Below are 72,089 nucleotides of genomic sequence, written 5' to 3'. Positions count from 1 at the left end.
ACGTGAAATCAGGGTGTGACAATTGAGGTTGGAATAATACTACAAAATTGTGAAAATTATAATAATGCCCTTTAAGTGTAAGAGCTGTTTGAAAAGATCGCCTGAAATGTCAGCCTGTTTTGGTGGTATGACATCACCAGGCAGTAAATGAGTTAATAGTTAGCGCATTCAATTTGCCTGCTGGGGGGGGCGACGCTGGGCCAATTGTGAGCCGCCCTATGGGACTCCCAAACACGGACGGTTGTGATATAGCCTGATATCGAACCAGGGTATGTAGTGACGCCTCTTGCACTGAGATGCAGTGCCTTAGACCACTGCAGCACTCGGGAGCCGTCCTTTACATCTAATGGAAGGAATAAGCTTCGATTGACAGCTCGAAACCTCTGTAGTCACCTGATTGGTAAGAACAACCTAAACATGAAGGAAATGAAAGCTCTTCTAAAGGAAACTGGCTTCCGCAGAAACAGTATGTTAAATTAGTTGGGTTTAAATTGGGAGAGGTATATGATTAGCTGAATTGCAAAATGTGCTGTAAAACTTGGCCCTAACCATTTCTGTTAAGTAACTTTGATGTACCGTTTAAGGAACGGTACGATTTTTATTGTTATTTGTAGCATTTACAGTCAGTGCATTGCAACAGTCCTTCTCACCTAAGGCAGGAATAAGCTTTGATTGGCCACTCCAAACCTCTGTAGTCACCTGATTGGTAAGAACAACCTAAACACGAAGGAAATGAAAGTTCATCAAAAGGAAACTGGCTTCTGCAGAAACATGACAATGTTACGTGTTACGTTTTTCTTGCTCCCCATTTTCCCATGTTAGTGTGTTTGTCCTAGGCATTACAGGTGTACCTAGTTGCGGCTGATGATGGTGGGCGTGGCTGTAGGTGATTGAAGAGAGGATATCTGTTTGTCGTGTGAAAAGAGAAGAGAGAGGGGGAGAGAGAGGAGACACTTGTTTTGTTTGGCTAGTTGATGATTTGTTGTTTTAATTTATCTTTCAGCCTGTCCTCTTGAGGTACTCCACCCTTCCTAGGTCCTGGAGAAGGGAAAAGGTAGATCTGCCCATGGGTGTACATTCCCAAGTAGATAACCCATTGTTTTATACACTAGGTCACCGGGTGGGTGTCACCCTTGTATGTTCTTGGAACCAGGTAGGACAGTGGGTTAGGACTTAGAGTGTGTTAGGAAGGATTAGGTGTGTAGAAGAGGTGGGACCTTTTTGTTTATTTTCATTACTTGGACCCCGATCCCAAACATTCCCTTCTCTTACCTTCCCTGGTTGTGGTTGCTAGTTTTTGTTTTCTTACTGATTCTTTATGGATGTTTTTATATTGTTTATTTAATTACTTTACTAAACATCCCCTGAGGGCTAAAATTGAGTTCTGGTTGTGGTCTGATTATTTTTCGCTCATTACACCCCACATTTCTTCCCCTCTCATCTGTATTACCTGGTGTGTTTAGGCCCAGGCATTTACGTCTCCTCCGCAGACCAGCTACACCCGAGGGGAGAACGTAATAGGCAAAAACAAGACAACAGGCAAAATGTATGGTGTTAATAATTTCACCCTGAGAGAAAAGGTAAAGGTTAAAATTCCTCTTCAGTCTCATTGATGCAGTGGTATGTTCTGAGAAAATAAGAGTTTGGTGATGAATAAAACACATCCCTCGTTAACAACACATTATTAGTGGCACCCTCTTTTTTTCCACTTCAATTGCTGTCCTTTACAGCTGTGAGGCTGGGGGACCCAAAATTGTGTAGTGTTTATAATTTCCTGTCTATGTGTTGATGCTCCATCCATCAGCAATACAGCCGGTATGCTGTACTGTCATTTCAGACAGAGATGACATTGGAGATGGCATTTAGACTAGGTTATTATGTGGATTTAGACTAGGTTATTATGTGGATTTAGACTAGGTTATTATGTGGATTTAGACTAGGTTATTATGTGGATTTAGACTAGGTTATTATGTGGATTTAGACTAGGTTATTATGTGGACTTGGGCACCGAGTAACACAATAATAGGTTTTGTGGACTTAGGTATTGGTAGACATACAGTAGGAATGTACTCAGGAAACAGAGACAGGTCCTGTGGGCTTGCATCAGGATGAGTCATACTCTCCCTCTCTACAGCAGAGCACTAGAAAAGAACTCCAGCTCTCCACAATCAGAGGATCATTACTGGTATGACTGTACGGCAGGGGTCTTCAACCTTTTCTTGTCCAGGGACCCCAGGCAAACCGGCGACCCAGGGACCCCCATCCTACCTTAGCCCACCAAAAAAAAATCACATGCCTTGTCTTATCAGGTGAATAATAATGGCAAGGAGAAGTAATGACCTTTTTTTTATGAAAAGATTTGTTAGACAGTATTTCATTATTTTGACCTCCCCACATTATAATTGGAAAAGGAAAACTAAACTCTTAACATCGCTGACCCCCTGCAGTACCCCCCCCCGCTCAAATTGGAACAGGTTGTTCTGTCCACCGGCTTTGTTGTTTTTCCTGTGTGTCCTCCAAGGGGTCCCTGAGTGCCGCCAACCAACAAATTACTAGAACAAAGTGAACTTGCTCTAGGGCTCATAAGATAACTCTTTTGCTGATTAAAAACTGTGCAGCGCCATCCTGGCATGGAGCGGCCATTCCATTTAGATCCCAATCTACCTGGCCGCTTAAATCAGCATTGCACTAATAAGAGCCTTTTTATCTCTTGGAATGAGAGTGCTTAGTCTAGATGCGCGGTTGGATTGGGACCAGAGATGGGAGGTTGTAAATACTGAGTAGGGACAGAGAGACACAACGCAAGTCTGGTGAGCATAGTTTTGGTTGGGCTTGGAATGATGGCTCAGTTATGGCTCTTTTCTATACATTATAGTAGTTTGCAATAGGGAGTAGGTAGATATGCTCTATAAATGATGGAGGATGTGGTTATAACTGGACTCTTCTTGGTTGTTATTGCTCCTTTAAATGTGTTTTTTATCAGGCCTAGAAAATAGTTATCACCAGCTAAAAGGAAGACGGGATAAGAATACAGACGATGGAGAAGAAATTAGTGAAAGTCTGGTGGACAAGGTCAGATCATACTGCGACACTGCGATTGGTGGCCATCTGGATGAGCTGCTGGGTGAGGCTGTTCCGGAGGCGGGTCTTCTGGGAGAGGTCATCAAAGCAATGGTGGAACGGGAAGGCAATGCTGTCAATCACCACCAGCTGGACCTGGATTTGACCAATACAGGGGCCCAAGTTAATATACAAAAGCCACAAGCAAAGTATTTTATTGATGCTGTCTTTGCTGTTCTAGTTTTTTTACTATTCTATTTCGCTCCAGCCAATCCAGAAATTTAGCCATCATTTTCCATGAGCATTTCAGTTAAGGAATTCCATTTCGACTCGTTACTTGAAATTGACTGGAATTGAAATGGAACGGAGCCCAACTCAAAATGGTTGTAGAAATAACCCCTTTGGATGTTATTGGTTGGATATTTTGGGATCAGTGACAGTATTGGTAGGGATTAGTACCTCAGGGTGCTGAGCCAGGAAGTCAGCCAGGAGATACATCTCCGCCAACAGCTCCACGTAGTCATGGTAACGGACGAGGGTGGAAAAGATTGTTTCCACAGTCAGCTCCTTCAAGGCCTCCTGCTGCTCTGGAGAAGGAAAAAATTAAGAAAAATAAATCAGAGACAGTGAAGTAAAACATTTCTCCAATTAAGCTTGAATCTAAGACGGAACCCTTTCTTCTCTAAACCGTCTCTATTGCTGTACATTTTGTCATGGCTCACACATAGTGTAGCGATTAAAAGGTGTGACAAAACGACCAAGCAGTGATTGAATGCATGCAACAGTACTGTTGATCCCCTTATGTCAGCATTTACCAAATAGCAGAACAATACTACAGATTTTCATCAGTAAACCATTCTCTTCCATAGCCTAGTATGTATGACAATGTAGTGACAACTACCAATGAAACGAATACGTTCAATAATTGAAAGTCTTTCTTAAAACGGCATTGTTGGTTAAGGGCTTGTAAGTAAGCATTTCACTGTAAGGTGAATTCGGCGCATGTGACAAATCAAATTTGATTTGACTCATAAGCACTAAATAGATGCTTATGTGACAAATCAAATTTGATTTGACTCATAAGCACTAAATAGATGCTTAAGAAATCCGTTATAAGTCATCCTACATGATGGATGACAGAAGATTTCAGTCTCATTGTTTTTGTTACGTGCATCCTCTGCTAACAGCCCATAGTGTTCCACAGCTGCCTGGGATAGGTCCACAGTCCTCTGGACCAAGAAGCTGCCCTCTGTGTCTATGTACAGAGCCTTGCCTCCTAGCCCCCCAAAACACATAGGGATCTGCACATCTACTACCAACTGGATACTTAGGGACACAGAAGGAGGAGTTTAGGTGTGAATGTATGGTGCAGTTATTTTACTGTGTTATTATTACATTATATGGAACAGGTGAGTAACTCTTCCACACAGAGGTACCAGAGCTTACCAGAGCTGGGCCTTTCCCACTCCAGGCGCCTCGCAGACCTCAGTGCTCTTCCCCGCCGGCCGGCCCCCTCCCAGGGCTGTGTTCAGTGCTGAGCAGAAGGTAAAGATGGTGCCCAGCTCCTGCTCTGTCTCCAGAAGCTCCTGTGCAGTCAGCCTGCCTGTTGCTGCTCTCTCCTGGCCAGACTCACACCTCACAGGCTGCAGAACCTCTACTGCCTCCTTCTGGGAGCCTCTACAAATACAAACACAGGGATGGAGCTGAAGAGGACAAGATAGACAATCTTGAAGGGGAGAGATACAAATGTTAATGCACTGTAAGACACATTGGGGAATAAAGTTGACACCACATATTGACAAAAACAATATATTTGGGATATTTAGGTGTAATGCGTTTCACCCAGTTGATGTCCTAAAACTATTATAATCTACTACTGTAATAATGATACATCAACAACTACAACAACAGTGACTGGTTGGTTACCTTTGCTTAGTTGGAGGTTGCAAGTCAAACAGGTCTGCAGCAGAATGAAATCCAGATTTGAGCAGTTTCACTTTGACAGACGGTGCGGTGTAGCTCAACACAGCCCTCTGCAACCTACTCTTTCTTACCCATTTCAGCGACCTGAATGAGATGGATACGGGCAGACAAATTAAAAAGCTAGCATGCCAATTGCCAGTAATGCTAATTTGCTTGATACATTGAACCAGTTTCTAACACCTCAGTGAAAATGCGCAGCTCAGAAAATGTAACTTTTAAATAACTCTGGTTTTTCGGTTAGCTACCTCCTCAGTAAGACACGTTTTACTTCTACAGAAGCTGGAGTTAGCTAGACGCCTGCTAGCTAGCTATGAGAAAAGCAACTTGCAAGTAAGTAGCTAGCCGTTTTCAACGATCCCTCCTAAATTGTGTTCACTAGCTCCACCGACCTACGTTACATGTCGCCCCTGTGTGGTCAATGATTGTAAACCCAGGCAATGAGAAGTAAATGAACAGTATCAATCAATCACTCAAATTTCAAATCAATCAAATGTATTTTTAAAGTCCTTTTTACATCATCATATACAGTTGAAGTCGGAAGTTTACATAAACCTTAGCCAAATACATTTAAACTCAGTTTTTCACAATTCCTGACATTTAATCCTAGTAAAAATTCCCGGTCTTAGACCAGTTAGGATCACCACTTTATTTTAAGAATGTGAAATGTCAGAATAATAGTAGAGAGAATGATTTATTTCAGCTTGTATTTCTTTCATCACATTCCCCGTGGGTCAGAAGTTCACATACACTCAATTAGTATTTGGTAACATTGCCTTTAAATTGTTTAACTTTGGTCAAATGTTTTGGGTAGCCTTCCACAAGCATTTTTTTCTGAGGTTTTGGCTGACTTCTTTTGATTTTCCCATGATGTCAAGCAAACAGGCACTGAGTTTGAAGGTAGGCCTTGAAATACATCCACAGGTACACCTCCAATTGACTCAAAGGATGTCAATTAGCCTATCAGAAGCTTCTCAAGCCATGACATAATTTTCTGGAATTTTCCAAGCTGTTTAAAAGGCACAGTCAACTTAGTGTATGTAAACTTCTGACCCACTGGAATTGTGATACAGTGAATTATAAGTGAAATAATCTGTCTGTAAACAATTGTTTGAAAAATTACTTGTGTCATGCACAAAGTAGATGTTCTAACCAACTTGCTAAAACTATAGTTTGTTCACAAGAAATTTGTGGAGTGGTTGAAAAAAGAGTTTTAATGACTCCAACCTAAGTGTATGTAAACTTCCGACTTCAACTGTATGTCACAAAGTGCTTATACAGAAATCAAGTCTAAAACCCTAAAGAGCAAGCAAGCAATGTGCAGATGTAGAAGCACAGTGGCTAGGAAAAACTCCCTAGAAAGGCAGGAATTTAGGAAGAAACCTAAAGAACAACCAGGCTTTGAGGGCTCGCCAGTCCTCTTCTGGCTGTGCCCGGTGGAGATTCTAAGAGTACATGGCCTTTAACGCCAGATCGTTCTTCAAGGTGTTCAAAAGGTTCATTGATGACCTGTGGGGTCAAATAATCATCACAGAGGTTAAATAGGGTGCAACAGGTCAGCACCTCAGGAGTAAATATCAGTTGGGTTTTCATTGCTGAGCATCAGAGGTCGAGACAACTAGCTAGAATTAAATGTAACAATATATGAACACAATTTCTTCTGAAAACAAAAAAAGCTATCAAAACTCTGAATGTATGTACTTTTTACAAGGTCTTTATATAATGTATTGTCTGGATTCCCCAGAAGAAAAAAATAGCTGTTTTTAGCTAGCCAGCTAACTGACATTCAGCACATCTTTTTTAACCTCAGTCAACCACCTGGTGGTCTCTTTAGTTGAAGCTGAATGAAGCAGGATAACTGCTTTGACGGTGCCCTGCCCAGTGCGCTTAGGCATCGTGAAGAATGGAGGTTTACCTGCTCAGCTGCACTGGTACACTATAGAGAAGAATCTGCACAAGATGGAGAAGCTGCTCAAGAAAGGTAAAACAAAACAATAACACAAGTAATGCATGATGATGATGAGTAAGCATTTGTCATCCCTACCTACTAGTACCTACCCAGTGAGCTTTGCAGTTATGAATAAATGGTTTCCTAATGAAGTTTATCATTGATCAATTGTTCTGATGCCGTGCTATAGGTGTGGATGTGGACTGTGCCAGTCACTTGGGAAAGACACCTCTGTTCTGTACCTCTCTCCTGGGCCGGGCAGGTGTTACTGAGCTGCTACTGCAATATGGAGCTGACCCCAACCAGTAAGACTGACAAGTCATTCACACACTGCACATGAATACTCGCTCATGTGTCCTCTCTTTTAGACGTAAAGTAAATACTTCAAAGTTGTGTAATAGAAACTATAATATGCTAATAAGCGTTTTAGTACAGCATGTTCTAGTGCAGCATGTTTTAGTACAGCATGTTTTATATGTGTTTTGCATGGCACCATACTCTGAGTGATCTATTTTTCTGTGTAGTCGCTGTGACAACAGGAGCACACTGCCATGTTCTCCTGTAAGACCTGGCCTGCTGGATGCTGGGGGGGATCCTACATTGATACTCCACATTTTTTAGGGTTCGTTTTCTGAGGTCTGTCAGTTAACTTTCCCCCATTTCTCCCATGTTGCAGTGGTTCCGACCTGCACCTCAACCGAAAGATGACCAAGCCTGTGATACAGTTCGGAAAGGAACATAATGGTTCAAACATAGATTCACTCTGGCTCAAGATCAAACTTTTGCCTAAATCAGTGATGTTGATTTAAGACAAAAAAAAGTTGCATCATGTGCCCACATGTCATATTAGGATTTGTCTCTGTATCATCATCATGAGACTGTCATATATTGGACAGTGTTGGAGTCTATTTGGAAAACGCATCTGCTAAATGACATATAGAAACTAAATGACATATAGAAACTAAATACATTACAACGGAACAATTTGATTAGTGTAATGTTAGCAAGCTACATTGTTATCTTTGTATCAAAGATAAAGGTGTAGTACAGAGTAACTATCGAGGTTAGCTAGCCAGCTACATTTTCAAACAAAGTCAACAACGCAGCCACTGCTAGCTAGCCAACTCTACCAGCTAGCAGTACTGTATCATTTTAGTCAATAAGATTTTTGCAACGTAAGCTTAACTTTCTGAACATTCGAGATGTGTAGTCCACTTGTGTAGTTAGCAGGACTGACTTTGTGTTAGCTAGCCAACGTTTAATTACTTCTGCGTTATGAAAGGAACTAGACACGGACACAAATGATCCATTGGTAGTTTGTTGTAACCAAGTATTGGTGCTAACTGTGTGTTATTGGATGCTAGAATGCTAGTTAGCTACGGCGTCATAGGATACGGTGCACTGGGTGGGTTTCACGGAGGAATACTGTACCAAGTTATCTAGCTGAATAAACTAAGTTTGAGCCTATTCCTGGAAACATTGAACCACTGTAGTTTACATCAATTATAATTTCTAAAGTGGAAGTTGGAAAAGTTATATTTGAGTGTTTCAGTGAATGGTTAGTGAGGGAGGCCCTGCTCTCTCGCTTCCCCAGTTGTTTAGTTAATTTTCATTCCAATCTCCTTTGCATTAGCGTAGCCTCTCCTGTAGCCTGTCAACTATGTGTCTGTCTATCCCTGTTCTCTCCTCTCTGCACAGGCCATACAAACGCTTCACACCGAGCGGAAATGGAGGAAAACTAGCCTCCCTGCGGACCTGGCATTTTTTCACTCCCTCCTCTCTACATTTTCTTCCTCTGTTTCTGCTGCTAAAGCCACTTTCTACCACTCTAAATTCCAAGCATCTGCCTCTAACCCTAGGAAGCTCTTTGCCACCTTCTCCTCCCTCCTGAATCCTCCCCCCCTCTCCTCCCTCTGCGGATGACTTCGTCAACCATTTTGAAAAGAAGGTTGACGACATCCGATCCTCGTTTGTTAAGTCAATCGACACCACTGGTCCTGCTCACATTGCCCTACCCTATGCTTTGACATCTTTCTCCCCTCTCTCTCCAGATGAAATCTTGCGACTTGTGACGGCCGGCCGCCCAACAACCTGCCCGCTTGACCCTATACCCTCCTCTCTTCTCCAGACCATTTCCGGAGACCTTCTCCCTTACCTCACCTCGCTCATCAACTCATCCTTGACCGCTGGCTACGTCCCTTCCGTCTTCAAGAGAGCGAGAGTTGCACCCCTTCTCAAAAAACCTACACTCAATCCCTCCGATGTCAACAACTACAGACCAGTATCCCTTCTTTCTTTTCTCTCCAAAACTCTTGAGCGTGCCGTCCTTGGCCAGCTCTCTTGCTATCTCTCTCAGAATGACCTTCTTGATCCAAATCAGTCAGGTTTCAAGACTGGTCATTCAACTGAGACTGCTCTTCTCTGTGTCACGGAGGCTCTCCGCACTGCTAAAGCTAACTCTCTCTCCTCTGCTCTTATCCTTCTAGACCTATCTGCTGCCTTTGATACTGTGAACCATCAGATCCTCCTCTCCACCCTCTCCGAGTTGGGCATCTCCGGCGCGGCTCACTCTTGGATTGCGTCCTACCTGACAGGTCGCTCCTACCAGGTGGCGTGGCGAGAATCCGTCTCCACACTACGTGCTCTCACCACTGGTGTCCCCCAGGGCTCTGTTCTAGGCCCTCTCCTATTCTCGCTATACACCAAGTCACTTGGCTCTGTCATATCCTCACATGGTCTCTCCTATCATTGCTATGCAGACGACACACAATTAATCTTCTCCTTTCCCCCTTCTGATAACCAGGTGGCGAATCGCATCTCTGCATGTCTGGCAGACATATCAGTGTGGATGACGGATCACCACCTCAAGCTGAACCTTGGCAAGACGGAGCTGCTCTTCCTCCTGGGGGAGGACTGCCCGTTCCATGATCTCGCCATCACGGTTGACAACTCCATTGTGTCCTCCTCCCAGAGTGCTAAGAGCCTTGGCGTGACCCTGGACAACACCCTGTCGTTCTCCTCTAACATCAAGGCGGTGACCCGATCCTGTAGGTTCATGCTCTACAACATTCGCAGAGTACGACCCTGCCTTACACAGGAAGCGGCGCAGGTCCTAATCCAGGCACTTGTCATCTCCCGTCTGGATTACTGCAACTCGCTGTTGGTGGGGCTCCCTGCCTGTGCCATTAAACCCCTACAACTCATCCAGAACGCCGCAGCCCGTCTGGTGTTCAACCTTCCCAAGTTCTCTCACGTCACCCCGCTCCTCCACACACTCCACTGGCTTCCAGTTGAAGCTCGCATCTGCTACAAGACCATGGTGCTTGCCTATGGAGCTGTGAGGGGAACGGCACCTCCGTACCTTCAGGCTCTGATCAGTCCCTACACCCAAACTAGGGCACTGCTTTCATCCACCTCTGGCCTGCTGGCCCCCCTACTTCTGCGGAAGCACAGTTCCCGCTCAGCCCAGTCAAAACTGTTCACTGCTCTGGCACCCCAATGGTGGAACAAGCTCCCTCATGACGCCAGGACAGCGGAGTCAATCACCACCTTCCGGAGACACCTGAAACCCCACCTCTTCAAGGAATACTGTGTGGCTCAGTTGGTAGAGCATGGTGTTTGCAACGCCAGGGTTGTGGGTTCGAATCCCACGGGGGACCAGTATGGGGGGAAAAAATGTATGCATTCACTACTGTAAGTCGCTCTGGATAAGAGTGTCTGCTAAATGACAAAAAATGTAAAATGTAAATGTACCTGGGATAGGATAAAGTAATCCTTCTAACCCCCCCCCACACACAAAAAAAAAGATATAGATGTACTATTGTAAAGTAAAGTTCCACTAGATATCATAAGGTGAATGCACCAATTTGTAAGTCGCTCTGGATAAGAGCGTCTGCTAAATGACGTAAATGTAAATATAGCGTGGTAATATTTTGGAATCACAGTATTGTGTATCTGGAGGAGACTCAGTGACTGCGTGTTTTCTTGCTGGGCCCAGTTGTCTATAGATAAGCCGGGGCATGCATTGGGTCTTCTGGCCTCCATGCCTGTGACTGGGGACAGTGAGTTAGGGCAGGCGGACAACGAACCCCTCCTCTCCTTCACCTGTGGCTCCTTCATTACCATGACCAAGTAAGACCACTGGGGCCTGGAACCACATTTTATATAACTCCAATGGGATCGCATCAATTACGATGCTACAGTCTTTGATTTTGTCCACTAAGCTGGATGTTACATCTGTCAGTTACAGCTGGAAGGGCTGCATGGTCACTTTAAAGGAGCTGCAGTCCCTCTCCGCAGTCACTAAATTCTTCACTAACATTTTGAAGCTGAGCCATTTGCTCGTGTACTGCTTCTCAGTACAGTCATATCTGACTAAGATCATAACATGGTGTCAGAAGTGCTTCAACCTTGTTAAATATAAGACAGGAGCGATTATTTCACAGAAAATAATAATGTTCCTTAAAGGTTTGTCGGAGTTTAGAGTGCCGAAAAGTAGCTAACAGCTAAGCAGTGCAGCCCAAGCGGAGCCGTTGCCATGGAGACTCACAGACTCAGATCCGCTATGAGCAAAGTGCACGCAGAGCGAGCTGCACGAAGGGAGCGAGTGACAGACATCAAGGAGCAGCTAATGGATTTACTAACGGAGGAAGTTATTTCTGATTTCGGGTTTTGGGCAGGGCCGGGCCTTAAATTTGGCAAAAGCACATGGGCCTGGGTAGGGTAGTGTCTGAACGTCATGGGCATGGGTAGGGCTCAGGTTTAAAATGCATGCCTGCGCAGGACTTTACTACCTGGATCTGCTGCTCATTGAGCTAGAGTTCTCCAGGTCAGAAGACATCAACAAAATCTATTAGAACCTTTTCAAACCCCTTAAAAAATATATAAAAGAACTGCTGCGTTGAGTTTCCACTAGTGTTCCTCCAAATGATAGTCTTTTACCTAAATCACACCTGTCATTTCAGTGGTATTGACGCTGTCGTCTAGGGATATAGGGCCTAACCCAGTAACTGCAGTGTGACTGTCTGTTACATCCCCACCTGCTTCAGCTGATGACAGTGGGCATGTCCAGTGACCTGCTAAGGGTCCGGCTGTTGTTTGAGAGGATCTACGTGAGCTCCCTGCACAACTTGCTGCACCAGAGGGTAATCCCCACCACGCGCACACACACACACACACACACACACACACACACACACACACACACACACACACACACACACACACACACACACACACACACACACACACACACACACACACACACACACACACACACACCATTTATCTGTGTTTTGTACTTAAATATTTGGATAAATGAAATGCATGCTTAATTGTGCTCCTCCACACCAGCGTGCTGAGTTCCCAGTGGTGCGTGCTGAGATCATGATATTGGTGGTGCTGCAAGTGTGTGAGGCTCTGCTCTACCTGCATGGCCGGGCCCTGGTGCTGCGAGCTCTCTCCCCATACAACGTCCTCCTCACACACCCCGGCATGGCCAAACTTTCCAGCCTCCACTTCATGGTGCCAAGGTAGGGAGAAGGAACAAACAAAACACATGCTGCCCAAAACTTGCTCTAGTAGGTATTTCCTCCTCTTTTTCCCCCTCTACTTTGTTTTTCAGTTGTAGTCCTTGCACCTGCAATGAAATACTAAACATAACATAAATATGTACAGTTGCGGTCAAATATATTGGCAACCTTGCACGATTCACTATTTCGTCTAAAATAAGTTGAAATTGAAGAAAAAAAACTGTTGGACTTGAGGATAACAAATACTGTTTTGATGTCATATAAGCAAACCACATACCCATGAGACCAAATGTGCACTTCACATTTCCATATTTGAAAACTCATGTCATTTACAGTATCAACATTTATGATTGCTATGTTTGATCCACAGATACAAGGATGACATGCGTGATACCCCGTGTTGTCCTGAACAGAATGAGCCTGTTTGTCTTATTGTGAAGAAAATTGACCATGGAACACACACTTGAACGCACTCATGACTCCATTCTATGCGCACCAAAATTACAATATGTTTGTATGAAGTGCCTTTTGAAAACCTAATACTGTAAGATGTTATTTTATAAACTTAGTTGGCCATGTTGGCAATAGAATAAGCTTTCAAATGATTCCCACCTGACCTAGATTGGGATTTATAATGGAACGTTTCTGGATTGTGTAAGCAACAGTAAGTGTGATGTGGGGATGCAGGGCTGTGTTACAAACAAAAAACTACAAGCGTGCTTGCTTCAGTTCCTCAAAGGCAAAGCTAGGAGAGATCAAAAAAGCACCTTATAGTTGAAGACTCTGAGTCATAAAAGTGCACTGAAATGACTTAGGAACTGTGCAGTTTGGAGGTGTGTGGCGCCTTGGATACACCAGTTAGACCTCTCACTCAAACCCTTGTAATTGTTTTTTCTTATCTTGAACCTACTCAAAAAGTTACGTTAATATTCTTATTATGTTAATGAATGTATCCAGAGTATTTTCAGATTTCATTATTGACAAATGCTGTGAAAAGTACAGTAAATGTAAAATGCACATAAAATCAACAGTGGAATGTTTAGATTCAGTCTTGTGTCAGGTGAAATGTTGTGTCCTCACCTTTGGTCTGATCATTTCCCATAATCTCCAAAGTGTTCTCTTTCAATTGCTACCATGGTCATGCATATGCTTTTTATAGTTCTTATGTTCGAAACATTTCAATTTGGCCCATATAGGCCAATTTCCACGAGTGTAAGGGGTTACATAACAAAATAATTGCTTCAATTTTCCTTCTGCAAAACCACATCTAAGACTCATACAAAATAAGAGCATACAAAATAATTGTATTCATTCTAAACTGTTTTAAAATGTAATTTGATAACATAAGGGTAAATTTGCTAATCTATGGCCATAATATTGGGTCAAATACATTCATTAGACCTATGATTATTTATTCATTACAGCTAAACAATTGTATTTATTAAAAATGTATTGTTTATTTACGGGTCCCGTGTGGCTCAGTTGGTAGAGCAGGTGTTTGCAACGCCAGGGTTGTGGGTTTGTTTCCCACGGTGGACCAGTACGGAGAAAAAAATGTATGATATGTATGCATTCACTACTTACTGTAAGTCGCTCTGGATAAGAGCGTCTGCTAAATGACTAAAATGTAAATAAAAAACACTTTAAAAAAAAAAAGCTTCAATATTGCCCTAGTCTAAACACCATACAAATAGAATAGTCCATCTATAGGCTTGGGCGGTATCCAGATTTTCATCCTGGGATTTACCACAAAAAAAGCCCATTGGGCCTCTATTACCAAAATGTTAACACAATTAATAGTGAATTCACACAGGCGCTGTTAGCTAAAGACTAACAAGCAGCAACATAACAAATTGCAAAAACAGGCAAATCCAGCTCATAAAGTTATACAAGCATAGCTATTAGCTACCGAATGTCATTTTCGGTGAATGTGGACATTTACAAGCGAAAGTGAACAAGTGAATTTGTGCAAAATGAACAAAGTTGTGATGAATGCTTTTCTGAAGGAAGAGCAGCATGTGTACACTGAGCAGAGGGGAGAAAAACGGAGGAGGAAAAAAACAGTAGTAGGGAGCACAGGGGGGAAAAATGGTAGCTGTTTATGTAACTCAGGTAACAGAGTTCTTTGACTTCTACATTTACGTCATTTTGCAGACACTCTAATCCAGAGCGACTTACAAATTGGTGCATTCACCTTATGATACTTCACAATCTTAGCTAGCAAGCAGTCATTATCATGAATCATGTCGATAATCTACTGGCAAATCCTTTTCAATCCTTGTCATATGAAGAGAAATTATAGATAAAACTTACCGGTGCTCTCGCCATAAACAATATACAAGTTGGAAATCACAAATTGGTCACAAAGTGGTTTAGAAGGAATCAGCGGCTAACTGCAAGCGATGTAAAGCAATCACTATTTTCCTTCCCCTGCCTTCCCCTGCCTGCTATTCAGTGGAGGGTTTGTGGTCGAAGTCTGGGTTTAAGGGTCTCTTTTCCAAGTTTAAAATAAACATTCACACGCAACACCATAGGCCACCTTTGGTGGTGAATTGCATACAAGTTTAACTTCATCACCTAATGTGCGCTGCACTACAGAGACTCGCCAAAAGAATGCTATGGTCTTACAATTGTCTTGTTTTGTACGCTTTGTACAAAATAATAAAACACAGAACTACAGGATGTTTCTTAACATAACTCTTTATTAACTAGCTACAACTGCATGTTCGCCTATCTCCAACCACGATCAACTGACCATGACCTAACCGTCTGGGTGGTCTTAACCAATCACTGCACAGTAGGATACGGCGGTAAAATGCATCCAATTATAATTCAGTATGTATTCACATATGAATATTACATCCCCCTTCTTTTAAAACAAAATACAAATGTTTTACATATTCTAAGCTTTTCTTTTGAATACATGCTCTGTAGTTTGAACTCAAGGTAAGTAACCATTTATATTGCATAATACACCAACTGAATCAACATACTCTGAAACAATGATCCAACATACTGTTACTTTTCGAACAAGGGATTCTCAGCAACTCAGCTTCCCTGTAGAAATGACATCTTAACATTTCAAACAAATACAATAGCAAAGCATTTCAAGTGAACTTTCAATAACAAGTTTACAGTCTGGAACTCTTTTAGGGCAGCGATCCGCCTACACCCTTTGACATTTCACAGGTCGAGGACAGCTCTGGGCTTGACCTCTCTTCCTGACCTTGTGCGATATGATGTTGAGCATGCTTCTGTGTCAGTCAACAGCTCTTGTGGTGTTGCAGGTAAGTGTGGTGTATGTTGTGCTGTGTGTGTGTTTAGTCCATCACGTTCTCTTTCAGGGGAACAGTTCATCTCATCAGTGTGTTGTTCTTTTGTGTTCAGTAAGTGACGACGATTGCGGCGGTACACTGCTCCTTCTGCGGTGCGGACGTGATATGAACGTTCAGTGTCAGCTGGCTGGATGACGACTGCTGGTTTCCAGAGGCCATGCTCCTGGATTCTAACTGACTCTCCGTTGATCAGTGGTGGCAGTGGTCTAGCTGACCTGTCGTAGTATCGCTTTTGTTGTTGTTGTCTCTGTGCGCGTTTTTCATGCATTTCCTTGTAGCTGACGACCTCAGGTTGCAGCTGCTGGTTGGTGCTGGGAAGGGTTGAGCGAAGTCTGCGGCTCATCAACAGCTGGGCTGGTGATTTGAAGTTGTCAACTGGAGTGTTGCGGTATTCAAGGAGACTGAGGTAAGGGTCTCTCTTGTCTGCTTTTGCTTTGTCCATGAGTGATTTAGCAATCTGCACAGATTTTTCAGCAAGGCCATTACTTTGAGGGTATTGTGGGCTTGTGGTGACATGTGTGAACTCCCATGCTTTTGTGAAGGATTCAAACTCATTTGATTTGTAACAGGGCCCATTGTCAGATATTAAAGTCTCTACAATGCCATGCCTGGCAAAGGCTGCTTTCAGCTTGTGTATCACAGCTGCAGATGTGGTGCTGTGAAGCTTGTCGAGTTCGAAGTATCTGCTGTAGTAGTCCACTGTTACGATGTAGTCCTTGTTGTTCCAGGTGAACAGATCGGTTGCCACGACCTGCCAGGGTCGGTCTGGGATACAGTGAGGTAACATTGGCTCTTTGGTGTTTGAGGGGCGTCGTTCAAGACAGATGGCGCATCTACCAACAATGTCCTCTATTTGTTTGCACATTCCAGGCCAAAACATAATGTCCCGTGCTCTCTGTTTGCACTTTTCCATGCCCATGTGTCCAGCATGGATCTTTGTCAAAAACTCTTCTCTGAGACTGGTAGGAATAATGATTTTCTCTCCTTTGAAAATGATTCCGTTGATCTGTGATAGTTCATCACGATGGTTCCAGAATTCTGAGACGCTCTGAGGGCATTTTCTCTTCTCCTCAGGCCATCCATCCTGTATGACTTCCCTCAGCTGTGTGAGTTGAGAGTCCTTTTCTGTTTCTGCTTGGATCTCCTTCAGTTTCGTGTCACTAACTGGTAAGTTGCTGTACACAGTGTGCACTTGCATGTCCATGCCTTCACTGAGGCTGCTGTCCTTGTAGGTAAGAAACTTCCTGGAGAGTGTGTCTGCGATAGGGATGTCTTTGCCTGGACGGTGAATGACTGTGAAGTCGTATTTTTGTAGTTGAAGGATCATTCTCTGTAGCCTTGGCGGGGCTGCAGCTAGTGGTTTCCTCATGATTGACTCAAGGGGCTTGTGGTCGGATTCCACAATGACTTGTCGTCCATATACGTACTGATGGAAACGTTTACATCCGAACAGAATGGCATAGAGCTCCTTTTCGATTTGAGCGTAGTTGATTTCACAGTCTGTGAGAGATTTGGAAGCGTAGCCGATGGGCTTTCCTTCTTGCAGTAGCACTGCACCTAGTCCATACTTCGATGCGTCCACTTGGAGTCTGAGCTCTTTGTTGGGGTCGTAGTAGGCAAGGATTGGTCCTGGTTCTCTCGTGATCAAGTCTTTCACATTCTGGAAAGCAATGTCGTGTTGCTTGTCCCAAAGAAACTCACTGGACTGCTTTAGCAGTTGACGCAGGGGTGCATTAGCATTGGAGAGGCTGGGTGCGAACTTGGATAAGTAGTTGACCATGCCAAGCACTGTTTCCAGCTCTGCACGGTTTTTTGGTAGCTTCATTTCTTTTATGGCTGAGATCTTCTGTGGATCTGGCTTGATTCCATTCGCTGTGAGAAGATGTCCGAAGTAGCTGACCTCTGTAGCGCTGACTGTGCTCCTCTCTGGGTTGAGCCGGACTCCTCTCTCTCATGGTGTCAGAAGTGGGATCTTTGCAGCATCGCGCGGAGGTTTCGGTCGTGCTCCTCTTTGGTTCGACCATAGACAAGGATGTCATCCACAATTGCCACAACTCCATCGAGGCCTTCGTACACTTCGTCGATCTTTCGCTGAAACTCGTCTTGGGCTGAGATAATCCCAAAAGGCAGGCGACGGAACCTGTAGCGTCCAAACGGTGTTGAATGTTGTGAGCTTAGATTACTTTTCTGTGAGCTTGATAGCCCAGTAGCCTGATCTAGCGTCCATGACACTGAAGTAGTGTGCTCCCGCTAGCTTGTGTGTGATACCATCTAGCGTTGGTAAAGGGTAATGGGGCCGTTTGATAGCCTTGTTCAAGTCTCTTGGGTCGAGGCATACTCGGAGCTTGCCTGTGCGTGGTTTCTCCACCACCACTAACGCGTTTACCCAGTCGGTCGGTTCTGTAACCTTGGTGACTATGTCAGATTGCTCCATGCTCTCCAACTCTTTCTTCAGACGGGCACGGAGATCAAGGGGAAGCTTTCTCGGGGGGTAGACCACAGGGGTTGCGTCTGGGTCAAGGTGAATGGTACATTCTCCTGGGAATAATCCTATTCCTGTAAAGACATCAGCAAACTCCTCCAGTACATTTCCTGTCTCTACTGGTGCTGTTACTGATAAAACTAGCTTGATGAGGTCCATGTCTAAACATGCTTTAAGACCTAGCACTGCAGGTGCTCTAGTGTCAACAATGTAAAAGTCCAACATCATGTCACTTTCCTTGTATTTGCATTTGAAAGTGCATGTGCCTTTTACTGGGAGCTGTTCACCACCATAACCAGTCAGTCTGCGCATGGTGGGCTGTAGCTCGCACTCAGATGTCAAGCTGCAGTACTTATTCAGAGGAATAATGTTTACTTGTGCATCAGTGTCTAGTTTGAACTTTAGCTTTGTGCCTTGTGTTCCTATCTCAATGTCAGCAAAGGCTTGCTCTGTCTCTGATATGTGACTTTTTTGTGTCACTGAATCAATAAACAGTTCATCATCATTTGACTCTTTGATTGACATTTCATCTTCACTCACTGTGTGTACTGTTTTTCCACGGTAAGCTCTGCACACTTTTGCAAAGTGATTCCATTTACCACATTTAGTACACTGTTTGCCTTTAGCTGGGCAATTTCCTTGTTCGCCATGCACTTTGTATCCACAATATCCACATGTTTTGGGGCGTTTTGAGTCTGTGTCGCTCTGTTTTGGAGTTATGTCTCTCTCCGTTCTGAAACGCGCTCTCTGGGCACCGGAGGTGTGCTTTGATGTCTGCCTAACTGCGTGCACTGCTTGTTTACGTGATGCGCTCGTGCTGCGGCGCGAAATGGTTTTCATCTGAGCCTGTGCTAGCTCGTGAGATCTGGCTATGTCGATAGCTTTGTCCAGCGTTAGCTCAAACCCAACTTTTAGACCCAACATTCAAAAGTTTCTCTCTCACTCGCGGTGAGTGTATTCCAAATACAATACGGTCCCTGACCATCTCATCCTTGTTTGCATAATCACAGTCTTTCACAAGCAGACGCAGCTCAGTCACAAACTGTTCAAAAAACTCGCTAGCTCCCTGTACTTTCTCATGGAATTTGTACCTAGCGAAAATTGTATTAGTCTTCGGCACAACATATGCTTCAAAACGATCGTAATATGTTTTCAGTACCTTTGATTCAGCCTCGGTAAGTGTCCATGTGTTGTAAATATCTCTCCCTTTTTCACCGATCCAGAGGAGCAGGTAGCTACACTTTTCCTCTTCTCCTCTTGCCTTCAGAGGACCCGTGAACATTAGCTCCACATGCTGTTTGTACTTACGCCATGCATCGGGTAAGTTTGTAGACTCCCAGTCCATTCGAGGTGAAGGAACTCCAGAAAAACCCATCTTTTAAGACCATTTACTCTGACGCCATGTCTTGTTTTGTACGCTCTGTACAAAATAATAAAACACAGAACTACAGGATGTTTCTTAACATAACTCCCGTCTGGGTGGTCTTAACCAATCACCGCACAGTATAATACGGCGGTAAAATGCATCCAATTATAATTCAGTATGTATTCACATATGAATATTACAACCAGTTCCCGCTTTCTCTTGTTGTGCTCTTTACAACGAACACGTGACTGACTCAACTGTTGTAGGGGACTGTGGTAAGTTTCATAATGTAAAATAATGTGACAAGTGAAATAAAGAATGCAATCTGCTTTATCTCCTAACATATTGCCAAAGTTGACTGCAAGTATTAACTTAAAAAGTAGCTACAAATATTAAAATGCATTGAAACACTTCAAATAAATAGTTTTGAAGGTATTTATGCTATTGAGAAACCATTCTGTGGCTTTTTCCAAATACCCCAGTATACAGTATATAAGGCATACTGCCCAAGCCTGATGGTCTACACAAAATACTGCGATTCCCAGAGTACATTTCACCTCCCGGGGTGCAATCAAGCCCCCAGTGTTCGGTCTGGAGCATAAAGTCACGAGCTCTGCTGGTCAGCTACTGCGTAGAAACCTAGTGGTGCCTAAAACCCTGGTCTGCCCTAGAAAGCCTATGTAAAAACCAAAATCACCAGAATTTTGTATGATCAAGTTCAATCCCTACCGTGAATTATTTTAAAGTTCGCTACAAATCGAGATATTTTATTAAATTGTGATCCATTCTGATTACTACATTTGTCATCACACAGGACCACATGCTGACACAGACCAATCAATCACAGGTCGGCAAGCTACAACGAGGTTTCTGGTTGACTCTCAGGCAGGATGAAAACGGCTACATCAACCATGATCCTTTGCTAGTTGTGGGAACTTTCCCCATGATCCTTAGTGATTTTATGGTTCAATTCAGGAATATGGTGGCTTCAAATTCAAATACTTCCAGTTTCATACGCCCTATCAGGAGTTTTCCATAGGTATTGTGGATGACATCAGCGCTATCACTATCTACTGGTTATAATGTCTATGGGTGCAATGCTCCGCCCAGGGCTGCTGGCTGGCTGGTTAGGAAGCCCAGACAAAGTAGTCTAAATATATTGCTGTCATAGTTAAGTTCTGAGTGCATGTTATATTACTTTTGGGTTGTAATCATATCATAATGCTCACATTAAGGTAATGCTAAATATATGTTAATGTAATTGTCACTCAAAAATTATTTGAATTTAGTTGCTAGTAGAATAATGTTACAATGCAAACGTGTAAAATAGTTTATGATATCGTTTTGGAATTAAACCTCCCTTGGACTGCACTGCTTTGTTACACCTTTTGCTTAGTTGTTTCAGTGGTCTGGCCCTCATCATCTGATCTGTAAGCAAAGTATTCCCATAGTTCGCTTCTGGAGTCAGTTTTGTCAACAAGCTGCGGGCATGGAGGTACAGTATGATGTTATCAATAGAAGAAGAAGCCATGCTGTTGGCATTCTCTCGCTATCCTCTCTCTTCTCAAAAGTGTCTTGAGGCATGTCAGCTGACTATCCATTCTATGCGTAAGTAGGCTGGCCAGATTACTACTGCTCCCTTGAGAAGAGTCAGACAAAATCCTAGACAGACTCCATCCTCTCAATCAGTATACGGTGCGAGACACATTTGACAGATGTACCGAAAGTAACAAAGAATCTAGTACTGAACCGTTTTTCATGCTCTAGTATCGAAAAAGTACAGAAGTTTCGGTATATCTTTCTGCAATTTTTGTTATTTTTGTATAACAAAAAATCAACAACGAAGTTGGCGCTTTTACAATGGGGGTGAACGGGAAAGAATGTTTGTTTTCCCGAATTTGTGGGCATGGTCGAAGGGAATTTATTTTTTATAACGTGAATATCGACTTGGTGTATAGGGAAATAATGCATGCTCTAGAATGCCCGTCAAGCCCATCAGCAATTAGTATTCAACAATGCCATGGTACAATAAAGTGATAATGCCCGAGAAGCCAGTGTTTGGAGGATATATTGGCACAGGTATTGTTCGGCCCGAGACAAAGTTGAAGGCCGGAAAACATGCCAATATACAGCTGAAGTCGGAAGTTTACATACACTTAGGTTGGAGTCATTAAAACTCGTTTTTCAACCACTCCACAACCACTCCACAAATTTCTTGTTAACAACACAGCCCCAACAACGCTCACTCGTCATGTGCTCACTCGTCAGGACACGGTTGTTCAGAGGAGCTAGCCAACAACACAACTAACACAATCACTTCAAACTGAAGCTGGAAAGACTGTAAACTAGCTGCAATTCGTTTCGTTTTACCTTTTTTCAATCAACATTTCTTTGTATATATCCATAAAAAGGATGCCAGCTGATTCATGATTTCGACTGGCTTAGAAACGCTGCCTGCCACTCTCTCTCGTCCCGACTCCCGACCCCTACACGTTCATTACTATAGGACAGCTGGAGATTGAATTTGAATATTGAAACGATGTTGAAAATGTCGGAGAGACAGACAGCAAGGTTTATACACATCTCCGCTGTTGAAAACTATAAATGTTAGTCTAAAAGAAATGTGAGATAATGTCTAGATGCTTTAGTGGAGATCAAGTTTATAAATTGCCTGGCTGGGCTGATGAGATAGTGGATTGCGCAGTCCGATGGAACAGAGTAAATGGACATTTTAACGTCACAGATTTAGCCGGTGGTAATATGTGGAATAGACACCGGCTGGAATGCGGTTTTAACCAATCAGTATTAAGGATTAGAACCACCAGTTGTATAGACTGCGCTAGGCAGTAGCATGCGCCGCATCGCATTAGTTGAAACTAAGACTCTTCTCTGGGCAAGCCTGGTTGTAGTAAGATATGAGTCGTGTCAGGGACCATTATAGCATTTTAGCTAACCTTAACCCAATTATCCTAACCTGTCACGTTAATTCTCCTCACCTGCTACGAAAAGTCACTTCTGCTAGTCAAAACCGGCAGACCTGCCCTGAGAACAGTCTTGCTTTCCACTAATATGATGCAGCGTAGCATGCACTGCAAGATGCCCCTGGAGTGATGCGGTGCCTGCTGTGATTGGTCAAGATTTTTTACAACACTCAATGCAGTGGACCGCTCACATCCTTGACCCCACAGCACCGGTTAAATGTCAATGGCATCACTCAGCAAATTGCCTGTCACTCAGCCAGAGTCTGAAATAGTTTTTTTTAGCTCAGATTTACTCAAGAGGCATAGGCCTACAACGCAGTGTAGGCAATGCCTATAGTGTTTCTATTTAGTAAATATTTATTTTTATGCATTATTTTGGTTTTAACATGAATACGTGTACCATTACACTCCTAACAGAACTTGCAGGGGCCTCATTTAGTCAAACTACAGAGACACAGCACTTGACATTTAGTTGTTTGTGTGTTTTGGACACCTTGCAAACATGACAAAATACCATAAAGATTAATGTATCGATATAAACTACAAAATACTTGTATTTTGAAATGTATTTAATTAAAACACATGTATTTTGCATTTTAAAATACAGAAATACATTTGCAAGTAGCCGGCCCGAACAACAACAACATTCTCAGTAACGGTTACAGAAATGTTTTAATTTGCTATGACTGTGATATGAGTTGTTTATCTACCTTAGTTGAATTCACTGACTATCACTGGACAAGAATGTCTGCTAAATTACCAAAATGTAAATGTATATGCGAAAATGAACATACCAAAATGAATTGCAAAGCACACCGGGTATTATTATTGGCCTTGTTTTGGGGTCATGTCTAGATGGGATACAGTTTAATCTAATTTTCCTAACCTGTTACGTTAATTGGCTTGCTTCTGAAGCTAAGCAGGGTTGGTCCTGGTCAGTTCCTGGATGGGAGACCAGATGCTGCTGGAAGTGGTGTTGGAGGGCCAGTAGGAGGCACTCTTTCCTCTGGTCTAAAAAATATCCCAATGCCCCAGGGCAGTGATTGGGGACACTGCCCTGTGTAGGGTGCCGTCTTTCGGATGGGACGTTAAACGGGTGTCCTGACTCTCTGAGGTCATTAAAGATCCCATGGCACTTATCATAAGAGTAGGGGTGTTAACCCTGGTGTCCTGGCTAAATTCCCAATCTGATCCTCATACCATCACGGCCACCTAATCATCCCCAGCTTACAATTGGCTAATTCATCCCCCTCCTCTCCCCTGAAACTATTCCCCAGGTCGTTGCTGTAAATGAGAATGTGTTCTCAGTCAACTTACCTGGTAAAACAACGGTAAAATAAAAAAATAAAAAATGTTTAACCTGCTGCGTCAATTCTACTAAACCTGCTACAAAAAGTCAATTTTGACAAAAGCTGTATTCCTTCAAGACAAAACCTTGTTTCCGGGCAGAGCTCATTAGAATAATACTCAGCATGCTTTGCAATTGCCCATTTTTACATATCACACCATAGTGCCACCAGACTTCTGATACAAATGCAGGGTGTAAAATGGTGAACCACTATAAAACATGGTATAGTATTTTGAAAATGGAAATTACTGCTCTCAAAAGATCTTGTTACAAAATACATTGGAGTATAGTTTAGCCCTGTGTAATACAAATGACAAAATACTCAGAAGTAATTGAAATACGCATTTCAAATACATGTAAAAGAAATACTGCCCATCTCTGCTGCTCTCTCTGCTCCATCCCAGGCTCTGTCTTTCCTCTGAGGGACAGACTCTCTTGAGGACAGTCCTCCTCCACCACAGCCCAGACTGCCTCAGCCCCCAGCCAAGGCCAAATGGACCGGTGAGAACTCGGTAACACTTTACTTGACACCCAGCGTCATAACCATGTCATAATGGATGACATAACATGTCATAACCTGTAATATGGTCATAACACTGTCATGACACATTTAGACCCATTGTGACATATATTGTGTTATTTTATGTCTGGTTATGACACCTACATACAGTGCCTTTGGAAAGTATTCAGACCCCTTGGCTTCTTCCACATTTTGATACGTTACAGCCTTACATGGATTTAAAACAATAATACTCCTCAGCAATCTACACACAATGCCACATAATGACAAAGCAAAAATAGGTTTAGAAATTAATGCACATTTATTAAAAATAAAAAACAGTAATACCTTACTGACATAAGAGTCCACCTGTGGTAAATTAAATTGATTGGATATGATTTGGAAAGGCACACACCTATCTATAAGGTCCCATAGTTAAAATTGCATGTCAGAGCAACAAAAAAAAACAAGCCATGAGGTCGAAGGAATTGTCCGTAGAGCTCCAAGACAGGATTGTGTCGAGGCACAGATCTTGGGAAGGGTACCAAAACATTTCTGCAGCATTGAAGGTCCCCAAGAACACAGTGGCCTCCATCATTCTTAATTAGAAGAAGTTTGGAACAACCAAGACTCTTCCTAGAGCTGGTCACTCGGCCAAACTGAGCAATCGGGGGAGAAGGGCCTTGGTAAGGGAGATGACCAAGAACCCGATGGTCACTAACAGAGCTCCAGAGTTCCTCTGTGGAGATGGGAGAACCTTCCAGAAGGACAGCCATCTCTGCAGCACTCCACAAATCAGGCCTTTATGGTAGAGTGACCAGACGGAAGCCACTCCTCAGTAAAAGGCACTTGACAGCCAGCATTTAGTTAGCCAAAGGGCACCTAAAGACTATGAGAAACAGAATTATCTGGTCTGACGAAATCACCTCTTTGGCCTGAATGCCAAGCATCACATCTGGAGGAAACCTGGCACCATACCTACGTGAAGCATGGTACAATTACCTAGGTGTCTGGTTAGACTGTAAACTCTCCTTCCAGACTCACATTAAGCATCTCCATTCCAAAATTAAATCTAGAATCGGTTTCCTATTTCGCAACAAAGCCTCCTTCACTCATGCTGCCATACATACCCTCGTAAACTGACTATCCTACCGATCCTGCTAGTCAAATTAAAATGCAAATCAATTTATAACTTTTTTGACATGCGTTTTTCTGTATATTTTTATTGTTATTTTGTCTCTCACTGTTCAAATAAACCTACCATTAAAATTATAGAATGATCCATTCTTTGTCTGTGGGCAAACGTACAAAATCAGCAGGGGGATCAAATACTTTTTTTCCCCACTGTATAAGTCTTTGCTAGGTAAAGCCATCACCTTATCTCAGCTCAATGGTCACCATAGCAACACCCACCCATAGTACGCGCTCCAGCAGGTATATTGCACTGGTCATCCCCAAAGCCAACACTTACTTTGGCCGCCTTTCCTTCCAGTTCTCTGCTGCCAATGACTGGAACAAATTGCAAAAATCTCTGAAGCTGGAGTCTTATATCTCCCTCTCTAACTTTAAGCATCAGCTGTCTGAGCAGCTTACCAATCACTATACCTGTACACAGCCAATCTGTAAATAGCACACCTGACTACCTCATCCCCATATTATTACTTACCCTCTTGCGCATTTGCACCCCAGTATCTCTACTTGCACATCTATCACTCCAGTGTTAATGCTAAATTGTAATTATTTTCGCCTCTATGGCCTATTTATTGCCTACCTCCCTACATTTGCACACACTGTACATAGATTTTTCTATTTTTCTTTTATTTTGTTATTGACTGCACATTTGTTTATGTGTAACTGTGTTGTTTTTGTCGCACTGCTTATGCTTTATCTTGGCCAGGTCGCAGTTGTAAATGAGAACTTGTTCTCAACTGGCCTACCTGGTTAAATAAAGGTGAAATAAAAATAAATACATAAAAAATATAGTGTATTTTCTTGGTCCAAGTAAAGTGACACAGGATGGTCATAATGCTTCACGACAGTGGCATAATGTACTTAAAACAGGATGAAAAAAATGTGACTAAAGAAATCATTGCAACAACAAAGGATTTAAGAAACAAACTTTCAAACAAAAGGAACTTCTTGGCAGGGAAAACACGAATTTAAATAAATGTGGGTTTTGACACTTATGTAAAATCAAATCAAATTTGATTTGATTTGTTTTGACACTCTTATGTGTCATAACCAGCCATAAAATAACGCAATGTACACTACCAGTCAAACGTTTTAGAGCACCTCCATTTTTCCAGGTTTTATTGAAATTTACACAGTTTAATGTCTTAATGTACTCTGAAATTAAAGCATAGAACAAAAACAATTGGAGACAAAAAATAAATCATGGAATCGTACTGGTTTAACAATATTGTATCTACATTTTTGACTGAAAGTAGCCACCATTTGCAGACATAACAGTCAAACACTCGTGGCATTCTTTCTACAATGGAAATCAAATATTGTTCAGAAAGTTCTTCCCAACACTGCTGCAGAAGTTCCCACAAATGTGTTGCACTTGTAGGTTGCTTTACTTTAACCCTTCTGCCCAGTTCATCCCAAATCAGCTCGATGGTGTTGAAGTCTGGAGACTGTGCTGGCCATTCCATGATTTGAAGTCTACCGTCTTGTACTTTTCTTCTAAGGTAGTTCTGACATAGCCTGGAGGTATGTTCTGGGTCATTATCTGGCTGTAGGATGAACCCCTGACCATCTAGGCGTACACCAGAGGGTATTGCATGGTGCTGCAAAATGCTGTGGTAGCCGTTTTGGTTCAGGGTGCCACTCTGTGCAAGTCGCCAACTCTGGATCCAGCAAAAGAGCTCCAGACCATCACGCTTCCATCACGTCTGCCAGACCTCTTCCTGTCAGGGTTTCCAAGTGCCTTTTGATGGTGTAGGAAACTGTACTCACTGACACCTTGGCTTTCTTTGCAATTTCTCTAAAGGAAAGACCTACACCTTTAAGGGTTATAATGGTCTGTCTATCTTCCTTTGTTAATTACCTTTTTCTCGCCATTATGATAGCAATATACTACTTCCTGCAGTACAATACTGTCCAAATAATGCTTAAGAGGGTGTAGTAACACAGTCTGTTCCAACACTGTTTTCATACAGACAGAGGGTTTGTAAGTAATCAACGAAAGTTGGGACACCTGTAGGAATTGTTCGCATCAACTTCAAGGCTTAATTTACTTCCATTGCTGCAGAACAGCTGTAAGTTGTTAACCCATTACTTGTTCCCTGAAAAAGGCCTTTTTTTATAACTCTGAAATGTACAGTTTTTGGTAACCTAAACGTAATTTTTTTTTAACCTCTGGCAGTTTACCACTTACCTTTGTACCATTTCACATTATTCACTGGACATGAACTGATTTCAATAACAACGAGAAAAATTGGGGTGTTCTAAAACTTTTGACCGGTAGTGTATGCCACTATAGATATACATATATGGGTCATGACAATGTTATGACTATATTATGACAAGTTATGTCAGCTGTTATGACATATTTTGGGTGTAAAGTGTTACCGAGAACTCACCATACTGGACATATTATACATACATTATACCAAAGTTCAAAGTTACAGTTCACATAACACATCGACCTCCCATAGGTGAAGTGTCAGAGTTGTTGGCCAGGATGACCCGGGGGTGGCTGTGGGGCCCCCTGGCAGCAGTGACAGTAAGGAGGAGGAGGACAGATTGGGACAGGGGCCAGCGGTTGGACCCCCTGGGGCACAGTGACAATGGCTACAGGTCCTCTCCAGCCCCCTCCCCCGTCCCTGCCTCACAGCCCCATCCAGAGACAGCCAGGTCTAGTAGTTTACATTTACATTTACATTTAAGTCATTTAGCAGACATAGGAGTAGCACACCCCCTTTAGTTAAATAAAGGTTAGGAGCAGCACTGACACACTGGCACTGAGGTTCCATGGTAAAATCAACTGTACAATATTTGATTATGTAATGTATTATGTGTGTTGTGATAGAAGTTTCAGTGCAGATGAACGCTTAAGCTTTGTAAATCCCCCCATGTTGAGACCTGATGGGAATGTTGTTTAGGAGCTCTGGGAAAGGTGAGGCTGTCAGAGAGTAGATTGAGGTGTTCTGCGGTATGATGTAATCGTCAAGCACCAACAACTCTTCCTTTGGGAGTACGTCCACCAACAATATAATTTCCAGTGTGCCACAGAGTGCTTCAGGCACATATCTTTGCACTCTCTGAGACACAGATCTACACATTCTGTAGACTTTCTTAGACATCTCATCGTACGTGTCATGGTCTTCATCAATTTATGTGTGTGTGCGCGCGCACCTACGTGTGTGTGTGTTTATACAGCGGTGTACCTGACATGACTGATGTCTTCAGCATCACATGGTGACCCGCCTGCACCAGGAGTGGGTTGCCAGGAGAGACTGCACCCCAGCCCCATGAACAGACAACCTCTGCCCTTCAAAAGCCCCCCACGCAGCCCAGGTACCAACCAACGACACCTAGCTACCAGAACTTTACTGGAGCTTCAGTTGTAGAAACCCCCCAGTTGCACCGTGAAATTAAGCTTAGGAGTAGTCACTTTGTGAAATGTTCCAGAACATACAGTACCAGTCAACTAGTAAGATGGCGCCGGAGAAGATTGTTTTTTTTTTCGTTTATTTGCGTCGTTTGTAACTTATTTTGTACATAATGTTGCCGCTACCGTCTCTTATGACCGAAAATATCTTCTGGACATCAGGACTGCGATTACTCACCACAGACTGGCAGAATCCTTTTTTTCCTTTAACGAGTCCGACGCGAACGATATAATGCTTTCTTGGGAACAGGCCCAGATCCCCGTGATATGCGTGAAGAGGAGGTGGAGAAAAAGGGGCCGGAGGGCGAGCTGCCTTCTGAGAATTCGTAGGCGATCGAATAAACCCCCAATTCCTTCCATTCTGCTAGCAAACGTGCAATCTTTGGACAATAAAATAGATGACCTACACGGAAGATTAAACTACCAACGGGACATTCAAAACTGTAATATCTTATGCTTCATGGACGTGACTGAACGATGACCCTATCAACATACAGCGGCGTCTGGTAAGACAAGGGGCGGCTGACTATGTATTTTTGTAAATAACAGCTGGTGCACAATATCTAAGGAAGTCTCGATCTATTGCCCTCCTGAGGTAGAGTATCTCATGATTAACTGTAGACCACACTACCTACCTAGAGAGTTTTCCTCTATTTTTTTGTAGCTTTTTACATACGGCAGGTAGCCTAATGGTTAGAGCGTTGGGCCAGTAACCGAAAGGTTGCTAGATCGAATCCCTGAGCTGACGAGGTAAAAATCTGTCGTTCTGCCCCTGAACAAGGCAGTTAACCCACTGTTCCTAGGCCGTCACTGTAAATAAGAATTTGTTGTTAACTGACTTGCCTAGTTAAATAAAGGCTAAATAAAAATGTAATTAAACAGGTCAACATTCACAAGGACACAGGGCCAGACGGATTACTAGGACGTGTACTGCGAGCATGTGCTGACCAACTGGCAAGTGTCTTCACTGACATTTTCAACCTCTCCCTGTCCGAGTCTGTAATACCAACTTGTTTTAAGCAGACCACCATAGTGCCTGTGCCCAAGAACACTAAGGTAACCTGCCTAAACAACTACCGACCCGTAGCACTCACGTCTGTAGCCATGAAGTGCTTCGAAAGGCTAGTTATGGCTCACATCAACACCATTATACCAGAAACTCTAGACCCACTACAATTTGCATACCGCCCCAACAGATGATGCAATCTCTATTCCCCCTCAGAAGACTGAAGAGATTTGGCATGGGTCCTCAGATCCTCAAAAGGTTCTACAGCTGCACCATCAAGAGCATCCTGACTGGTTGCATCACTGCCTGGTATGTCAACTGCTCGGCCTCCAACTGCAAGGCCTCCAACTGCAAGGGTAATGCGAATGGCCCTCACCGGGGCCAAGCTTCCTGCCATCCAGGACCTCTATGCCAGGCGGTGTCAGAGGAAGGCCCTAAAAATTGCCTAAGACTCCGGCCACTGTTCTCTCTGCTACCGCACGGCAAACAGTACCGGAGTGCCAAGTCTAGGTCCAAGAGGCTTCTAAACAGCTTCTACCCCCAAGCCACAAGACTGCTGAACACCTAATCAAATGGGTACCCAGACTATTTGCATTGCCCCCCCCCCCCCTCTTTTACACTGTTGTTACTCTGTTATCATCTATGCATAGTCACTTAACTCTACCTACATGTACATATTACCTCATTTAACCGGTGTCCCCGCACATTGATTCTGTACCGGTACCCCCTGTATATAGTCTCGCTATTGTTATTTTACTGCTGCTCTTTAATTACTTGTTACTTTTATTTCATATTCTTATCCGTATTTTTTTTTGTTAACTGCATTGTTGGTTAGGGGCTTGTAAGTAAGCATTTCACTGTAAGGTCTACACCTGTTGTATTCGGTGCATGTGACTAATACCATTGGATTTGAACTCACACTGTGCATGTTTAACATCAGGAGTACTACTTTTAAACCTCTACATTTACACATTGAATTGCAGCAAGGTGTTACGTCATTGGTATACTTGTTTTGGTTTGGTGCAGCAACTGCGCCCAACTACAGAGCCATAGCGGTCACTGGGGAGCCCATCCCCCATCTGCCCAGCCTGCTGGACACCTCCAACTGGGGCTGGGGCAATGTGTCACAGCATCATCGGACTGAGCTTGTTGTCATTGCAGGCAATCTCAACGCTGTGCGTTACAGGGAAGACATCCTCCTCCCTCATGTGGTACCCTTCGTGCAGGCTCATCCTGACATGACCCTCCAGCATGACAATGCCACCAGCCATACTGCTCGTTCTGTGCGTGATTTCCTGCAAGACAGGAATGTCAGTGTTCTGCCATGGCCAGCGAAGAGCCCGGCTCTCAATCCCATTGAGCACATCTGGGACCTGTTGGATCGGAGGGTGAGGGCTAGGGCCATTCCCCCCAGAAATATCCAGGAACTTGCAGGTGCCTTGGTGGAAGAGTTGGGTGACATCTCACAGCAAGAACTGGCAAATCTGGTGCAGTCCATGAGGAGATGCACTGCAGGACTTAATGCAGCTGGTGGCCACACCAGATACTGACTTACTTTTGATTTTGACCCCCCCCTTTGTTCAGGGACACATTATTCCATTTATGTTAGTCACATGTCTGTGGAACTTGTTCAGTTTATGTCTCAATTGTTGAATCTTATGTTCATATAAAGATTTACACGTTAAGTTTGCTGAAAATAAACGCAGTTGACAGTGAGAGGACGTTTCTCTTTTTGCTGAGTTTACAATTTAAAATAGCACTTTTCACAACACATTAAATGTGTTCCCTCAGGCTACTATTCTACTATCACATACAGTGCATTCGTTAAGTATTCAGACCCCTTTATTTTTTCCCCCACATTTGGTTACGTTAGTGTCATTCTAAAATTGATTAAATTGTTTTTCTCCCCATCAATCTACACACAATATACCATAATAACAAAGCAAAAACAGGTTCAGAAATATTTGCAATTGTATTCAAAATAAAAAAAAAGGAAAAATCTGATTTTCATAAGTATTGAGACACTTTAGTGAGTACTTATTTATTTAGCTCCTTTGCACCCCATTATTCATTTCTACTTTGCACTTTCTTCTACTACAAATCTACCATTCCAATGTTTTACTTGCTATATTGTATTTACTTTGCCACCATGGCCTTTTTTGCCTTTACCTCCCTTATCTCACCTCATTTGCTCACATTGTATATAGACTTATTTTTCTACTGTATTATTGACTGTATGTTTGTTTTACTCCATGTGTAACTGTGTTGTTGTATGTTGTCGAACTGCTTTGCTTTATCTTGGCCAGGTCGCAATTGTAAATGAGAACTTGTTCTCAACTTGCCTACCTGGTTAAATAAAGGTGAAATAAATAAAAAATAAACTTTATTGAAACACCTTTGGCAGTGATTACAGCCTTGACTCTTCTTTGATATGACGCTACAAGCTTGGCACACCTGCATTTGGGGAGTTTCTCCCATTCTTCTCTGCAGATCCTCTCAAGTTCTGTTAGGTTGGATGGGGAGCGTCGCCTCACAGCTATTTTCAGGTCTCTCCAGAGATGTTAAATCGGGTTCAAGTCAGAGTGGCTCAGCGATATTCAGAGCCTACCCGAAGCACCTCCTGCGTTGTCTTGGCTGTGTGCTTAGGGTCGTTGTCCTGTTGGAAGGTGAACCGTCGCCCCAGTGTGGAGTCCTGAGCGCTCAGTTCCGTTCATCTTTCCCTCGATTCTGACTAGTCTCCCAGTCCCTGCCACTGAAAAACATCCCCACAGCAGGATGCTGCCACCACCATGCTTTACCGTAGGTATGGTGCCAGGTTTCCTCCAGACGGGACACTTGGCATTCAGGCCAAATATTTCAATTTTGGTTTCATCAGACCAAAGAATCTTGTTTCTCATGGTCTGAGTCCTTTAGGTGCCTTTTGGCAAACTCCATGCAGGCTATCATGTGCATTTTACTGAGTGGCTTCCGTCTGACCACTACCATAAAGGCCTGATTGGTGGAGTGCTGCAGAGATTTTTGTCCTTCTGGAACGTTCTCCCATCTCCACAGAGGAACTCTGGAGCTCTGTCATTGACCATCGGGTTCTTGGGCACCTCCCTGACCAAGGCCCTTCTCCCCTGACTGCTCAGTTTGGCCAGCTTTAGGAAGAGTCTTGTTGGTTCCATTTAAGAATGATGGAGGCCACTGGTACCCTTCCCAAGATCTGTGCCTCAACACAATCATGTATCGGAGCTTTCCCTCAACCTCATGGCTTGGTTTTTGCTCTGACATGCACTGTCAACAGTGGGACCTAATATAGACAGGTGTGTGCCTTTCCAAATCATGTCCAATCAATTGAATTTACCACAGATGGACTCCAAAATTGTAGAAACATCTCAAGTATGATCAATGGAAACAGGATGCACCTGAGCTTAATTTCGAGTCTAATAGCAAAGGGTCTGAATACTTATGTAAATAAGGTATTTCTGTTGTTCATTAACATGCAACAATTTCTAAAAACCTGTTTTCGCTTTGTCATTATGGGGTATTGTGTGTAGATTGATGAGGGAAACAATTAATATAATCCATCTTAGAACAAGGCTGTAACGTAACAAAATGTGGAAAATGGGAAGAGGTTTGAATACTTTCCAAATGCACTGTACTACAATTCGACCATTCTGTTGATTACATTTTAACTTTCTCCACTACAATTCACTCACCTATTTGAAAATGGATCCTTTGTGGTAAAGACGAATGCCTTTTTTAATCACTTAAACATGTGGCATGATAATACATGTATTCCTTGGTTCTGGAATTTTGATAACTTATTACTGTTCTTAATTTAACACATGAATACATTAACAGTAATGATGGTATCTATTGTAATTTCGCTCTGCCCTAGTGCATTACCCATTGATCAGATTTTATCAATACCAAAGCAAACAAATCAACCAATGTAATGGTTTGTTTGCATCTGCATTTTAAAACTTATGGATTCATTTAAAGTTTCTGTTAATTTTATGTAATTGTTTAACATACTTGGGAGAAAGAGACTTTAAAACTGTACATTGAGATGCTAATACATTGTTAAATTCATTTTTGATTGAGTGTATACCTGGGCAGAGGGAATATTTCAATTTAATGAAGGATCATAAAATACATTGACGCTTGACACAAGACGTACAGTTGGAAAGTCAGTGGAATTAAATCTTTCATCACATATTTACAGGTGAAATTAATTTCGCTGATACATTAGCCAGAAAACCCTACATACTTATCCAACATTAAACTCTTTACAAAAATAGTGCACCTTAATTTACAATATGGCCCAACTGCCTTCCCCTTACAGCACCCTAGAAACATGTGAGGACTTGATCCCTTCTGGAATTCTTGCTTCTGATGTCAATTCCTGAAAGAAAATTCTGGGGTGTCATTTAAGAAGAATATCTAGCAAATGAAATCGAACCACAGCATATGTAGGCATGAGGATTCAACTGAAACCCCTTCAATGAGGCTAATATGCCAAGCAAATGGACAAGGAGAGATGGGCAGAATCAGTCACTTTCATCACATACTCAGTGCGGTGGGGTCTCACAGTAGCAGACGAACATGCCCTTTCTTGTCTAGCTCAATGAGAGAGAGGTGCTGCAACGTCTTCAGCTTGGCGTCGCTAACCTTCATGTTCATCTGCTTCATCTTCGGCAAACTGAGGGCACCACTGGAGAAAGAGTGGCAAAGTTGGAAGTTGCAAGAACATCCACAAAATGCATACAACTTACTAAACATTCATATGACACGGGGTCTGACTCTGGTCCAGCAGTTAACTGTTCAGCATTAAAACAATTCGGACATTGCCTTGACAACTGAGGGTTTCTGTGTAAAGGTATATGCATCTCGGCACGAACATGACTCGTCTGACCTGTTTTTTCTGAAGGAGAAGTACTCATGCAGCTGCTTGTAGAAGGCATTGAGGTTGGCCAGCTTGACGTTGGCACGCATGCTGCACGGCACTGCCTCCAGTGTGGCTTCACTCACCTCCTCAAACTCGCCCTCCCTCGAGGCTGTGGACAGAACACACTCGCGTTGGCTTCAGTCGCCATATTCCTGTCTGTAGAGTACGGAGCCCTTTTTTGGGTTTCACATGGATTCCTTGAAGAGGAATGTTGTGTCATTGTTGGCTGTTACAGTATCAATATAAATGCTCCAAATTGAACATTTCCTATTTAGCTATGCACATAATATGTTGGTTACAAATTACTTCAATAGGGGTATGTGTCCAAGACAAATGCAATGGGGAGATTTGGGGTTAACCATTACTTACACTGAGGCAGCTCTTGGGCTGGAAGCTCCATAGACATCGGTACCTGTTAACAGACAAACATTGGCATATTACTGTTATATTACAATATATTGTAATACTGGGATATTACAAGACGACCATAACATTTCACTGAAGGAAAGAGTTGAGAAATCCTGAGCAATAAAAAGCTATATATTTCTCTGAATAGCATGGGCTGTAAAATTGGACAATCAAAAGTAGTGCCCATACAATGTCAGTGTTACACAGAATGACATCTGTGAAATATCGTTCCTCTGCTCCTGTACGCAACGAAACCTTAGCTCCAACAAATGGACTTACCTCTATTGTGTTTTGATTGACTGATAAACCAAGGAACTCTGCAGACTCCTGCTCCGTCTCAGTCAGTGTTGGAAGCTACAAAACAGTACAAGTACAAATATAAATTCTGAATTGCACATGATTTAAACCACCCATTAACATTGAAAAGAGTTGGTTGACATTGTCGGATGTACGTAGAGGGAATAGTCTACCTCAACATCAGCAGTCTGCTGTAACTGTTGCACCAGCTGCACAGTGGTGTCGAGGTGCACTCGTATGGAGTCCATTGATTGCTTCTGCTCGGCTGCGATCTCCTGCACTTGTGTGCACAGAGCCGCATGCCTCGTCTTGATGGCTGACAGGTTCTCCAGCAGCTTCACAGGGTTTTCCTGTGGTCACGAGAACGCGAGTCATATTGATTTAACAGAATGTTGGCTACACTGTCTGCATGGCAGAAGTTCAGAGATGTATTATATACACTGTAGCATTGCCTGTTGTGGATAGAGTGGAAAGGGGTTGGGTAACTTGTCTGTTGGTCTGTTCTGAGGACATGTTTGTAACTCAGTACTGTGGTGTATTCACCTCTGCTGCACTGTTTTCTGGAACATTAGTCAGGAAGTCCAGCCTTAGCCGCTTCTCCATGTACTCCATGTCAGCCTCTGCCTTCTGGAACTGAAAGGACAGTTGGTTTAGTGTACTACAAGCCTTACACAATCATTATTACACACGGAAAATCATTGCATGTGCAGATCTGTCAATACTATGAACTATGGTTGCAAAGTGTCGGAAACTTTCCGGGGATTTTTTCATGGGAATTGTAAACTATCCGCAATTCAATGGAATTGCAACCCTCTGCATGCACAGTGCATTCTTCTATCACATGTACAGCTGATTCTCAAGATCTTGCACACTAATGAGATGCTATTGAGCCCACACTACTACACTGTCAGAGCCAAGGACTACATGCTTTCTGGTAAGTTTTGATTACAATACTGGGTGGGGTGAATATATGACAAAATATTTTTTGTTAACTTCTCTAGGCTAGGGGGCGGTATTTTCACATCCGGATGAAAAGCATGCCCAAAGTAAACTGCCTGCTACTCAGGCCCAGAAGCTAGGATATGCATATTATGTAGATTTGGATAGAAAACTCTGTAGTTTCTAAAACTGTTTGAATGATGTCTGAGTATAACAGAACTTATTTGGCAGGCGAAACCCCGTGGACAAACCATCCAGGGAAAAAAGAATATGAGGTCACTCTCTTTTCAATGGTATTTCATTGGGAATCTAGAATTCTAAGGCAGTTGCTTACAGTTCCTATCGCTTCCACTGGATGTCAACAGTCTTTAGAAATTGGTTGATGTTTTTCCTTTGTGTAATGAAGTAGCAGCCCTGTTCAGAACGAGGGTCGAGTGAAGTGTACTGTTGTGGTTGAGGCACGTGACCTGAAAGCACGCTCCACTTTGTTTTCCTCCGGTATTGAACGCAGTTTATCCCGTCTTAAATTTGATCAATTATTTACGTTAAAAAAATACCTAAAGTTGTATTAGGAAAGTTGTTTGAAATGTTTGGACAAAGATTACAGGTAACTTATGAGATATTTTGTAGTCATGTTACGCGAGTTGGAACCGGTGTTTTTCTGAATAAAACACGCCAAATAAATTGACATTTTGGATATATAACGACGGAATTAATCGAACAAAAAGGACCATTTGTGATGCTTATGGGACATATTGGGAGTTCCAACAGAAGAAGCTCGTCAAAGGTAAGGCATGAATTATATCTTTATTTCTGAGTTTCGGGTCACGCCTGGTGGGTTGAATTATGATTGTCTGTTTGTTTGGTGGGGTGCTATCATCAGATAAAATCGCATGGTTTGCTTTCGCCGTAAAGCCTTTTTGAAATCATTGGCTGGATTAACAACAAGTGTAGCTTTAATTTGGTGTATTGCATGTGTGATTTCATGAAAGTTTAATATTTATAGTAACGGAATTTGAGCCATAAGAAGTTACTACAGCAAAGTGTGTTGAAGTCATTTCTAACTTGTTAAGAATTTCTGCTAGTTAGTTAGCAGGCTCAAGCAAGCAAAAACTGAGTGTTAATTCTCCTTTTTCCATACATGTTTCATTTTAAAACATTTATCTTACAAAGGAGTTGTTTAATCTACCTGCTTAACTATTTATCTGTACATGGATTTTTTTTTTTTTACTAACTTTTTTCTAATCTTTACAGGAAAATGCCACATCTGGTGTGTGGAGACATTTCACTGCAGCTAATATATAAGGAAAAGCTGTGTACATTTGCAAATACTGTGCCAAATCATATGTGAAGAATGCAACAAAAAATGCAGAATCATCTGAACAAGTGCATAAAGTTCCCTCAGCGCTCACAACAAGCAACCTCTGACAAAAGTCCCTCTACTTCTATTCAAGGTGAAAATTATGAATCAGACACTTTATCGATAGCAACAGCTCATGGTCCTCCTGGAATCTGAAGTTTTTTTGACTCAATGGAGGAACGTAGTCAGAGAAATGCTGATGAATGTCTTGCTCGAGCTGTGTATGCAACTGGTTCACCTCTGATGCTCACAGGCAATGTGTATCGGAAGAGATTTCTGAATATTCTTCGCCCAGCATACACCCCTCCAACCAGACATGCTTTATCTACTCATCTGCTGGATGCAGAGTTCAACAGAGTTCAAGTGCAGGTCAAGCAAATCATAGAGAAAGCAGACTATTGCAATCATCTCTGATGGGTGGTCGAATGCTTGTGGGCAAGGAATAATTAACTACATCATCTCCACCCCTCAACCAGTATTCTACAAGAGCACAGACACAAGGGACAACAGACACACCGGTCTCTACATTGCAGATGAGCTGAAGGCGGTCATCAATGACCTTGGACCAAATAAGGTATTTACACTGGTGACAGACAAGGCTGTGAACATGAAGGCTGCTTGGTCTAAAGTGGAGGAGTCCTACCCTCACATCACACCCATTGGCTGTGATGCTCATGCATTGAATCTGCTCCTCAAGGACATCATGGCACTGAAAACAATGGATACACTCTACAAGAGAGCCAAGGAAATGGTTAAGTATGTGAAGGGTCATCAAGTTATAGCAGCAACCTACCTCACCAAGCAATGTGAGAAGAGCACCACAACACCCGTTGGGGTGGTGTTGTCATCATGTTTGACAGACTCCTGGAGTGGAAGGAGTCTCTCCAAGAAATGGCCATATCAGTCTGCCGATATGGACAGCCCCATCAAGAGGATCCTCCTGGATGATGTATTTTGCGAGAGAGTGGAAAGCAGCCTGAAACCTATAGCAGTAGCCATTGCACGGATTGAGGGAGATAATGCCATCCTGCCTGATGTTCAGACTCTGCTTGCAGATTTAAGAGAAGAAATCCGTACTGCCCTGCCCACTTCACTGTTGCTCCAAGCAGAGGAAACTGCAGTTCTGAAATACATCAAAAAGCGTGAAGACTTCTGCCTGAAGCCCATACACGCTGCAGCGTACATGTTGGACCCCAACTATGCTGGCAAAAGCATCCTGTCTGATACAGAGATCAACAAGGCTTATGGTGTTATCACTACCGTGTCTCGCCACCTTGGCCAGGATGAGGGCAAGATTCTTGGCAGTCTGGCGAAGTACACTTCCAAGCAAGGGCTTTGGGATGGAGATGCAATATGGTAGTCGTGCTAACACATCAGCCACCTGGTGGAAGGGACTTTGTGGATCTGAGGCTTTTTCCCCTGTTGCCTCCATCATCCTCCAAATCCCACCAACATCAGCCACCTCAGAGCGCAACTGGTCCTTGTTTGGGAACACACACACACACACACACACACACACACAACAGGCTGACCAATACAAGGGTTGACAAATTGGTGGCCATCTGGGCAAATTTGAGGCTTTTGAGCCTGACAACGAGCCATCCTCAACAAGGTTGGAAAGTGACAGTGAAGCTGAGATATCAGAGTCTGATGTTCAAGAGGTGGACATTGAGGAGGTCCAGGAAGAAGTCATGGAAGCATGAGAGGAATACAACCAAAGCTTTAGTTTCTAGACTATCATTTTACAGATATGTTGAAAATGTTTTTGGGAGATGCGATGGATCACTGGGGATCATTCAATATTCCCTTTCTTTTGCTGTTCAGTGAAATCATCCCATGTGAAGAGTCAACTCATTTAATTAAAGTTCAATTCGTAACAAAAAATGTTTTTATTTGTATTGGAAGGATTTAATCATTTGCAATTATGTCTACTTATGATAAAGTTTATGTTTCTGTCTCCATATGATATGGTAAACAAAATGAGTGAAAGGATCAGTCACATCTTTCGAAGACTTCAGCCACAAAACTGTTGCCTCCCGAAAGGTGCATGATGAAAGCTGAGACGCATAGTGCCTTCTGTGAGGCTTTAACCAAAACACTGAAACCCTAAAAGCAACATTGCACTACTCAAAGTGGACAGCAGAGACAATACTGATAGGGTTTCAGGACTTTGGATCAATCAAATGCTTGTCACTTTGTCAAAATGGAGGGGGAAAAAAATGTATCAGGGTCGAGTTCAATAGGCATGTAACACAAAACATATTCAGAAGGTATGAAAGAGAAAAATGTAAATACAAATAAACGGTGCATTTTTGGAAGTTTAGGTAGATCCTCCTCCTAATGAGAAATGGAAGCTGACTGATGGGGACAAAAGTTCCAGACTTGCTTTGATAGATTTCACGTCATTCCCTCACCTGCAGAGTAAGATTATTGCTCAGTTAGACTCTGCCTGAATTAATAAGACCATTGATCTTCACTGCAGATTTTAATTAAATAAACCCCCCCCCACCCCCCAATGCCTATCCCAGAGTTCTAATTCCTAATTATAAGCACATCCATTCCTTGGGGTGCAATGGGCTTTGCAGGACTATTTGGGCTTTGCCCTATTTGTTTTGATTTATGCGCTTCAGTAGTCGGTATTCAGACTTACCTTATGCAGGTGCGCAATGGGCTTTGCAGGTGTGGCTCCCTTGCGCACACTGATTAAAATTTTATTCCAACCGCTGAAAACTCTCCCACTTGGTAGCCCACAGATTTTTTTGTTAAGTTTCCATTCAAAAGGGTTTTCAGTACATTTATCTAAAGCCATCCATTCAAATACGATGTACCTTTAATGAGAAATTTCGCGACAGAGTCACTATACGTTGAGAAAGAGCACAGAATAGGGATCAATGAAAGAAAGACTATTTAGATGGCTCCTTTTTAGCACTAATTGGTAGGTCTAAAAATACTCAGATCTTGTAGACTATTTAGGGTTAAGAAAGTGTACATGAATCATACATAAACAGGGTTGGAAAGCATTTATGCACAAAATGTATTGGTGAATCATAGAGTGATTTGATTCATCCTGAAAGTTACCATATTCAATTGTTCAATTCATGAAATATTTGAAAGGGAGGAAAAGTGTACAATCGGGGATTGAACAATGACCCTATAAATCTACCCTAATGGAACTGATGAAAACAATTCAGTTGTTGTGAACCATGCACTAGGCTCCAGGTTTGAACAGCTATGTATGGTCTATGTTCCATATAGCCTATTCTTGTGTGAAGTTGCTATAGACCAAGTCCTAACGGCCAGTATCTGGATAATGTGGGAAAGACTTGATAAAGTATGAGATCAACAGAGAGGTACGGTGCATTCGAAAGTATTCCGACCCCTTGACTTTTTCCACGTGGTTATGTTAGACTTTTCCTAAAATTGAAGACAAATAAATAATAAATATATTTATATTATATTGCTCAAAAAAAAAGGGAACACTTAAACAACACATCCTAGATCTGAATGAAAGAAATAATCTTATTAAATACTTTTTTCTTTACATAGTTGAATGTGCTGACACCAAAATCACCAAAATAATCAATGGAAATCCAATTTATCAACCCATGGAGGTCTGGATTTGGAGTCACACTCAAAATTAAAGTGGAAAACCACACTACAGGCTGATCCAACTTTGATGTAATGTCCTTAAAACAAGTCAAAATGAGGCTTAGTAGTGTGTGTGGCTTCCACGTGGCTGTATGACCTCCCTACAACGCCTGGGCATGCTCCTGATGAGGTGGCGGATGGTCTCCTGAGGGATCTCCTCCCAGACCTGGACTAAAGCATCCGCCAACTCCTGGACAGTCTGTGGTGCAACGTGGCGTTGGTGGATGGAGCGAGACATGATGTCCCAGATGTGCTCAATTGGATTCAGGTCTGGGGAACGGGCGGGCCAGTCCATAGCATCAATGCCTTCCTCTTGCAGGAACTGCTGACACACTCCAGCCACATGAGGTCTAGCATTGTCTTGCATTAGGAGGAACCCAGGGCCAACCACACCAGCATATGGTCTCACAAGGGGTCTGAGGATCTCATCTCGGTACCTAATGGCAGTCAGGCTACCTCTGGCGAGCACATGGAGGGCTGTGCGGCCCCCCAAAGAAATGCCACCCCACACCATGACTGACCCACCGCCAAACCGGTCATGCTGGAGGATGTTGCAGGCAGCAGAACGTTCTCCGCAGCGTCTCCAGACTCTGTCACGTCTGTCACGTGCTCAGTGTGAACCTGCTTTCATCTGTGAAGAGCACAGGGCGCCAGTGGCGAATTTGCCAATCTTGGTGTTCTCTGGCAAATGCCAAACGTCCTGCACGGTGTTGGGCTGTAAACACAACCCCCACCTGTGGACGTCGGGCCCTCATACCAACCTCATGGATTCTGTTTCTGACCGTTTGAGCAGACGCATGCACATTTGTGGCCTGCTGGAGGTCATTTTGGAGGCCTCTTTGCACAAAGGCGGAGGTAGCGGTCCTGCTGCTGGGTTGTTGCCCTCCTACGGCCTCCTCCACGTCTCCTGATGTACTTGCCTGTCTCCTGGTAGCGCCTCCATGCTCTGGACACTATGCTGACAGACACAGCAAACCTTCTTGCCACAGCTCGCATTGATGTGCCATCCTGGATGAGCTGCACTACCTACAACCCACTTGTGTGGGTTGTAGACTCCGTCTCATGCTACCACTAGAGTGAAAGCACCGCCAGCATTCAAAAGTGACCAAAACTTCAGCCAGGAAGCAGTCCTTTATTGGGGGTGTCTTGCTAATTGCCTATAATTTCCACCTGTTGTCTATTCCATTTGCACAACAGCATGCGAAACTTATTGTCAATCAGTGTTGCTTCCTAAGTGGACAGCTTGATTTCACAGAAGTGTGATTGACTTGGAGTCACATTGTGTTGTTTAAGTGTTCCCTTTATTTTTTTGAGCAGTGTATATATTTCCTCAATCTACACACATTACCCCATAATGACAAATCAAAAACAGGTCTCTAAAAATGTTTGCAAATGTGTTAAACCCCCCCCCCAAACAAAACACGAAGTCCTGAAGCCACTCCTGCCTTGTCCGTGTGCTTAGGGTCATTATCCTGTTGGAAGGTGAACCTTCGCCCCAGTCTGAAGTCTTGAACGCCCTGGAGCAGGTTTTCAACAAGGATCTCTCTGTACTTTGCTCCGTTCATCTTTCCCCTCGATCCTGAATAGTCTCCCAGGCCCTGCCGCTGAAAAATTTCCCCACAGCATGATGCTGCCATGTTTCCTACAGATGTGACGCTTGGCATTCAGGCTAAAGAGTTCAATCTTGGTTTCATCAGACCTGAGAATATTGTTTCTCATGGTCAGAGTCCTTTAGGTGCCTTTTGGTAAACACCAAGCGGGATGTCATGTGCCTTTTACTGTGGAGTGGCTTCAGTCTGGCCACTCTACCATAAAGGCTGTGCTGCTGACATGGTTGTCCTTCTGGAAGGTTCTCCAATCTCCACAGAGGAACTCTGGAGCTCTGTCAGAGTGACCATAGGGTTCTTGGTCACCTCCCTGACCAAGGTCCTTCTCCCCCGATTGCTCAGTTTGGCAGGGCGGCCAGCTCTAGGAAGAGTCATGGTGATTCCAAACATCTTCCAGTTAAGAATGATGGAGGCCACTGTGTTCTTGGGGGATGTTTAATGCTGCAGACATTTTTTGGGAACCCTTCCCCTGATCTGTGCCTTCACATCCTGTCTCGGAATTCTACGGACAATTCCTTCAACCTCATGGCTTGATTTTTTTTCTGGCATGCAGTGTCAACTGTGGGATCTTATATAGACAGGTGTGTGCCATTCCAAATCATGTCCAATCAATTGAATTTACCACAGGTGGACCCTAATCAAGTTGTAGAAACATCAAGGATGATCATGGTAATAGGATACACCGGTTCTCAATTTCGAGTCATATAGCAAAGGGTCTGAATACTTACAGAAATAAAACATTTATAAAAACCTGTTTTCGCGTTGTCATTATGTGGTATTGTATATGTAGACTGATGAGGGAAAAATGAATTGCCTCATTTTTAGAATAAGGCTGTAACGTGAAGGAAAAAAAAGGGGTCTGAATACTTTCCGAATGCACTGTGTGTGTGTGTATATATACAGTTGAAGTCGGAAGTTTACATACACCTGAGCCAAATACATTTAAACTCCGTTTTCACAATTCCTGACCTTTATTTAATCAGAGTAAAAATCCCTGTCTTAGGATCACCACTTTATTTTAAGAATGTCTCTACTATCATTCTGACTTTTAACAATTATTTATTTCAGCTTTAATTTGTTTCATCATATTCCCAGTGGGTCAGAAGTTTATATACACTCAATTAGTATTTGGTAGCATTGCCTTTAAAATATTTAATTTGGGTCAAATGTTTTGGGTAGCCTTCCACAAGCTTCCCACAATAAGTTTGGTGAATTTTGGCCCTGACAGAGCTGGTGTAACTGAGTCAGGTTTGTAGGCCTTCTTGCTCACACTCACTTTTTCAGTTCTGCCCACAAATTTTCTATAGGATTGAGGTCAGGGCTTTGTGATGGCCACTTTGTTGTCTTTAATACATTTTGCCACAACTTTGGAAGTATGCTTGGAGTCATTGTCCATTTGGAAGACCCATTTGCAACCAAGCTTAACTTCCTGACTGATGTCTTGAGATGTTGCTTCAGTATATCCACATCGTTTTCTTTCCTCATGATGCCATCTATTTTGGGAAGTGCACCAGTCCCTCCTGCAGCAAAGCACCCCCACAACATGATGCTGCCACCCCCGTGCTGCAGGGTTGGGATGGTGTTCTTCAGCTTGCAGGCCTCCCCCTTTTTCCTCCAAACATAACGATGGTCATTATGGCCAAACAGTTCTATTTTTGTTTCATCAGTCCAGAGGACATTTCTCCAAAAAGTACGATCTTTGTCCCCATGTGCAGTTGCAAACCGTAGTCTGTTTTTTTTAATGGTGGTTTTGGAGCAGTGGCTTCTTCCTTGCTGAGCGGCCTTTCAGGTTGTCGATATAGGACTCGTTTTACTGTGGATATAGATACTTTTGTACCCGTTTCCTGCAGCATCTTCACTGTTGTTCTGGGATTGATTTGCACCAAAGTACGTTAATCTCTAGGAGACAGAACGCGTCTCCTTCCTGAGCAGTATTACGGCTGCGTGGTCCCATGGTGTTTATACTTGCGTACTATTGTTTGTACAGATGAACATGGTACCTACAGGCGTTTGGAAATTGCTCCCAAGGATGAACCTTTTTCTGAGGTCTTGGCTGATTTCTTTTGATTTTCCCATGATGTCAAGGAAAGATGCACTGAGTTTGAAGGTAGGCCTTGAAATACATCCATAGGTACACCTCCAATTGACTCAAATTATGTCAATTAGCTTATCAGAAGCTTCTCAAGCCATGACATCATTTTCTGGAGTTTTCCAAGCTGTTTAAAGGCACAGTCAATTTAGTGTATGTAAACTTCTGACCCACTGGAATTGTGATACAGTGAATTATAAGGGAAATAATCTGTCTAAACAATTGTTGGAAAAATTACTTGTGTCATGCACAAAATAGATGTCCTAACCGACTTGCCAAAACTATAGTTTTCTAACTAGAAATATGTGGAGTGGTTGAAAAACTAGTTTTAATGACTCCAACCTATGTGTATGTAAACTTCCGACTTCAACTGTATCTCAAGCTTAAACGGAGAGATTTTGATGGGATTTTTTTGTATTGTGTTACATAGATTGACGCACCGGTGCCTCAATAGACGTTAGGGGGTTTTCATTTTTTGGTTGACAAGATTAGCAAAAACTTAGGCATGACATTCAAACAAAAAATGCTGAGCCTTCATCTTCATGCATAACAGACCAAATAATGAAAGACCGTAGCAATAAATTCCGCAATGCTAGTGTGGAAGAGTTGAAAAAAATATTGCCATTTATAAATAAAGGTCAAACCACCTGGAACCGACAACCTGGATGGTAAATTCCTGAGATTGTGGGAGCTGTTTTGTTAGACTTCAGTGGAGCCTTTGATATCATAGATCATAACATATTGCTGAAAATACATAGGTGTTATGGATTAACATCCTCTGCTTTATCATGGATGGACAGTTACCTATCCAATAGAACAGATGGTTTTCTTTAATGTAACCCTCTCTAATGCAAATTCGGTGGAGTGTGGTGTGCCGCAGGGCAGCTGGCTTGGACCATTATTGTTTTCTCTGTTTACTAATAACCTTCCACTGACCTTGAATAAAGCCTGTGTCCATGTACACTGACAACTTCACAGTATACATGTCAGCTGCAACAGTAAAATAAGTGACTGACACTTAATATAGATCTTCAGTCAGTTTTAGAATCGGTAACTTACAATAGGCTGGTGCTAAATATCTAAAAAACTAAAATCATAATTTTTAGGACAAAATCACTCGCTCAACCCTAAACCTCCTCTGGATCTAAACCTCATCTGGATCTATTCTTGAATTGAGCAAGTTGAAGAGACTAAACTGCTGGGTGTCACCCTAGATAGCACACTATCATGGTCAAAACATATAGACTCAATGGTTACTCAATGGTTACTAAAATGCCATCACACAAACTGAGGCAGCAGACTGTGAAAATTAATATTTGTGTCATTCTCAAAACTTTTGGCCACGACTGTAGTGCTATGTATAATTTATGCATATTATGTATTTTATTTGTTATGTTGTTTCCTGTTTGGACCCCAAGAAGAGTAGCCGCTGCCTCGGCTGCAGTCAATTGGGAATCCTAATAAAAAATAAAAATGACTCAAATAGGCTACATGTAATACTTTAGGCTTATATGATCCACTATTGCTAGCAACCTTCAAAAAACAACCACACAAACGTGACAGAGGAAAGAAAAGGTAAACTAACGATGTAATGGAATGATACATTTAGGCTATAAATTTAAGGAAACTAACAATCACTGCACTAAAGTGCCAGTTATTATGTACTGTATGTGGTTATTACTGACGGTGGCTACAGATATTGTATTAAATATTAGCCACTATGATAGAAAATGTAATAAAATAAAAAACTTTTAAGTTTTTTTTTTTTTTTACGTCTGGGCGGTAAGGGGGAAACTCACCTAATCCACCACCAATGTGTGGCACACACCTGGGTTATGCACGGCAACCTTTTTTGTGCCAGAATACTCACCACACAAAGTGGAGAGGAGTGATATGCCAATTAGGAATGAGGGGGATGATTAGGTGGCCATGATAGAATAGGCCAGGTTGGGAATTTAGCCGGCCTAGGAACGGGGGTTAACTGCCTTGTTCAGGGGGGATTCGTTTTTGCAACCTTCCAGTTACTAGTCCAACGCTCTAGCCACCTGCCTTACATTGCACTCCACGAGGAGGCTGCATGGCAGGCTGACTACCTGTTACGCAAGGGCAGCAAGAAGCCAAGGTAAGTTGCTAGCTAGCATTGATAGTTTTTTTAGAAGATAAGTTTAATCTTAACATAATCACTAGTTAACTACACATGGTTGATGATATTACTAGTTTATCTAACGTGTCCTGCGTTGCATATAATCGATGCGGTGCCTGTTAATTTCTCATCGAATCACAGCCTACTTCGACAAACGGGTGATGATTTAACAAGCGCATTTGCGAAAAAAGCACTGTCGTTGCACCAATGTACCTAACCATAAACATCAATGCCTTTCTTTAAAATCAATACACAAGTATATATTTTTAAACCTGCATATTTAGTTAATATTGCCTGCTAACATAAATTTGTGTCATTTCTCTAGCGTTCCGTGCAAGCAGTCAGGGTATATACAGCAGTTTGGGCCGCCTGGCTCACTGCGGACTGTGTGAAGTCCAATTATTCCTAACAAAGGGCGTAATTAATTTTCCAGAAATGAACATAATTATGACATAACATTGAAGGTTGTGCAATGTAACAGGAATATTTAGACTTAGGGATGCCACCCGGTAGATAAAATACAGAACGGTTCGATTTCTTAAAATCGGACGATTAATCAGTAGTGGCTTTTTTTGGTCCTCCAATAATCGGTATCGGCGTTGAAAAATCATAAATCGGTCGACCTCTAGATGAGAGGGAAGAATGCCTTTCCAGCAGCATCTGGTCTCCCATCCAAGGATCGGCCAGGACCAACCCTGCTTAGCTTCAGAGGCAAGCCAGCAGTGATATGCAGGGTGGTATGCTGCTGGCACATGATGACATGCTTTTCAGTTTGCTGAAATATGACTGGTTTCACATTTGTCTCCAGATGCTCATAAGGTAAAATAGATCTAAACAATTATCATTTATATTTTCAATCCCCTTAGGGACAGGTTTAAATGTCCAACTTTAGGTGTCATTAAAAAAAAATCCACACCCTCAACATAAATATTTTCACACCACCCTTTCCTTGTACTGTAAAAACATTTACACACCCTAACCCTAAAAATTAACTTGAAGACAATTACCACCATAAATAACAATTGTAAAAAGAAATATTGTAGCAACCCTGTGTTTATAAACGTGGATATCAACAAACCAATTCAACATGGTTTTGTGGCACAGTCGATGCCATGCAGGGCAAATGGCCAAGACGGTTGAGGGTTCGCCAACGACGAAGGACGAGCTCACTCTCCCTACATGTATCATTACACTACGATCAGAGCCGGCTGCAGTGATCAGCTAGGGGGAAAATCAGACCAACACTTTGATGCTAGATTTATAATTATGTAAAATATATGCAACAAATTTTCCACTAACAGGTTTCTGTTCCAACGCACCACACAACCAATAAGCAACGCATAACTGCATACCGATTAACGACTTATCATCATGGTTTGCATTTTCAACACCACAATCAAGTAGAGTATGTCAAATCTCGACAAACAGAAAATACTCCCTACTCAGTATTGAAGGCTTGATTTGACAATCTCAGAATATCATTAAACCTTTATGTTTTGGAACAGATGTCTCTTTCCATTAATAGAACGGCCATTGTGCAGTTTGGATGCTGGAATTATAATCGAGTGGAATGGATGAACGTGAGCAGACAGGCTACTTCAAAAGTGTCCTGTAGGCTAATCAGATTAAAACATTATGACTAGTTATGTTTATGCCTCACACCAAAAGGTAATACATTCTAAAAGTTAAATGACAAATATTTAGGCTGTATTGAAGCATTAGGTTCTAGGTCAAGGAATAGCCTCTCAGATCGGATTGGAGGAAGAACGTGTATTAAGCTTTCCTGAATAACTGGGCTTGCTGAGAGCATAGGCCTATGTCGCCACAGGACGACTTTGGAGAAGGATGATCAGCAACAGACAGCGCATCAGTATCACAAGTAAAAATACAGCCAGACTGTCCTGCTACTGTAACTTTCTATAATCTGTCGAGAGTAGACTCACAACTGATCCAAATGGAATGAAACATTCAAATAACAGGGCTTTTGGTAATTATTCAAATGACATTTTCACTGCAGTTTACAGGCTAGAGAATTGTACTCACTTGAAAACAATAATGCAATTATTCATGGGATTTTGGTGTTGTAGGCTACATTTACATTACATTTACGTCATTTAGCAGACGCTCTTATCCAGAGCGACTTACAAATGGGTGCATTCACCTTATGATATCAAGTCTAATTAGTATAATTGTATTGTCCCTAAACAAGATCAATAGGGGAGCTTTTTAAAATACCTGTCTTCACTGTTCTTTCATGCACAATAACGCACCTGGCCTCTCCGCTGCCTATTAGCTATTCCTCCATCTTGTGGATATACAGTGCATTCGGAAAGTATTCAGACCCCTTCCCCATTTTATAACATTACAGCTTTATTCTAAAATGTATTAAATACAAATCCTCTGCAATCGACACACAACACCCAATAATGGCGACGGAAAAACAGGTTTAGAAATGTTTGCAAATGTATAAAAACATAAATACCTTATTTACATAAGTATTCAGACCCTTTGCTATGAGACTTGAAATTGAGCTCAAGTTCATCCTGTTTCCATTGAGTTTGCCAAAAGGCACCTAAAGGACTCTCAGACCATGAGAAACAAGATTCTCTGGTCTGATGAAACCAAGATTGAATGCTTTGGCCTGAATAACAAGCATCATGTCTGGAGGAAACCTGGCACCATCCCTACGGTGAAGCAGGGTGGTGGCTGCATCATGCTGTGGGGATGTTTTTCCAGCGGCAGGGACAGGGAGACAAAAGATGAATGGAGCAAAGTAGAGAGATCCTTGATGAAAACCTGCTCCAGAGCGCTCAGGACCTCAGACTGGGGCTACGGTTCACCTTCCAACAAGACAATGACCCTAAGCACACAGCCAAGACAATGCAAAAGTGGCTTCGGGACAAGTCTCAATGTCCTTGAGTGGCCTAGCCAGAGCCCGGACTTGAACACATCTGGAGAACTGAAATTAGCTGTACAGCGACGCTCCCCATATAACCTGACAGATCTTGAGAGGATCTGCAGAGAAGGATGGGAGAAACTCCCCAAATACAGGTGTGCTTGTAGCGTCATACCCAAGAAGACTCGAGGCTGTAATCGCTGCCAAAGGTGCTTCAACAAAGTACTGAGTTAAGGGTCTGAATACTTATGTAAGTGATGTTTCAGTTTTTTTTTTTTTTTACCCAAAAATCTAAAAACCAGGTTTTTGCTTTGTCATTATGGGGTATTATGTGTAGATTGAGGGGAAACAATGGTGTAATACATTTTAGAACAAGACTATAAAGTAACAAAACGGGAAAAAAGTCAAGGGGTCTGAAAACTTTCCCAATGCACTGTATATTGAAAACTGGTGCAGATTTTTATGATTTTGTTTGTGGTATGAGCGCTAGTTAACCTATTGCAGATCTGGACAAACGATCCACCTACCACTATTGTCACTATGGATAGAGGGCTGGCTAGACAGTTGACTGGTAGACAACATTGACCGGTGGTATAGTAAGCGCTCAGAAAAGCGTAGTGCACAAGGGAAGTACCAAAACACCTCGATAATGGAGGCGCATGCAAGAGGATGAAAATATTTGTCTATATGGAAGACATAATAGTAAAACCTGCAAAATTGCAAACGTAAATCAGGGGGGAGAAAAGAAACGGGGGGGGGGGGGGGAGAACGCACTACCCTCCTGTGCCAATTTTTTTGGTAAACGGATTACCTAGGTCTCATCAATAGCTCTTACCAATTTAGAAATTACAGTGCGAAGAGATTGGTGTAGTTTGTATCGGGGGGGGGGGGGGGAGTTGTTTTTTCACATGGAACTGACAGGTTGATCGACCTTATTCAAGGTTTCCTTGCGTGTTAAACTCGTGGAATTAAGACAAATTCAGAATATGGTGTATCTGTACACACCTCTGCCACACACCATCTGTGATCTCCACCCCAAAAGAATAACTGGCTGACACATGCGTTCTCCCATGCTTAAGCTCAAGGTCAGAATACTTGTACAGAGAAAAGGGAATACAGTTCCATTTAAGCGAGTAACTCCGGTCTGAATCCCTCCCCCCTTTGGTGAGGAGAGTGGCAGCTTTTGCCACTTTGTCCTACAGTTATTGCGGCTTCATTTGTCCAAGTGGTCTTTGCTGCTTTCAGATGCTTTGACAATACTATTGCACTGCTAGCTGTCCAATACAGTAGTGCAATGAAGTCAGAGCACCTGCAAACAGCTTTGTTGAGCAAAGGTTCACACCTACATCTTACAAAACCTCCTTGGGAATAATCCCTGGCCAATGCCCTTTTAACATTGCACTGCTTTCATTAGAGGGTCACCAGTAGGACAATATAAAAGGGGCACTGGACAGACAGACACAACAATGGATTCCTCTTAATCCTGTGTTATCAGTCCTGAAATAAAACTGGAGACATCCAACCTCCTGTCAAACTAGAGAAATAATTATCTACATGACTGAAACTTTAATTGGATTGGCTGAGCCAGATCTAGAAAATTTGATTCACCCATTAATATTTTAATCTAAACCTCAAGTAAAACCAGTTTTGAAATCCAGTGATTGTCAGCAGAGAGAAACGAGCAAGTGAAGCTACATGACTTTGGGGAGCTGAATAGATAGCGAATGCATCATATTTGAATAGTCTAGTTACTACCCACTGGGCACAAACTGGTTGTCAACATATTGTGATGTGGAATCTACGCGGAAAATACATTTGGTTTAGAAAAAAGTAATCAACTGTTGTTTTGAGGGTCGAATTTCAACCACAGGATTATGTCATCATTGTAACAAACGATCAACAGAGTGACAATACCTACGTTTCCATCCACATTTTTATGCAAGCCAAGTCATACCATGTATAAAAAAAATTCACGACAGGTGTGATGGAAAAAGGAAGTTTCGGTACAATTTTATAAATGCCGACAGATCATTTGTTTGTTTGACATGGTGGGATCTTTGTGTGTCGATAAAATTAATTATGCGAGAAATGGTGGTAGAAACACCTTTAAGTGCAAGTATTGATATAATAATAATCATATCGAAGTAAACTTGGAATCACGCAACGATAGTGTCATCCTCCCACTACGACTCGGGAAACCATGCTGTTTATTAAGTTACAGATTAAATCAATGAATTTCACAGGGTAGTGAAATGGCACGGTGATGAACTCGATGCTCCTTTCCAATAAATATTGAGGGTCTTATTCTGGTAACGTAGTGATCAATGGTTGACTGCAGCTTGAAAATAAAAATGTTTTTTCTCGAGCCATAGTAATCTAATCATGTAGACCAGCCTAACCGCACTGAATTTTCAAGCTGTTGGCTATAGCGCAACTGCCAAGACCAAAGCAGGCACATTTGCTACTTAACGCAAATGTTTGTGACAAAACTATCAGTACAGTTGAAAATGTGCTGTAAATACACTGAACTTTAGATTTTTATTCTGTACATGAAAACTTTAGTGAAAAGTGTCCGTTTGCACTATCTGCTACAAGTCAGTTTAGCAGAAAAACCACTGGTAGAAAAATACACATTTTCTGTAATGCATATTTTAGAATATTCGCATGAAAACTGTTTTTGCTTTTTCATTATGGGCTATTGTGTGTAGATTAATCGATTTTAGAATAATACTGTAACGTAACATGTGGAAAAAGTCAAGGGGTCTGAATACTTTCTGAATGCAGTGTAGGCCTTCGGTTTCAAACTTTGGCTGATTTCAGATGTAATCTTCAAGTTACTCATTAATATGTTGGATTCACATCTTCATCTCAACCAAAAACAAAGTTAAAGAATAGTGTTTTCCACAAGCACATGGAGTAGCCAGCCAAATAGAAAAAGTAGCCAGATCCCGCCCAGGTTAAGAATGTTTTGCTGAACAAGCTCTATTTTGGTGGCATCTGGTACATTCTAATGCCTTGATTCCATCTGAAATACACAGGAAAATTAGAGTTGGTAGACTATTGTGCACCGGGGACTCCCACTCTTTCTATTCTGGTTAGAGACCGTTTGCGCTGTTCTGTGAAGGGAGTAGTACACAGCGTTGTACGAGATCTTCAGTTTCTTGGCAATTTCTCACATGGAATAGCCTTCATTTCTCAGAACAAGAATAGACTGACGAGTTTCAGGAGAAAGTTTTGTTTCTGGCCATTTTGAGCCTGTAATCGAACCCACAAATGCCAATGCTCCAGATACTCAACAAGTCTAAAGAAGGACAGTTTTATTGCTTCTCTAATCAGAACAGTTTTCAGCTAACATAATTGCAAAAGGGTTTTCTAATGATCAATTAGCCTTTTAAAAATGATAAACTTGGATTAGCTAACTGGAACACAGGAGTGATGGTTGCTGATAATGGGCCTTTAAAAATACTTGTTTAACAACTGACCCACAGATTTCAAGCTTCTGTTTAGGAGGTTCTCTCCGCTACCTCCAATAGAGGTATGATTGACCAATGAAGCAGGTGTTAATCATGAGCTTTGCTACACTGCAAGCAGCAGTTAACTACTCCATTGTCAAAACTTTAAGATCAGTAAACCTGATATAAATATCTTTGGAAATACCATAATCTTTTTAAAACAACTCAATCGGTTTTCTTTTACCATATTTTGGACCAGAGTGAGGCTATCGCTCAAGATCTTTAGTTTACTTGTCTCAATGCGATACTATGGACATCCAGTGCATTCGGAAAGCATTCAGGCCCCTTGACTTTTCCCCCTATTGTAACGTAACAGACTTTCTAAATTGGAGCAAACATTTTTTTTGGTGCTAATTTATTACAAATTTTAAAAATGTAATATCACATTTACAAAGGTATTCAGACCCTTTACTAAGTCTTCTTGGGTATGACGCTACAAGCTTGGCACACTTGTATTTGGGGAATTTCTCTCATTCTTCTCTGCAGATCCTCTCAAGCGCTGTCAGGTTGGATGGGAGCGTTGCTGCACAGCTATTTTCAGTACTCTCCAGAGATGTTCGATCGGGTTTAAGTCCGGGCTCTGGCTGGGCCACGTAAGGCCATTGAGACTTGTCCCAAAGCCACTGCTGCATTGTCTTGGCTGTGTGCTTAGGGTCATTGTCTCGTTAGAAGGTGAACCTTCTCCCCAGTCTGAGGTCCTGACCAGGTTTTCATCAAGTATCTCTCTGTACTTTGCTCCATTCATCTTTCCCTTGATCCGGACTAGTCTCTCAGTCCCTGCCGCTGAAAAACATCCCCACAGCATGATGCTGCCACCACCATGCTTCACCGTAGGGATGGTGCCAGGTTTCATCCAGACGTGATGCTTGGCATTCAGGCAAAATAGTTCAATCTTTGTTTCATCAGACCATAGAATCTTATTTCTCATGGTCTGAGTCTTTAGGTGCCTTTTGGCAAACTCCACACGGGCTGTCAAGTGCCTTTTACTGTGGAGTGGCTTCTGTCTGGCCACAAAGGCCTTATTGGTGGAGCACTGCAGAGATGGTTGTCCTTCTGGAAGGTTCTCCCGTCTTCACAGAGGAACTCTGGAGCCCTCTGAGTGACCATCGGGTTCTTGGTCACATTCTCCCCCAATTTCTGTTTGGCCAGATCTAGGAAGTCTTGGTGGTTCCAAACTTTTTCCATGTAAGAATGATGGAGGCCACTGTGTTCTTTGGGAACAGATTGTTTTTGGTACCCTTCCCCAGATCTGTGCCTCAACACAATCCTGTCTCGGAGCTCTACGGACAATTCCTTGTACCTCATGGCTTGGTTTTTGCTCTGACACGCACGGTCAACTGTGGGACCTTGTATAGACAGGTTTGTGCCTTTCCAAATCATGTCCAATCAATTGAATTTACCATGGGTGGACTCCAAACAAGTTGTAGATACATCTCGAGGATGATCAATGGAAACAGGATTGACTTGAGCTCAATTTCGAGTCTCATAGCAAAGGGTCTGAATTCTTATGTAAATAAGGTAAGTACTCAGTATCTTTCGTTCCAAAAATACTGAATCTTAGGAGCCGATTCCCAGCGGAATAGAATCTTGACACCACTAATAGTCTCTGTAAGCCAGAATGTTGAATAAAATAACATTTGAGGTTACTTTACCTCTTGTACATGCTGGTCCTTTTGGTGGTAGGTGTAAATAGGGTCACAGGAAAGTGTTGTTTACCCACCTTCTGAGGCACGGTGGGTTCTGTCGTTTGTATTATCAATCTCAACTCATTGCACGTGATGCACAATATGTAAACATAGTCGAATGTAACCTAAAGTAGTTTCCTCACAATCAGCTGGAAGTGTTTGCCGTTTGGTCTGTGGTTCGGTTAGGCTCGGCTATACTGTGCAAGTGTTTGTCACTGTGCGAATTGCATCAGTATTGAAAATAAAAACCTGGATGTACAAAACGATATACAGACCAGTGTACTGAAAGTCGGGTTAGTAACACTTAGTGCTGAGCGATTAGTTATTTTTGAAGTCGGTTTGGTTTGATTCTTTAAAAACATCAGTTTTCGATTTCGGTTTCCATTTTTTGGGTTGAATGCTGTAACACAGAATAAAGCAATTCATAAAGATCCCCATGATGGTAGTGACTGCCCATGAATGCTTATCACTTATTAACCATATTTTATTCACAATACTTTAATAAAATATTTCAGTTGTGTATATTACATTTGTTTTACTTAATGGCTTTATTATTTCATTTCACCTTCTCATCTCTATTTTGTAGTTCTTTGAAGTAAATCAGGCCAACTTCTATGACTTCTGAATACTAACTATCAATCACTTAGATTGTGTATTTTCAGGTATAGGTGCTCTCTATATCCCCTCATGATCACACATTCTTCTCTTTCATAGCAGGCGTAAAAAGAAAGACTGGACAAGGAGATGCGCAATGGATTATGGTCAGTAACCATGTTTCCATCGACAGTTTTCATGCGAGTAAAGTCATACCGTATTTGTATTTTTTTATTATCACAATAGATGTGATGGAAACCGGAAGTTTCTGTACAATTTTATAAATGCCAACAGATCATTTGTTCATTCGACATGGTGGGATATTTGTGTCGGTAAAATGTATTGTGAGAAATGGCGGTTGCCTTTATGCGCAAATACTGATATAATAACCATAATATCGAAGCAAACTTGGAGACATGCGATGATATAGTGTCTGGTCCTCCCACTACAACTCAGGAAACTATGCAGTTTATTAGGCTACAGATGAAGTAAGTTGAAAGTGCACACTATGAAGTTGATGCTCCTTTCCAATAAATATCAAAAGGTGTTATATTCTGGTGACAGAACACCCATGCATACCCCACAAGACATGCCACCAGAGGTCTCTTCACAGTCCCCAAGTACAGAACAGACTATGGGAGGCGCAAAGTACTACATAGAGCCATGACTACACGGAACTCTATTCCACATCAGGTAACTGACGCAAGCAGTAGAATCAGATTCAAAAAGCTGGTAAAAAAATAATAATACACCTTATGGAATGGCGTAGACTGTGAAGTAACACAAACATAGGCACAGACACATGCATACACACACACATGATAATATACGCACTATACACACACACGTACATATGGATTTGGCATTGTAGATATGTGGTAGTGGAGTATGGGCCTGAGGGCACACAGTGTGTTGTGAATTCTGTAAATGTTTTTAAAATTGTATAACTGCCTTCATTTTGCCAGACCCCAGGAAGAGTAGCTGTTGGCTAATGGGGATCGATAATAAATACAAATACACGATTGATGTTCTCGCACTGTATCTGTGAGCTGTTGGCAAGAGCGCCAGTGCCAAGACCAGAGTAGGCACATTTGCTATTCAACACAGTTTCTGACAAAACTATCGGTAGAGTTGAAAATGTGACAGAAACACACTGAACTTTAGATTTTTATTCGGTACATGAAAGTGCACACAAAATGTAAGTTATGTCATCATGCACTGAGTTCTCTGCAACAAGTCCGTTTGGTGGAAACACAGCACTGGAGGGAAACATGCATATTTTCTTTATGCAGACTTTAGAATACTTGCATGAAAATCTGAAGCCAATTGGATGGAAACCTAGCTATTATCGTTAATTACCACATTTTGTTGCACTAAACTATGTAGAATATTGGCCTGTTGGAAACTACAACTTTCTACTACATTGCACAGCTCAGGCTGGATCTGATTTATCTCTAGAGGAACTGTTCAATGTGTGCATTAAGCTCACAGAAAAAAAGTGAAAATAAATGAACCTAAAATAAGACATTTTGGTTAAATCGCTCAGCACTAACAACACTGCTCTGTCGATGTCTCAATTTTCTAGCAGCAGAAGGACAAACTGCAGACAACCGGTAGAGCAAGTTTAAATGTAATTTTATTAAACATTCTGGCTTGTAAGGAACATTTATCCAATACTCTACATAAATGTGTCAGGACCTATATACCAATTTATTGTGTATTAGAGCCTGATTAAATCAGACTAAGTGATACCACAATGAGATTCAACAAACTTCTGGCTGACTATGAGTGAGTGAATAAAAGATTGAAATGTCATTGTTCAATGACTCAACCAAATATTACCCAAAATGTCCACGTTGAAATAACGTGGGGTGCCCAATGGGTATCTGGCTAGTTTGTAACAGTTGCATATTGTACGTTTGATACGCGCATTGATTGGAACACCCACAAATGTTAATATCGTTGATCAGACATTGCAAACTCTCTCCTTTATCTTTCGATTGGCTAACAACCAATGTGTACAACTTTCATATGATCGCGTGAAATGTCGCTTTTAAACGTGAACGACCACGTACGACGACGAGCCAGCGCGGGGACACCGACTAATTTATGTCCTCTTTGCAGGCGCAGTCTCTCGTACTCATTGTGAAACGTGTGGCAAAGAAGCTATCGAGATAGCTAACTACCTAAATAAACACTGAACATGGGCAACGTCACACAAGCGAACATTTTTTGCATTTTGGTTTTCTTCACAGAAAACACTTAGCTAGCATGGTATGTTTTCATGGTTCTTTTCCTGGAAATATTTTTTTCCTACGAAAATGGCAGATGTTTTTTATTTAGATCCTCACACTTTGCTAACGTTGCATTCCTATTTTTGACGCATTTGCTCAAATAGCTAATTGACCACAGAAAAAACGATTCGTATCTAAAGACAAGGAGCATAGGTTTACTTTCGCTGGTTTAGAAATTAAAGTGGTGTGTAAAAGCTTACCATCGCCTCCAGTTTATCAACTGCTGTCTCCATGTTGAGTAGTTTACGTTCCGTCTTCTTCTTCTATGGTATTATGGCGGTCTGCAAACGAGCGATAGAGGTGCATGCCGCCACCTACCGTACGCTTGGTAAACGATAGCAAAAATATCCATTGTAAGAAAAACCGATATCATACAAAATAAAAAAACAGACACATAAAACATCCCACTCCTTCAGTCATATTCCAATTCAAGTAACATCCCTACAGGCTCAGGGGCCTGTGAGGGCGAAACATCTTTTGACAGGATTTCTTGCAATGGCACAGCTGTAAACTCAGAATCCCAAAAAGCGTTCTGCTGCACTCACAATAATTCAAATGTTCTCTTATTTCTTCTTCCTTTGTGTTGTGCAGTTTATGACCATGCAATAAATGCTCCAACTGTAATATATCAGGATCACACATTTCTACAGGCCAAAAGGACCAACCGCACAGACAACCAGTAAAGTACGTTAAAATATAAATGTATCCAACGTTCTGGCTTGTAGAGGTCCTGAAAGGAAAATTTCCTGATTCAAACACTCATTTCTGCCTGACATAGAATTCAATGCAATTCAATGTCGGGTTTCCAGGCAAATCAGGATCCCTTGATTGCCGAGAAACATTCACTGGTGCAGTCTCAATTACCATTGCGTCTTCAACGCCACTTGCTCCTTCCACTCTTCTCACCGCCTCCAGATAGGAGACATGCTGGACAGCCCTTATTCTCTCCATCTCTGTCTCCTTCAACCTAACAGGGAAATCCGGGGACTCAGGCGCATGTTCGCCACCACAGTTGCTGCATATAACCTCAGCTGGCATACGATATTCTTCCGTCTGCATACACTTGAGACATGCATACATCTTTAGCATTTATAACACTGGAGGAGCTTGTCCACAAAGCTCTTAGGGATGGATAGAAATGTACAGATTGGGTTCCTGGAGGAAAATGGTAGAGGCTCATGCTTTTTCAAATTCAGTCAAGGGGAGGGTTTGGTGGGTCAGTTTGGATGAGAGTAAGGGAAAGGGGGATACCTAGTCAGTTGTACAACTGAATGCATTCAACTGAATTGTGTCTTCTGGATTTAACCAAACTCCTCTGAATCAGAGAAGTGCGGGGGGCTGCCATAATCGGCATCCACATATTCGGCACCCGGGGAACAGTGGGTTAACTGCCTTATTTAGGGGCAGAACGACAGATTTTTACCTTGTCAGCTCAGGGATTCGATCCAGCAACCTTTCGGTTACTGGCCCAATGCTCTAACCACTAGTACAGAGAGTGAGAATGAGTGGGCTACAGTCATGAAAAAGAAAGGAACCAAAAGAAGTAAAGCTGTGATGGACACTTAGAAATCTCTAGATTTGTTTATAGTCGGAGTGAGGGTTATGGATCAGGGATTCGTTCGAAGTCACGAGGAGTATCATGAAGGCGTCGGGTCAGGTGATGTCGGTACATTGGTCTTATTCTGCTTTTTTGTGTGTCCACCGAAAAGCGTGCACCTTGTGCTGGGGACAATAAAAGGCCAATAAAAGGTCTCAAGTTTTGAATGTTAATTTCTCTACCATAAGCCGCCTCTAACATCAATTTGAGAATTTAGCAGTACATCCAACTGGCCTCACAAATGCAGACCACATGTATGGCGTTGTGTGGGAGTGCAGTTTGCTGATGTCAACGTTATGAACAGAGCGCCCCATGGTTGCAGTGGGGTTATGGTTTGGGCAGGCATAAGCTACAGACAATGAACACAATTGCATTTTATCAATGGCAATTTGAATGCACAGAGACATCATGATGAGATCCTGAGGCCTATTGTCATGCCATTCATCCGCTGCCATCACCTCATGTTTCAGCATGATAATGCACGGCCCCTTGTCACAAGGATCAGTACATAATTCCTGGAAGCTGAAAATGTCCCAGTTTTTCCATGGTCTGCATACTCACCAGACATGTCACACACGTCAGCATTATTGAGATGCTCTGGATCGACGTGTTCCAGTTTCCAACAATGTCCAGCTAACCCCACCGCAGTTGCTGTCTCTGGCTCTGAATGCTCGGCTATGAAAAGCCAACGGACATTTACTCCTGAGGTGCTGACCTGTTGCACCCTCTACAACTACTGTGATTATTATTATTATTATTTGACCCTGCTGGTCATCTATGAACATTTGAACTTCTTGGCCACGCACTGTTATAATATCAACCTGGCACAGCCAGAAGAGGACTGGCCACCCCTCAGAGCCTGGTTCCTCTCTAGGTTTCTTCCTAGGTTCCAGCCTTTCTAGGGAGTTTTTTATAGCCACTGTGCATCTACATCTGCATTGATTTCTGTTTGGGGTTTTAGGCTGGGTTTCTGTATAGCACTTTGTGACATTCGCTGATGTAAAAAGGGCTTTATTAATACATTTCATTGATTGATTGAAGAGGAGTGGGACAACATTCCACAATCAACAACCTGATCAACTCTATGCGAAGGAGATGTGTTACACTGCATGAGACAAACGGAGGTCACACCAGATACTGACTGGTTTTCTGAACCACTCCCCTACCGTTTTTTTTAAAGGTATCTGGGACCAACAGATGCATATCTGTATTCCCAGTCATGTGAAATCCATAGAGTAGGGCCTAATGAATTTATTTCAAATGACCGATTTCCTTATATGAACTGTAACTCAGTAAAATCTTTTAAATTGTTGCATTTATATTTTTGTTCAGTATAGATAAGTATTCACACCTGGGTCAATACATGTTAGAATCACATTTGGCAGCGATTACAGCTGTGAATCTTTCTGGTTAGGTCTAAGAGATTTGCACACCTAGATTGTACAATATTTGCATATTATAATTTTTTTAATTGTTTAAGTTCTGTCAAGTTGGTTGTTGATCTTTGCTAGACAGCCATTTTCAAGTCTTGCCATAGATTTTGAAGCCGATTTAAGTCAAAACTAACTAGGTCACTAAACAACATAAGCAACTCCAGTTTATATTTGGTCTTGTATTTTAGATTATTGTCATGCTGAAAGGTGAATTTGTCTCCCAGTATCAGTTGGAAAGCAGACTGAACCTGGTTTTCCTTTAGACACAGGTGTCAAACTCATTCTACTGAGGGCTGAGTGTCTCTGGGTTTTCACTCCTCCCTTGTACTTGATTGATGTATTAAGGTCACTAATTAGTAAGGAACTCCCCACAACTGGTTGTCTAGGTCTTAATTGAAAGGAAAAATCAAAAACCTGGTGACACCAGGCCCTCCATGGAATGAGTTTGACACCCCTGCTCTAGAATTTTGCCTGTGCTTAGCTCTATTTTGTTTATTTTTATCCTAAAAAAACTCCCTAGTCTTTGCCGATGATAAGCATACCCATAACATGATGCAGCCACTACCATGCTTGAAAAGAATGAAGAGTGGTACTTAGTGATGGATTTGCCCCAAACATAACACTTTGTATTCAGGATATACAGTTCATTTCTTTTTGCAGTTTTACTTTAGTGCCTTATTGCAAACAGGATGCATGTTTTTGGAATAGTGTATTTTGCATGCTGTGGTATCTAGCAAAATACACTCAGGGGCCAGTTTATTAAGTACACCACCCTGTTCACGAAAATGGTTTGCTCCTACAGACAGTGAGTCATGTGGCCGTGGCTTGCTATATAAAGCAGACAGACAGGCATCAAAGCATTCAGTTACTGTTTGATTGAACGTTAAAATGGGCAAAACGAGTGACCTAAGCAACTTTAAGCTTGGTATCATCATCAGTGACAGGCACTCCGGTTCCAGTAGCATAGAAACAGCCGGTCTCCTAGGCTTTTCAAGCACGACAGTGTCAAAGGTTTACCGAAAATGGTGCAACAAACAAAAAACATCCAGTCAGCGGCAATCCTGTGGGCAAAAACAGCTAGTTAATGAGTGGTCGAAAGAGAATGGCAAGAATCGTGCACGCTAACAGGCTGGCCACAAGCAGGCTGTAATGCGTGTATATGGGAGGCGAAGTCAAGTGCAGGAGAGCGGAGTATAATAAACAGGCGCACTTTAATACCGGTTACCAAATGACAGCACATAACACATACAAGTGCCAAAAACACGGTCATAACAAAAGTGCAACGCCTGACAATCATCCACGTAACAAATAACAATCACTCACAAATACAACATGGGGAACAGAGGGTTAAATAATAAACAAGTGATTGGTGAGTGAAGCCAGGTGTGATAAGACAAAGACAGAACAAATGGAAAATGAAAAGTGGATCGGCGGTGGCTAGAAAGCTGGTGACGTCGACCGCCGAACGCCGCCCGAACAAGGAGAGGGACCGACTTCGGCGGAAGTCGTGACACAGGCAAATTTAAGCACAGAACAACAGTGGTGTGTAGAATGGCATCTTGGAACAACAGTCCTTGTCACAGATGGACTATTGCAGCAGATGACCACACGGGTTCCGCTCCTATCAGCTAAAAACAAGAAGAAGTAACTCCAGTGGGCACACGATCACCAACATTGGACAATTTAGGAGTGGAAAAGCATTGCCAGGTCCTACGAAAACCAGTTCTTGTTGCGTCATGCTGATGGCTGAGTCAGGATTTGGTGTAAGCAGCATGAGTCCATGGCCCCTTCCTGTCTGGTGTCAACGGTACAGGATGGTGGCGGTGGTGTAATGCTGTGGGGAATGTTTTTATGGCACATGATAGGTCCCTTGATACCAACTGAGGCTTGCAAGCCAAAGAACACCATCCCAACCGTGAGGCACGAGGGTGGCAGCATCATGTTGTGGGGGTGCTTTGCTGCAGGAGGGACTGGTGCACTTCACAAAATAGATGGCATCATGAGGTAGAAAAATTATGTGGATATATTGAAGCAACATCTCAAGACATCAGTCAGGAAGTTAAAGCTTGGTCGCAAATGGGTCTTCCAAATGGACAATAACCCCAAGCATACTTCCAAAGTTGTGGCAAAATGGCTTAAGGACAACAAAGTCAAGGTAGTGGAGTGGCCATCACAAAGCCCTGACCTCAATACTATAGAAAATGTGTGGGCAAAACTGAAAAAGCGTGTGCGAGCAAGGAGGACTGCAAACCTGACTCAGTTACACCAGCTCTGTCAGGAGGAATGGGCCAAAATTCACCCAACTTATTGTGGGAAGCTTGTGGAAGGCTACACGAAATGGGTGATCCAAGTTAAACAATTTAAAGGCAATTCTACCAAATACTAATTGAGTGAATGTAAACTTCTGACCCACTGGGAATGTGATGAAATAAATAAAAGCTGAAATAAATCATTCTCTCTACTATTATTCTGACATTTCACATTCTTAAAAAAAAGTGGTGATCCTAACTGACCTAAGACAGGGAATTTTTACTCTGATTAAATGTCAGGAATTGTGAAAAACGGAGTTTAATGTATTTGGCTCAGGTGTATGTAAACTTCCGACTTCAACTGTATCTGTATTTGAAAATAAGGTCTTTAAACATCAAATTGATACTTACAATGCAGATTTGTTCACCTTGTCCAATTTTAGACTAAGTTGACAGTTACCCTGTGTATAATGCAGTGACAGAAAGTCAGGGAACAAACTCCACACAAGATGAAGAATTAGGAATTGATGTTCATGAACACATTTTAATTTAATTGGGAACTAGTTAGCTAAATGACACAAAATACAAACTTACATTGGCTGGGGTCTATCCATAGGAAGTTGAGGCTCCAAACTAGAAGGATCCACTGCAGGGAAAAATATGATAATATTTTTGCTAGAAATAATCTAGCTAGCTATCTAGGCAGTTCTAGTTAGATATATTGCTGTCAGAGAAACCACAGACAGGACAAGGAGCTAGCGTAAGGTTTAATAATAATTGAACATTGATTAGCTTTGGAAATTCAATAACATCTAACATATACAGTGCATTTAGAAAGTATTCAGACCCCTTGACTTTACACATTTTGTTATGTTACAGCCTTATTTTAAAATGTATTATACTTTTTTCCCCTTCATCAATCTACACACAATACCCCACAATGACACTTTTTTTAACCTAAAATATCCCATTTACAAAAGTATTCAGACCCTTTACTCAGTACTTTCTTGAAGCACCTTTGGCAGCCCCAATCTTCTTGGGTATGACACGACAAGCTTTGCACACCTGTATTTGTGGAGTTTCTACCATATTTCTCTGCAGATCCTCTCAAGCTCTGTCAGGTTGGATTGGGATTGTCGCTGCACAGCTATTTGTCACTCCAGAGATGTTCAACCGGGTTCAAGTCCGGGCTCTGGCTGGGCCACTCAAGGACATTCAGAGACTTGTCCTGAAGCCACTCCTGGATTGTCTTGGCTGTGTGCTTAGGGTCGTTGTCCTGTTGGAAGGTGAACCTTGGCTCCAGTCTGAGGTCCTGAGCGCTCTGGAGCAGGTTTTCATCAAGGATCTCTCTGTACTTTGCTCCATTCATCTCTCCCTCGATCCTGACTAGTCACGGAGGAACTCTGAAGCTCTGTGAGAGTGACCATCGGGTTCTTGGTCACCTCCCTGACCAAGGCCCTTCTCCCCTGATTGATCAGTTTGGCCGGGCGGCCAGCTCTTGGAAGAGTCTTGGTAGTTCCAAACTTCTTCCATTTAAGAATGATGGTGGCCACTTTGTTCTAGGGAACCTTCGATGCTGCAGACATTAGATCTGTTCCTCTACATAATCCTGTATCTGAGTTCTACGGACAATTGCTTCAACCTCATCAAATCATATTTTGTTTGTCACATACACATGGTTAGCAGATGTTAATGCGAGTGTAGCAAATGCTTGTGCTTCTAGTTCCGACAGTGCAGTAATATCTAACAATTCCCCAACAACTACATAATACACACAAATCTAAAGGGGTGAATGAGAATATGTACATGTCAGTATATCTATGAGCGATGGCCGAGCGGCATAGGCAAGGTGCAATAGATGGTATAAAATACAGTATGCACATGTGATATGAGTAATGTAAGATATGTAAACATGATTAAAGTGGCATTATTTAGAGTGCATTGTATAAAGTGACTAGAGATCCATTTATTAAAGTGGCCAGTGATTGGTTCTCAATGTAGGCAGCAACCTCTCTGAGTTAGTGATTGCTGTTTAGCAGTCTGATGGCCTTGAGATAGAAGACGTTCTCTTGTCTCTCTGTCCCAGCTTTGATGCACCTGTACTGACCTCGCCTTCTGGATGGTAACGGTGTGAACAGTCAGTGGCTCGGGTGGTTGATGTCCTTGATGATCTTTTTGGCCTTCCTGTGACATCGGGTGCTGTAGGTGTCCTGGAGGGCAGGTTGTTTGCCCCCGGTGATGTGTTGTGCAGACCATACCACCTTCTGGAGAGCCTTGCGGTTGAGGGCGGTGCAGTTGCCGTACCAGGCTGTGATACAGTCCGACAGGATGCTCTCGATTGTACATCTGTAAAGGTTTGTCAGGGTTTTTGGTGACAAGCCACATTTCTTCAGCCTCCTGCAGGCTGTTGAAGAAGGCTGTTGCGCCTTCTTCACCACACTGGCTGTGTGAGTGGACCATTTCAGTTTGTCTGTGATGTGTACGGCGTGGAACTTGAAGCTTTTCACCTTCTGCACTGCTGTCCCTTCGATGTGGATAGGGGGATGCTCCCTCTGCTGTTTCCTGAAGTCCACAATCATCTCCTTTGTTTTGTTGAAGTTGAGTGAGGTTGTTTTCCTGACACCACACTCGGAGTGCCCTCACCTCCTCCCTGTAGGCTGTCTCGTCGTTGTTGGTAGTCAAGCCCTCTACTGTTGTGTCGTCTACAGTCGTGGGTGAACAGGGAGTACAGGAGGGGGCTGAGCATGCACCCTTGTTGGGCCCCAGTGTTGAGGGTCAGCGAAGTGGAAATGTTGTTTCCCACCACCTGGTTGAGGTTGAGACCCAGGGCCTCCAGCTTGATGATGAGCTTGGAGGGTATTATTGTGTTGAATGCTGAGCTGTACTCAATGAACAGCCTTCTTACATAGGTATTCCTTCTGTCCATATGGGATAGGGCAGTGTGGAGTGTGATGGCAATTGCGTCGTCTGTGGACCTCTTGGGACGCTATGCAAACTGAAGTGGGTCTAGAGTGGCCAATAAGGTGGAGGTGATATGATTCTTGACTCGTCTCTCCAAGCACTTCATTGTGACAGAAGTGAGTGCTACGGGGCGGTAGTCACTTAGTTCAGTTATCTTTGCCTTCTGGGTACAGGAACAATGGTAGCCATCTTAAAGCATGTGGGGACAACAGACTGGGATAGGGAGAGATTGAATATGTCCGTAAACACTCCAGCCAGTTGGTCTGCGCATGCTCTGAGGATGCGGCTTGGGATGCCGTCTGGGCCGGTAGCCTTGCGAGGGTTAACACCCTTAAACGTCTTACTCACGTTGGCCACGGAGTACGAGAGCCCACAATACTTGAGAGCAGCCTGCGTCGTTGGCACTATGTTATCCTCAAAGCGGGTGAAGAAGGTGTTTAGCTTGTCCGGGAGCAAGATATCGGTGTCCGCGAGATGGCTGGTTTTCCCTTTGTAATCCGTGATTATCTGTAGACCCTGCCACATATGTCTCGTGTCTGAGCCGTGAATTGCGACTCCACTTTGTCTCTGTACTGACGTTTTGCTTGTTTGGGAATAACCTTACATGGGAATAACTACACTGTTTGTTTTCAACCATATTCCCAGTCACTTTGCCTGATCCAGTGTCATGGGATTACGCCCAGCCACCATCCACATCAATAAAACCCAAGCCTACTTGATGGAAATAGTGCTCACTGTTGCCCCCTAGTGGCTGGTTTTGAAGGCATTTCCCAACATCCTTCAGAAATGGATAGACGTCCAATTTCGACATCAATCTTGAATGACCTGGCTGTGGTAGGCATCCCCAGTTACTACTATCCTCCTGGCAGTTCTAAACTTTGTGAGGCATGTCACTTTACCCATCTCTTTGCATAGCCCACCACATGCCCTGTTTTCTTAACCATAACTGGATGGATCCATAAAGAATTACTGTGGGAATAAATATCACTGAATGATGAAAATATTGGAACAAAGTAGGCTAATGCAATTGAAGGCATCACATTTTCTTACTGAAATTCCCAAAGTCATCCAATTGTTATAATACATTTGAAACAATAGCTTACGTGCTTGTGGTCATCGTTCATCGCCATTTCGTCTTGATAAATCAATCAATTTCTGATTTTTCACTGAATCTCCATTTGGATATTGGTTAGGCTACAGTTAGGGTGTGGAAAAGTTAGCTAAGCTGAGGTGAGGGCTGCTAATGATCATCTTCTCTAGTTGGCTCATTTATTAGCACTGATCAGAACATTTGACAGCATGTTATGTAGCTTAACATGTGGTTTATTTTGCTCTTCTCTCACAGTTGTTTAGTAGCCTAGGCCTACTCCTGACCAAAAGCCTGTGCCTTGTCTTAATCAATCAATGTGATTTTGTTTCACTGAATCTCCATCTGTATATTTGGTTAATTCTCTGGCTGGGCAAATAAGTGGAGGTGGTATAGCTCATATATTTGTTTGCTCATCTATAACTGATCAGAAAATGTAGCATGCAATAATGTAGCCTAAATCAAGTGTAGGCCTATTATTTTGCTCAATCGCGTACAGGCAACTCCAAAAGCCTGCGGAAGTTGTGAAATATGAACATGAGACTTTCATGCTTTTGAAAATATAGATTGCTTTTATTTTCTATCTGTATCATGATGAAGATCTGAGACTCTACGCCTGCTCCCTAACAATGCGGAGTAAGGGTAGGAAAGAGATGAAACGTGGCTCAAAAAAGCATGGGTTTGCTTTGGGCTCTGTTTCAAAATGTTACTTTTTTTATGACTGCGGATCCACAAGTTGCCGTGACGCAAGTTGTGTGGGTTATATTTCATTATATTCATAGGCTACTATAAAATATGTGTTTTGACTGTGACCAGGGTAGCCTAAGAGTTCTTTCTGTTTTAATGAACACACTAACTATTGATTTCATGTGCATGGCAGCCATCCAGCCTATAGCCAGCACAGACCAGTAACATAATTAAACCTTAAACCATTATATTCTTTTGAAAATGCATTTTATTAGTCTTATAATGTTAAGGACCTGCCTAAAACAAATGAATAATGTATTTCTTTGTGATTTAAAAAAAATTGACATCAGTTCACATCTGTCACTCCTAACCTTTCTGGCATGTGCATCGGAGATATAAAACACTTATCCCGACAAGAATGTGGTAAAGATGGGACCGTATGAATTGGGTTCTAAAAAACATTGGCAAATATTTTTTTTTACAGGCAACATACTCTAAAGTCTGTTTGCAAAAGGTTGAATATGCACTCCAATAAATACAGCACTAAAGAGAAAGGACCACTTTTGACCTTCCACGTCATGACGCATGACTGATATTGCTTTGCCCAATCACAAATTGACATTTACATATCTTAACCAATCAAACTGCATATGGAGCAGGAAGTAGGCTGTCCCCGATAGTTACGGTAGGTAGCTCGCTTTTGAAAGCTTTCTGTCTCGACCGGGCACCGAGGTAGAGGACGTTGGAGTCACTGAGAGGACAAGCACATTTATTTTTGGTATAAAGTTAGACAACATGTTTTCCCGCATTGCACGACCCACACTTTGTATTGCTAACAGAAGCTTAACCACCTCCTCACAGGTAAATAATAATAATATATATAATTTCAAAATAAATAATTTTGTCAGCCAGAGAGATAGTTAGCGTAACGTGACTAACGTTATCATTAGTTAGCTACCTACTAGCTAGCATGGTTGCCATCTAGCTTGTCAGAATAGTTAGTTAGTTAGACAACCAGCTAACTAGCTAAAACTTGCAATGCCATAGATACACACTGTACGAGTTGAGCCACCGCAGAATGGTCCATATTGTTTAAAACGAGTGATAGTTGCCGACCATATCGTATAAGTTAGCTATAGCTTGCTCACGGTTGAAAGCTGCGTGCGCTGTATAAGGTCAACAAAAGTTTCCTTCACTTTTAAGGTCCGCAAGGCATGTGTTTTGTCAGTTATCATCTCGAGTTTGTCCTTCATGACATGATGGTAGTGAACCATCTCTAATGGCCCATTTCAAGTTTTTATGAATGATAATAGGATTAGTTAGGCCCTTTTTTTCAAATTCAGGTTTCAGCTAATGTATCCATATTTAAGTCATGGTTAGCCCAGGTGATTATAAACTAAAACTACTGATAATATGCAATACAATAGCTTTAAAAATATTGCCATGTTTCCTTTCTACACCCGTTTGAGCAAAACTGTGCACGGTGTTTCATCAATCGTGTGTTTATTTTATCCTTGACACAAACTCAATGTTAAATATGTTCCTTAAGGTTGGCATTGAAAAGGACACAATGGTAGAATTCCAGAACCTTTTACATTGATCAAGAAGTAACCTTTTGAATATAATCCGTTACCATTATCTGTGAGCTTAAGTGTAAGGGTGGCTTACATTCTTTCTACAGCTTAATGAGCCGTGAATCGCCCACTCTGAAATACTGGCTTCTCGGGAAGTGGGTCTAAGTGGTTTATGGCCTACAAAATACAGACGTCATTTTCCGGTGAATGGTTCGTCTGTCCCCTGTTTGATATCAGCAAATGACAAGGATTTATTGTGCAAAGATGCATTGCAAAGTTCTACATGGAATTTGGACTATAACCCTTGATCTAATGGAACCCATCCTACAAAACCACCAATGAGTCTGTCTCATTTAATCTTATTGCTGGTAATAGATGCACATCTAATCTAAAATACAGTTTGTGCTGGAAATCTTCAAAAACACAGAAGATATGTTGGTTCTGTGTGATTTTATGTCAGAAATACAGTTAGTAGCCAGGATTTCTAAAATGTGCAGAACAGTATCATTAAGATAGATAGACAGTCAGTCAGTGAAATTGTCTCCTCTCCCCTCAGAACAATGCGAAGGTGGCGGTGCTGGGTGCATCCGGCGGTATTGGCCAGCCTCTCTCACTACTCCTAAAGAACAGTCCTCTGGTGGGCGAACTGTCTCTCTTTGACATTGCCCACACACCTGGAGTGGCAGCTGACCTCAGCCACATCGAGACCAGGGCCCACGTCACTGGTACGACACCTTCCTGTTGGACATCAGCTACACTAGTGAAATGAGTGTGAAAATGTCTGTTTGGTTGATGTCATTTAACTATCATGATTCCTTCACTAGGTTACATGGGTCCAGACCAGTTGAACGCTGCACTGAAAGGCTGTGATGTTGTTGTCATCCCCGCTGGTGTCCCAAGAAAACCTGGTGAGTTCACCCAAGTTGACAATGTGATTCATATTGAAGAACATCATGTAATGCTTTTCTTTCAATTGAGAAGTGCACATGACATTTTAAAGTGAACTTCTTCCAGGCATGACCCGTGATGATCTGTTCAACACCAATGCCACCATCGTGGCCACACTGGCCGATGCCGTCGCCCGCAACTGCCCCGAGGCCATGATCTGCATCATCGCCAACCCTGTAAATACACCTCCTCTCCAGACACCTCACAGATTAACTCACCCTCCTGACGACTCACATTACTCTAGAGCAGCTCAGATGTCTAGAGTTAGAGGCCTTAGTGTTGGAGAAAATGTTGTGTTGTTGCCAAAGAGAAGATAATACTAACTTTCAGGAATAGAGGTCAAGGCTTTCATTTGGAAGGGAATTTATTTTCCATGCCAGCTCTGTTTAGTTCACTGAATGTGTTTCGATGCTTCAGTCAATATGCCCTTTAACCCTTTAATGATACAATATCTTGTTTGAATGCATGTTAAATGGTAAATTCTTAAATATGCCATTGATTGTATAATGGTTGTGTACATAGGAACAGTTTTTTGTTTCCAATCCATAGGTCAACTCCACTATTCCCATCACATCAGAGGTCATGAAGAAGTATGGAGTCTACAACCCCAATAGAGTGTTTGGAGTCACAACATTGGACATCGTCAGAGCCAACGCTTTCGTTGCAGAGCTGAAAGTAATCCATCTTCAAGCTGCAGAGGATTGAGGACCTCACTCCTCATACTCCCTATACACACCCTCTATACCTTTGACACATCAGGAGTGACCTCAAAGTTCACAGGGATATCACCCTGAACGGAACAACGCTTGTTTTGTTTGTATCTTACAGATGTTTTTTGTTCAGCAGCAAATGCTAGTCAGCTAGTATCCACTCATTGTATAATGATTGGCAATGCAAGATGGCTGACTATTTGGTGTTTTTTATTGCAGGGCCTTGACCCAGCACGTGTCAACGTACCAGTGATTGGAGGTCATGCAGGAAAGACTATTATTCC

General features: G+C 42.4%; 3 protein-coding genes across 4 annotated transcripts in view; 1 reads left to right on the top strand and 2 right to left on the bottom strand.

The window, feature by feature from the left end:
• The window catches only part of LOC115148274 (DNA repair protein RAD51 homolog 3-like), an 8,777-nt gene extending 1,842 nt beyond the window's left edge, over window positions 1–6,935 (bottom strand). The window contains exons 1-7 of the mRNA XM_029690219.1: window positions 6,859–6,935; window positions 4,987–5,127; window positions 4,507–4,737; window positions 4,229–4,386; window positions 3,520–3,647; window positions 3,085–3,216; window positions 622–717 (exon numbers count right to left, since the gene is read on the bottom strand). Of these exons, the coding sequence (XP_029546079.1) occupies window positions 622–717; window positions 3,085–3,216; window positions 3,520–3,647; window positions 4,229–4,386; window positions 4,507–4,737; window positions 4,987–5,127; window positions 6,859–6,935 (963 nt within the window). The remainder of the gene's footprint in view (window positions 1–621; window positions 718–3,084; window positions 3,217–3,519; window positions 3,648–4,228; window positions 4,387–4,506; window positions 4,738–4,986; window positions 5,128–6,858) is intronic.
• Window positions 6,936–33,877: 26,942 nt separating this feature from the next.
• Window positions 33,878–58,841, bottom strand: ska2 (spindle and kinetochore associated complex subunit 2). 2 transcript variants are annotated; one of them, XM_029691020.1, is made up of 8 exons: window positions 58,760–58,841; window positions 36,336–36,425; window positions 35,966–36,142; window positions 35,775–35,849; window positions 35,457–35,499; window positions 35,055–35,196; window positions 34,711–34,853; window positions 33,878–34,544 (listed from the first exon to the last, which is right to left on the bottom strand). In XM_029691020.1, the coding sequence occupies exons 1-7, from the start codon at window positions 58,790–58,792 to the stop codon at window positions 34,727–34,729; spliced, it is 687 nt and encodes a 228-aa protein (XP_029546880.1). In that variant the 5' UTR covers window positions 58,793–58,841; the 3' UTR covers window positions 33,878–34,544; window positions 34,711–34,726. The 2 variants fall into 2 exon arrangements, with proteins under 2 accessions (XP_029546880.1, XP_029546879.1); XM_029691019.1 differs by having other exon boundaries at window positions 33,878–34,853.
• Window positions 58,842–69,275: 10,434 nt separating this feature from the next.
• Window positions 69,276–72,089, top strand: part of LOC115148790 (malate dehydrogenase, mitochondrial) — a 7,125-nt gene continuing 4,311 nt past the window's right edge. The window contains exons 1-6 of the mRNA XM_029691017.1: window positions 69,276–69,434; window positions 70,704–70,872; window positions 70,972–71,055; window positions 71,162–71,271; window positions 71,645–71,770; window positions 72,025–72,089. The exon at window positions 72,025–72,089 is cut by the window's right edge and continues 13 nt beyond it. Of these exons, the coding sequence (XP_029546877.1) occupies window positions 69,369–69,434; window positions 70,704–70,872; window positions 70,972–71,055; window positions 71,162–71,271; window positions 71,645–71,770; window positions 72,025–72,089 (620 nt within the window). The 5' untranslated portion in view covers window positions 69,276–69,368. The remainder of the gene's footprint in view (window positions 69,435–70,703; window positions 70,873–70,971; window positions 71,056–71,161; window positions 71,272–71,644; window positions 71,771–72,024) is intronic.

This window comes from Salmo trutta, chromosome 15 (genome assembly GCF_901001165.1).
Source record: "Salmo trutta chromosome 15, fSalTru1.1, whole genome shotgun sequence".
Taxonomy (NCBI): domain Eukaryota; kingdom Metazoa; phylum Chordata; class Actinopteri; order Salmoniformes; family Salmonidae; genus Salmo; species Salmo trutta.
The sequence above is the reverse complement of the archived record's forward strand: the minus strand, read 5'-3'. Positions and strand labels throughout refer to the sequence as shown.

Bases quoted from the DNA above. Each gene is read 5' to 3' on its own strand.
- ska2 (XM_029691019.1), bottom strand. From the start codon at position 58,792: ATGGAGACAGCAGTTGATAAACTGGAGGCGATG. The intron at 36,426-58,759 runs GTAAGCTTTTAC...CTGTCCTTTCAG, and splicing joins TTGATAAACTGGAGGCGATG to TTCCAGAAGGCAGAGGCTGA. The intron at 35,197-35,456 runs GTAAGTAATGGT...TTCTGTCCACAG, and splicing joins AGCCCAAGAGCTGCCTCAGT to CCTCGAGGGAGGGCGAGTTT.